Here is a 68440-nt window from a genome sequence, read left to right on the forward strand (position 1 = left end):
GACAGCAGTGTCAGGGGACAACCTTGTCAAGCACGAGAGACATACGGACCAGAACACGGATCACTTCAAAATGATAAAGTTTTATTAAACTTTTAGTTCAATAATCAATAATCAAAACATAGCATACTTACTTATAATCCCATTGCAATGAGGACCAGCACGGACAAGCGGTCAAATGGACAGCTTGAGGCCGAGTGGCCCCGAGCCCCTCCCAGCAATCCTTTTTATCCTTTAAAACCACAGACCACAATCATGACTCCCAGGATTTGCAACCGTTCTTGGTGCTAATTTTACAACACTTCCCTGTTTCTTTCTCTTGCCACATTCCTTCCATCAGCATTTTACTTGCTTCATCAGTTTTCCGGTTTCCTGTTCAATACAGCTGATACAGGACTGAAAACTGTAGGTCACACAGCATTTTTATGTATTGCTCTGTAAGGTAGTTTCATTAATATGTTTCAATTAGTCAAAAGCCTTAAGTATTGATAAATCGTTTTTCTCCTGACAGCAGGAAGAACACCTGGGCCATGCACCCACGGCAGGAGATGGTGTGCTGTTGGTGGAACGGGGCCAGTAAGATCTTGTATCTTGTAAGATCAGTAGGATCTTGGATCCATCCAGGCGGACTCTGAGCTCCTGCTCTGACCTCTGAAAGGGACTTTCTGTGGCTCCTGCCTGGGAGCGCCTCAAACCAGACGTTGCAACGGCCCTAGAAAGAACTTGTGGACTGAGGAAGGGTGATGAGAAAGGAGGAATCTTGATTTATTGAAGACTGGCATGTTTTGTAGGTCCTATCTTTGCAATGGGGCCACACGGTTGCCCCACAAGAAAAGAAAACCCTTTGACTTTACTTCAACATTTAGGATGCTCTGCTTCAGAATCAAGGGATTTCTTCCATTGTATATTTTAACATGGGCTGCAAGGGGCCCCCTTGCTCCCCAGACAGATATTGAACAGGTGCGGCTTCCCCAGCCATGGGACAAAGTCCGGCCTGACGCCTCCCTTCCAGGCAGGCCTTAATCGGCGTTTCTTCCGCAAAAGAAGCTCAGCAGACCCACCGTCACTTCCTGCAGTGGGACCTCGTCTTCCTCCGCCTGGCCCTGCCTGATTCCTCCCCACTTCATCCCCAGACAGTTTTTCAGAGGGGAGAAAACGCAGCTTTATTCTCATGAACAGGACAAAATGGCCCAGCACAGGCACCCAACTGTGATCTGAGAGGGCCCCATAATGCAAAACTAACCCGGGATTCCTCCAAGGGTGGGAGCGGGAGCTGAACTCAGCCAGGCCAAGCAGTGGATCTGGACCTTGATATTCCCAATGGGTTCCTGTCTCTTTTCCCCCAAAGGAGGGCTGCGGAGGAGAATGAGAACGAAAATGAACCCAACGCAAGAACACCAGAAACAAGGGAGCCTCCCCTGAAAGGGATATTTGGAAATCAGGGGGGACCCAAATCAAGTGAAATAAAATTAGGAAAAATTATCGCATGGCAGGAGTTCTTCATAAAACAGGAGCCAGGGCCAGAGACAAGCAACGTGGGTGCTGAAAGCACGGGTCAGGGGCTTCCTCTGAGAGGGAAGAGAGAGAGGGAAACGCCCTTCTGTGGAAAAATGCTCAGAAGAAAAGACCAGAGACGACCAACATGGGTGCTGAAAGCTTGGAAGGGATAAGGGGTTCCTCTTAGTTTTCCTCAAAGGATCCACCCTGGAGAGAATCCGTATGAAGGTAGATAGCGAGGAAGGAGCTCCAAAGGAAGAGCCCCCTTCTGGTAAGAGGAGCCACGCTGGCAAGGAGACCTATAGATATGGGTGGGAAACCTCTCCCCTTCTGCGGAGGACCAGAAATTCAGGGGTGGAGGGAGCTGATTAAATGGCATCTGACCTGGAGGGAATATGGAGCTGAGAGAGACCAGACTTTTCAGGCAGCATCAGCTCACATCATTGCAGGGTTTTCCTACAGTCTAAAGTTTATTCCTTTATGGCAAATAAAGGCCAAGGGAATTGACCCAGAGGAGAATAGCAAAAAGATGAAGCTTCTGTGCATTCAAAGCCAGGAGGGACGAGATGGAGAAATGATGGGGGGTCCAAGGAAGGGGAAGAGGTTGGGGCTCTGGTGGCCAGAGACCAGTTGATCCCTGAGATCACTCCTCAGGGAATGGGGATCCCCGGGTGGCTGGTACATGTGGACCATCTGGACTTCTCTGGATCTGGTGGCCTCCAGGCTTGGCTAAGCGCCAGATGGATTTCCGGTTAAGTGGCTGGAGGTGGGTGGGTTGCAGCCATTGCTCTGAAGGGGGTCTGTGCTGAGCAGGAGAAATTGGGGGTCTGGAGGGACAGGCAGGCCAGGAGTTCCTGGGGGCAGACTGGGTGGTCTCCACCCCTTCCCCGTTTCCCCCTCCCTCAAAAGACAGAGAGGGCCTGAAAGGAAGCTGGTGGGTCTCGGCAGGAGAAGGTCCAGCTGCGATTCTCCTCCTCTCGCCAGTGTTGAAGCTGCATCCTTGGAGGGTTGCAAAAAAGGCAGAAATCCATCAGGTGCTGAAATTCATCAGCTATTTTGCATCTGAGAGCAAGAAGGGATAGCTGGATTAACTCATGAGGGCTGTGAAAAAAAGAGATGGGGAGGAAAATTAAAATATATAGTAAAACCTTCAGTGTAAATAAGGTTTTTTGGAGAGTCTGGAGGGAACACACAGGGTGGGCTTCCCCTCCCCCTCCCTTCCACCCCCCCCCCAGGCAGCCCCAACCTTCAGGGGGTGGATGATGGGCAGGGCCCGGATGGAGGGGGAATCCACCCCTCTCAGGGAGGAAAAGGCTGCGAAGGACCAGGGATTCCTCCCCATCTCATCTCCGGGGCTGGAAGGGGGTCCCGGTTCAGCCGAGGGGCTGCAAAGGGAGGGTCCAGCCTGACCTCGATAAGGTGGAATTTGTCCCTAATTGGTTTAATTAGAGGGTCAATCAAGAGAGGAGGCCTCCCCCCCCAGCAGATACTTCATTCGAACCGAGAAGATGCTGCTCGGAGGGTGGAGCCAGAAATGGCGTCTGGTGTCCAGCCTGGTGTCCCTTGGCCGGAGCTTGTGTAAAGGGTCAAAAGAGGGGGGTCAAGAAGGGCAGCCCACAAACTTGGGGTGCCCCCTCTTCCTCCCCCCAATGGCCTGAATGGCCCCCCTCCTTCCCTTCCTTTCCGCAATTTCCCAAAATGGGGAAATATCCTGGGGGAGGCTTTGGTGTTGTGTGTGGCTCTTGTGTGCGATTGTGTTACATTTTGGGGTCCCTGCAAAGAAAAACTGCCAAAAATCTTGGAAAGGGATTTGGGGAGGCCAGAAAATCTTTGGAGGCTTTGCGGGTCATTCAAGGCTCTTTCAGTTTCTTAAGAGATATTTTTTGGGAGGAGAGAGAAAGAGAAAAACTTATTAATTAATGGAGGGCGAATAGAAGAAGCTCACCTGGTTGCTGGATGGGAGTTGCTGGAAAAAGGGAGAGAGATTCATTCAGAATTTTTTTATCTTTTAATTATGACTGTTTTTGACATATTTACTGTTTTATGTTTTTTGCTATATGCTGCCCAGTCACTTGTTGTGGGCGGCCTTATAAGTTTGATAAATAAATAAAGGGCTGTAGCATTTATGGGGTCAAGCACCCATTCTACAGCCTATAATATATTGCATTAAATCCCCCCCCCCTTTTTTTCCCTTCCTTTGAGTCAATGTTGACTCCTGGCGACTGCCTGGACTAGTCCCTGCAGTTTCCCTGGCAAGGTTTTGGAAGGGGGTTGCCATTGCCTGCTTCCTGGGGCTGAGGGACAATGGCTGGCCCTCGGTCACCCAGGGGGCTTTGTGCCCAGGGCAAGACTGGAACTCACAACTCCTGGTTTCTAGCCTGGTGCCTTCACCACCACCCCAAATGGGGTCTCCTGTCCCTTGTGCCCCTCCAGGAGGAAAAATGTCTCCAAACCTATTTCCCAATGAGACCCTCAGCCTTGGGATTCGGGGGCCCAAGGGGACCCACCTTGCCATCTAGATGCAAGGCCTCCCCTAGATGATCCCCTCCCCATAACTCCTCGCCCAGCCCCCCACGGACTCACCTTTCTTGTTCTTCAGGTAGAGGGAGAGCCCCACAGCCAGGAAGACCACCCCCAGCACGGCCCCCACGGCCCCCGTCCAGAGCTTGCTCTTGGCAGCGTTGGAGGAACGTGGCTCTGGGGAAGGAGAAGGAGCCTCGCGTGAGCAGCAGGATCAGGGCCAGCTTCCTCCGGGGGGGCCATTCTGGCTCCACACCCAGAGAGGGGCTTCCCAGCCCCCCATCCATGACCCCTTCTCCGTGCAGGATGGTGTCCCCAGACCAGGAGGGCAGGGGAGGGGAGGAAGGGAAAGGCTTACCCCACTGGACGGTGACAGGGGCCTCCAGGCTGGCGTGCCCCACCTTGCAAGCGTAGACGTCCCCACGCTGGGGCTGGGTCTCCAGCAGCACCTGGAGCTGGTAGGTCCAGTCCCCGTTCTGGAGCTCCTCCCCGAAGGCGACGCCCTCCTTCTCCGGCCGCCCGTTCTTCAGCCACTGGACGTCGATCTCCAGGGGGTAGAAGCCGGTCGCGGTGCAGAGGAGGATGGTGTTGGGGGAACCGGGGTCCGTCTTGGTGGGGGAGATGGTGACGGTGGGCTTGGCTGGAGGGGAGGGAGAAGGAGGATCGTGAGAGACCCAACAGGGCCCAGGACGGAAGAGCAGGTCGGTCAGTTCAGGCCAAGGTCCGTCTTAGCCTTGGAAAGTTTCTGGGTTTCAGGTCCCCTTTCCAAGAGTTTTATTTGCAGAGAAGGAGAAAAACTCCACTTTCCTCTTCTGCAGCCTTTCCTGTCCGCTGCTGAGTCAGTTAAATTTGACTCAGGACAAGATGAGAATTAAGTAGATTCGGACCAGGCTCAAAAAGGCCATCAGATGACTAAAAGGTCAGTGATACAAGATTCCACAAAATGAATAAAATCCCGCATGATCTGGACAACACAGAGAAATAAGCAGAGAAGAGCAGAACAAGATTTAAGGGGGAAAAGTGTGGCTCCAACTGGCACAACTCCTGGACTGATTAAGGGAGGGCTGGATGGGCCCCCAAAGAGGGTCCTTCAGGGCTCCCTCCATCCGGGAAGGGGGTCTCGGGTGGCGTCCCGGGGTCTGTCCTGGGTCCTTGTGCCCTTCAGCGTTTGGATCAGGGAGTTGGGGGAGATCGATGAAGTTTCTAGCCTAGTGAGCAGATAAAGGCTTCTTAAAAGGTACAAATCAGGAACAGATTTCAATTAGCAGAAGTTCAAAATCTAAAATCTGGCAATTTTAGTGAAAACATCTTCAAAATGTATAGATTAATTTTAGTAGTTAAAGAAGGAGATCAAGAGAGGGCATAAATCATTTTTTATAGCCTCACCAAAGATAAACCTAATTATTTACAAAGCTGCCTTGCAAATATTTTTGGGGGAAAATTTGATCCGCCAGGAGTTGCTGGGCAGCGACTTTAATTCAGTTCTGGATCCACTGTTGGGTTGGAAGAAGATTTTTTTTTCTTTTTAAAGGCCCCCCAGAGACACCACATTCTCCATCGATCCATCCATCCATCCAGGAATTTTATTTAATAGCAATATGGAGTCCTCTGGATTGAAAACAACAGGAATATACATTTAATCTCCCCACATCACACGTGTTCCAGATTCACAGAATATTCTGCAAAACAGACTCAGGAGGCGTTTTCCGTGAAGTAAAATTAATACCTTTGAGGAGAGATTCCTCTGGAAGAAACTATACCAATCACAATGAAATTCATCTTCAGTGTTTTGAATTTTGTAAAAAATGATATTCTGTGCATCTTTATCTGCTAGCTAGTGAGCACATAAAGGCTTCTTAAAAGGTGGCAAACCTTCCAGAAATGGTGGGCGTGCAGCCGGGAGTCGTGGCTGAACCCCGAAAGTCACAAAATCTGTAATTCTGCACATCTGGAGGAACCCAGAACGGCCCCTGAGCCAGATGGAGCCACTGCAGGACGGCGTAAAAATCCAGGGAGAAAGCGCTTTGGGGGCGTTTGGGCAGTGCATCTGGCGCCGTCTCCCCGAAATCGAAAGACAGCCTGAAGCCCCCGAAGGAGGGACCCTCAAGAGGGTTTTTGATGCCTGGAGATGCCCCACGAGGCGAACTGGGAGACTGGAGGCATTTGCAGGGGATCTCGGGGGGCTTTCGGGGGCTGTGAAAAGTCACTAGATGGATTAGCGGAAGTGACGAAGCTCTATGGTAAATGATGTGGGAGTGGGAGTTAATATTAGGGAATATAAACTCTATTGAAAGATGTCATTTAATTCTGTGGCAAAGCATTATTTTTGGAAAACTCCCGAGAAAGGACACAACAACAAGCCAAACAGCCCTCGCTAATTCCCTTTTTCTGACTTTTGGAAATTGACCTTTTTTATCCTGAAATGCCCAACACCCCATTTCTGGGGACCAGGAGGCAAAGAGAGGGATGGAAATGGGCTCCTGGCCAGACAGAGGGACGGGGAGCCCCTTCAATCCCTGAATCTGTATTCAGGAAGGGGGAGACGTGGCTGGATTCTCCTCCCACCCCCGAATCCTCCCTGGGCCATTTTCTGGAGGGGATCAAGGGGATCCCTGATTCAGGGCGGGGGGAGAGTTGGGACGCTGGGAGGAAAAGAGGAATATTTCATAGATCTGACAGCGCAGAATAAATACAGAATAAATCTTTATAAGGGGGAACTCAATGGATTGAATGAAAAGGAGGGTCCCGGCATCTCCCCCCCGGAAGCCCCCCCAGACTCACCTCTCCGGCCAACCACAAGCCCCGCCTTGGCCACCTCATAGTTGTATCTGCAGAAGCGATCCACGGAGGCCCTCCGGGGCTGCAGGAGGTCCTGGCGGGTGTTCCAATAGTCGACCGAGTACTGCCCCAGCGGGGTGACGGCCACGAACGTCCCGACGTCGCTGTCGAACCGGAGATACTCCTGCCGGTCAAAGATGTACCTGAACAGGTAGCGCACCCGCTGCGTCCCGTTGAAGAAGTGGCAGTCGCATTTCTGCTGGTGCAAGAAATGGGCTGCGAGGAGGAGGAGGGGGAGGAGGAGGAAGGCCGTCAGGAAGGACTCCAGCACCCATCGCTCCCAGCTGCCAGCAGAGGAGGGACCCATGCGGGAAGGGGGAGTGGGAAGACCTGCTGCAGGAAACCTAGGGGTGGCCTTTGGAGGGCCCAGCTGGAAGGGGCACCAGGGGGGGCCTTTCTCAGCCCCCCTCCACTTCCTTGCCTTCCTTCGGCAGCAGTGGCCAACCCCGCAGGGCTGTGGCTCCCTCAAGACACCCCCTGGAGGAGGGAGGGCGAGCTTTGTTGGTCCCAGTGGAGCTCCCTGGGGGAGATGGAGAGTTGCCGTGGGTCTGGGGGGGGGAGGAAAGAGGGGGAGGGGGAGGAACTTCTTGGTGGGCCCTCTCCATCCTCCCACCCTGGAGAAAGGCAGGCAGAAGCTCAAATGGTGCAGCAGAACGCCCTACTCTCTGCAGGAAACGTTGGATCTGGGTGGGGCCTCTTTGCCCCCCAAAGCAGCAGGAAATGTGGGGGAGGGGGGTGAAGAGACCCAGAACCTCTCAGAGCTGCGGTGAAAGTGAGATCCATACCTCGGTCTCCCTCTTCCTTGGGGGGGGGAATATGGGGAGGGGGCACAATGAGGGTGTCTGGACTGATGATCCTGGGGTCTCCCAGCCCCTCCCTCACCTGAACCCCCCACCTTCCCTGTTTTCCCCAAACTTCTCTTCTCCCCCCAACATTCAGCCCTCCTACCTGCCTTTCCTCAAGAGCCCCCAGAAGCAACTCAAAGGGGGGTCTCCAGTCTCCTCCCCCCATATCCTTCCTCCTCAATTCCCCCCTCCCCTCCAGTCCCTGACTCTGCTATGGGGAATTATGGGGGGAGGCTGGGTCTCTGTTCCCAATTGAGAGGCTCCCCCAACAAGGGATCTCAATTCAACTCTTGCCTGACCTTAAAAGCCTCTAATTAGAGATTTATAAAGAAAAAGTGAAGTTTCTGAAGGTGCAAAAAGGTTTTCCCAAATGCATCTTTTTCTTATGCGGCTTTTCCTTCCTCGGATTTAGGACCGAAAACGCCCCAATTTCCCTCTTTCTCTTTCACTTTCTTCTCCTTCCTCCTTCAAGGCGACAAACTTTGGGGGCTCCGGATCCGGGTCTCGTTCGGGGCCGGAAGGTCCGGCTCTGACCCCGGGTCGGCTGCTTCCCAGGACCCCCTCCCCACCTCGGCCACAGCCAGGGAAGGGGGTCCCTCTCGGTCCTCCTGGGGGGGTGGGGAGGGAGGGGGCAGAGGCCACACAGACATCGAGGCTCCTGCAGGCTCCCACCTCTCCTGCCCTGGACCCCTTCCCCAAGGTCACGCCTGGGGGGCCCAGCCCCTTTCTTCCCCCCTCCCCCCAGCAGCATCAGGGGGTCCCTCCCAGCCCCCCTCCCCTGCCCACCCCCCTCCTTACCGGGGGTCTCCTGCCCCCCTTCGCTTCCAGGGATCCGGGACAGTGCCCCCACCAGCAGCAGCAGCAGGGGGACCCCAGCAGAGCCCATGGATGCTGCCCCACAAGCAACCCCAGAAAGAGAGGACAAAGATGCAGATGCTTCCAGCCCCAGAGGTGGAATCGGTGGGTCTGGATTGGTGGCAAGAAGAGTTTTTTTCTCTGAAATGTCAGCGTTGGGAGAGCGCAGAAAAGCAGGGGGGCCAATGGGAATTCTCCCTTCTGCAGCGTCATCAGTCGCCGGGCAGAGCCACTCTGGGTTTCGCCCCATGGAGGAGATAGTTCGGAGCAGAGAAAAACGCAGAGAAGGTGGAAGGGGGAACCCCTTCAGACTTGGGGGGCTGCAGCTCCAGGGGGTCCCCTGCCAACTCAGAGGGGACCATCCCCTTCCTTTGCCCTCCCCAGGACTCTCAGCCGGGCTCTCCTTTTCTCTGGGGGCCTGGAGGGGGTGGACTGGATGCCCTTTGAAGCTTCCTTAAGGCCCCGGGTGCGAGGGGCTCTAGGCTGGGGCTCCTGGGGCTCCGAAGTGGGGCCAGGTCCTTCCTGGAAAAAGCCAGGACTTTAAAAACCAGACTAAAGGTAGAAAGACAGGTAGAAAGAACCAAAGAGAGGGGCCCCAGATTCAGGGACAGAACAGGGCCTTCGGGGCCCTTCAAAAGGCCAGCAGGGTCAGGCCAGTCTGATCAGTCTGACCTCCGCAGGGCTGTTGCTCCAGAGGGCAGGGGCCATGGCAGGAAAGGCTCTTTCCAGATGGGAAACCGGGGAGAGGCAGCCCCATTAGTGGCCCGGCCCCCATCTGTGGAGGGCTTTAAGGTGACCACCAGCATCCTGAATCGCCCCTGGAGGCAGGTGGGGCACCAAGGCAGCCGCGTGTCTCCTGCGCCCAGAAAGAGACGCCACGGACTGCCTGCTCCAGCCTTTGCTGCCCAGCTGAAGCCTCCAAACGCTCTCCAAGGGCAGCCCCAGGTAGATCACCTTGCAGCAGTCCAGCTTGGGCAGGAGTGGGTGGAGACTCCTTGAGCTGCATTTCTTTCTCTTGGCCGTCCCCCCCCCCCACCTTCGGCTCCTTCGCTCCCCATTTCTGACTCCTGTCATTTCCTGACATCCGTCTGGCTCCCCTTCAGATCAGGAACTCCGGCATGAGACGGTCCCCCCCTCAAGCCTCTCCTTCTCCCCCCCTCAGGCGGATCGGAAGGTTCAAGACTCGAATTTGGGCCTTTTCCAACAAACTGGATGCAGTAGAGGAAGGAAAAGGCTGATCCGGAGCCGCCAGAGAGCTGGGCCTGGCTCAATGAGCCGTTCCATAATTTCCAAGAGTTTTTGTTCCTCCCCAGAAGACTTTTTGTTCCCCAGAGCCCCCCTTTCCCCCCCAGTAGGCCTGGCAGGTGACTGATATCAGCAAAAGTGGAGCTAATTAATAAAAATTGGAATTAAACTGAGGTCATAAATTGTTAGACCTACACTCCTGACTTTGACAAGCAGACTTGCATTCCACAACAGAGTGGATCATTAATCTCTGTTTTAAGTCTGCTAGTTGACCAGAAGGGGAAGATGTTGATTAGATAGGTAAATAGCCGTAAATAGCTGTCAAGCCCAGGGGGAATTCAGAGGAGGAAACAAGAAGAGAGAAAGCAGATGTGAAAGATAAGACTTAGAGGGTCATGGACACGGGCACCTATAGCTTGGAAAGGTGTAACGGTCTTTTGGGATAAGTGCACATGCTCTACTGTGTGACCAGTCATGTACTCTCTGGTGGTGATGCTATCTTTGAAAAGTATAAAAGATACACGTTTCCTTTGTTCGGGGCTCTCTTCTTGGGAAGGAGTCCTCAATTACTAAGGTGCCTTAATAAATGTGTAAATGGGTTTCTCGAGTCCATCTTTCATTGGGTTAGAGGACTGGGCTGAAACCACGGTTTTGTGGACAACATGATGGACGCTGTAGGAGGGCTCCAGTTTCCCTCCTGCAGCACCAGGTGGCCCTGGACTGTGGCCCCCCAGGAACAGGCTGAGCCTCCTCACCGCACCCCTGGGAACCCCCCCCCCCCACATATGGACAATCAGGTGGGCTGTGCCAAGGGTGCTCGTTCCACCACATTAGGGAGTCTGGACTGCAGTGAGGGCCTCTCGGTCACACGATGGGCTCCCCTTGATGATAGCAATTCCCAGTTGCGAGTCCCAGTTCCCACTGATTTTTGCTTCCCTCTCACTTTCCGTTGTCCCCCCTCCGCCTTAAAAGCCTTGCCCAGCCGTGCTCTTGATTCACCACCAGCAGAAGAAAAGCGTGGGGGGGGGGGAGTTTTCCCCCTTTGTAGCCCTCAAAGTCTATAAAGAAATGTCAAGGAAGTAGAAAGCTATATTGCTGAATGACAGTGCAGTGCACTATTAAAATGCCACGCTTTAATTTTTTTCCAAAGGTCCAATTTTTCTAATAACAATAATCTTCCAACTTCAGTTTTCAGATCTTGGTACTTTGTGATCTTCAGCAGTTCTTTATCTTCTCTTCTACTCTCCCCCAGTGTTGCCACCTCAGTTATCCACACTTTCTCCTATTCCACCACAGTTACATTTAGTGTGTCACGTGCCAAGACTTTATCAGTCTGTATTTGGAAATCCCACAGTATTTTAACCTGCTCATGTTTGAGTACTTTTTCAACTATATGTTCCCACCAATTTTTCATTCCTGGCACATGACAATTTTTTCAGAGGTTCCAGTGAATGATTTTGGTGACTGTGTTATGTTGTTTATGGTCAGTGTGTGAGATCTTCTTGCGTGAGCTGAGCACTGTTTCTTCTGCTTCTTTGCACAATCTGCACTTTGAATCATTTGATGACTTTTCAATTCTGGCCTCAGCACCCACAGAAAAGAGCCTCCAGGCTCCTGCATCTTCCTACAGGCAAGGGCAGGAGACGAAGAAGCCGTCCTGTCGAACTCACTGGTCACTTCCATTGGGTAGAGGCATATTCTGTCTTCTGGCCACTCAGGAGCTTTCGCAGGGCCTCCTTGACCTCCTTATTTCGGAGGCTGTAGATTAGGGGGTTCAGCATGGGGGTAATGATGCAATAGAGGGTGGAGATCAGGGTGTCCACCCCCAAGGAGTAGCCTGCGCTGGGCCGGTTGTAATTCACAACGGCCATGCCAGAGTAGATGCTGACCACAAATAGGTGGGCAGCACAGGTGGAGAAGGCTTTGCTCCTGCCAGTATTGGAGCGGATCCGCAAGATGGCAGAGACTATGCTGGTATAAGACATGAGGATAAACAAGAAAGGACTTAAGCTCATGAAGATGCTGGCCAAGTGGAGAGCCATCTCGTTGATGTAAATGTCACTGCAAGCAATTTTCAGGAGAGGTGGAACATCACAGAAGATGTGGTCGATCTGGTTGGCTCCACAGAAGTCCACGTTGGTGGCCAGTACAGTGTGAATGACTGAATCAAGAAAGCCCCAGATCCAAGAAGCAATGGCCAGAGGGATACGTACCTGACTGCTCATCAGATTACTGTAACGTAGTGGTTGGCAAATGGCAGCATAGCGGTCAAAGGCCATAATAGCTAGAAGTGCGCATTCAGACCCTGCAAACATCATCAGGAAGAACATCTGAGCCATGCATTGGTTGTATGAAATAGTGTGTCTCTGATGCAAAAAATTGGTCAGGATCTTGGGGACTGTGACAGATGAGTAGCAAACATCTAAGCAGGACAAATGGCTAAGGAAAAAGTACATGGGGCTGTGAAGACGTGGGTCCAACTGGATCAGGGTGAAGATTGTGGCGTTCCCAATTATGGTCACCAAGTAGATGGCTAGGAACACTACGAAGAGGTAGATCTGGCCATGGGGAACACCTGAGAAACCAAGGAAGACAAATTCGGCCACCTGGGTCTGATTCCTGGCACCCATGGGAACCACAGTGTTGGTCTGCGGGGGGAAGAACAAAGGGAAATGGGGTGTAGTAGCATTGCAACAAGATGGAGGTTTCTTCCATTCAAAGCAGACGAACCCAACATTCATGTCTTTCATTCTCCCTTTTCTCACGGGAATTCTGGCTTCCTCCAAAGTCATCTAGAAGTGGTTTCACCAACATGCTTTCCCCTCAGTCCAGGTTACTGAAGCCCAATGACTATTCACATAATGTGATGCACAGACCAATCAGACAACTTTAGCTCTGTCTCTTCAGTTTGATTGTGTGAGCTGAGTTCCAGCATCAGTTGAGAAAGAGGAGAACCATCAATCCGCCTGTTCGCCCTTCTGGACTCTGCCGTGATCCTCCTCCTTCCCTTCCTTGGAGACTGGAGTCTCCAGCGGGTCTCCCGGCCTCACAGGCAGCTGCTTCGGCCCCCGGATTATTCCGGTTCTCCCTTTCTGCTCCTTTTTCATCACCAGGTGCCCAGATCCCGTTTGAGATACAGTGACTGGAGCTGTGCACCCTTTCCCCAATAAGCCTGCAATCCATGCTTACAAGCTGCTTTGCAAGAAAGAGGCATTTTGAGGATTCAGTTTCCCCCAGCCGGGAGGTAAGAATGTGCAATTTAGCTTAATTCTTTTTTCATCTAACCCACCATCCAAAAACGTTTTCCAGCTTTGCTGATATAGACCATGTGGTGTTTTCCCATTCCTGATATCGCCAGGCCAAAGAGCTGTCAGCCTGCCTCACGGCTTGTGATAGGGAAGGATCGCTGCCCTTGCGTTTTCAGAGCTTGGGAACGGTCCTTTTTTTTTTATCCTGAACATTAAGCACAACCTGCCCTCAGTAAAATCTGCCTTTAGCTGACGCATCCGGTCGATGCCCTCCATCCTGGGATTAACCTCAAACTGCAGACCTCAGAGCCAAACCTCAGATCCACTGTGCAACGTGCATTAGAAGGAATCGTCTACAAAGACACAACTAGACAAGGCTTGATTCAAATGTCGTCACTGTCCTAAATGCTTAGGTAATAAAAGCATCGCCTGAGCTGTTACAATTCCCACCTAAGCAAACTGCCTGGGATTGATTGCCCTTTTCTTTGAACGAATGGGGCTTGTGGCTATTGGTGGAAGAAAGATGCCGGTCAGGGCAGACTCACCTGGCTGTTTCCAGCAAGGCTCCTCTTCCCTTCTCAACAGCGCAGGCTCCCCAGCTTCACAGAGACCTCCAACTCATTGGCACGGACCAGTCAACACTTCTTGGGCATCTGCCACTCTCTGCAGCCTCTCGCTTAGCAAAGGGGCACCACAAGTCAATGCCTTTCCAGCCAGCAGCTCAGCCCTCTGAACACCAAACTCTGCCAGTGTGAATCCTGACACCCCCCCTTTATTGGCATCATCTTACCTGTTGGGGACCTGGCTCCTGCACCCCAAGATAATGAATCTGGTCTTGATCACTGCGGGAGGAGGCATTTAACGCTCAGCCTGCCTGGCCCAGAGGGACCCGTTGCCAACCGGGAGGTGGAAACCTCAGCATCAGAGGAAGAGGAGGTTTTCTAGAAAGTTCCATCATTCGCCTTGCCAATTCACCTTCCCACCTCTTCCTCCTCTCCCCCGCCCTTCATGATTGCAGCAGGATACGCTCAAGGCTCAGGGTGCAATCTCCCCAGAACTCTTGTTTGGTCTGTGGGAATGACCCTGGGAGACAGGAGGAAGAGCCACAGACTAGACAACGGTCGAGAAACAAAATCTGAGTCCGAAGGAGGGGTGGGGGTGGAGAAGGCATCTCAGAAGGGTCCCCCGCTAGTTTTCAGGAGCATAAAAGTAGGGGAGGGGAGAGGTGCTTTCAGTCTTGCCAGATTCTGTTACTGTAACTTTACAATAAAGGTAGAGTTACTATTCATGGTTACTGCTTCTTGTCTGGACCACCTTGAAGGGCTGACAGAGAAGTCCTCATGTCTTCCCATGACTTGCAATTTAGCAGGAAAAAGGAAATTATTCTTCAGACTCCATGACAACAAGCAAGAAAACAAGGAGAGCATCTGGAAGAGAACATAACAAAGAAAAGGCAGGTGTTAAGGGCCCGTTCAAATAAGTCAGAATAGGGGCAATATGCATCCTTCCTCCTGGTCTTTCCACATTCCCACAAGCTGCTCCAGGCTTTTCCTTCTGGCCTTCCTCCCTGTCCCTGTCCCTGTCCCTGTCCCAGGGCTGCTATCTCCAGACGTGCAGGCTGGGTGAGGTGGGTCATCCCTCCACTCCACTCCAGGTCAACCGGGTGACCTCCTGTCCAGCAGCAGGTCCTGCAGCCTCAGAAGCAGAACCACCCCCTTCCTCTACTTTTCCATTCCCCTTTTGTATTCTACCTCTAAGGCATGTGCATTTCCCTTTACAGGCGCCTTCTAGCATTTCCCCCTTTTGCCCACCTGCTCTTGGTCTTGGGGTGAGCCATCTGCCTTCACTAAAACAAATCCACGACACAGAAAATCCTTGGCCCAGACTCAACCGCTTTCCTTCAGCCAGGCACTTCATCCTGTCATGCCCACAGACACTTGATCTTGATAGATTTGAACCTTTCCGTCTTATCCATAACCTCACAGCCTCCAGACATGGGGACAAGACCTTGGAAGCATCCCTTGGTTGGCCTGGAGTCAAGACATACAGCTGGGGATCATCAGTGTCTTGAAGGATCACCTCACCCAGAAGTCCCCATGTAGGTATAAAACAGGAAGGGTGAGAGCATTGAGCCCTGTGGCATCTGGGACCTTAGGCTGTCTCTCTCCCCCCACCCCATCAGCACTGACTGGAACCATCTGCAGAGAAAGGAGGAGAACCACAACACTCTGCCCCCCAGTCCTAGTCACCACAGGCAGTCCAGAAGGTTACTGTTGTCAAGGGCATCAAAAGTCACTGACAGATCAAGAAAAATGAGGACAGTTGCACCATGCCTGTTCCAGTTCCACCAGAAGCCATCAAGAAGTCTGACCGATGCCATCTCAGTACCGTGCCTGTGTTGGAAACCCAGCCAAAAAGGTAAAGATAATCCATTTCCTGCAGGGCCCTCTGAAGTGGTAGTGACACCTTCTCAACAAACTTCGGTGGAAAGGGAAGGACTGGATGAAAGTTGCCCAAGTCTGTGGGGCTTCTGAAGGAGTCACTTCCTCACCACTGCCTCTTTCAAGAGTTTTCTTGGGAACAGTTAATTACCAGAAAGAAACATTGAGAGACTGCAAAAATCTTTCTCTTTTGATCTGAAAAGAGTTTGTATGGCCAGGTTCCTAAATATGTTAAGAACTTAAGTCCGTTGAGCAGCCCTGAGGCTGGATCAGGCCTGAGGCCCATCCAGGTCAGATTCCGTGTCGCCCGTTGGCCAACCAAGTGCCTTTGGAAGGTTCTCCCATGAAGGAGATAACGTGGCGCTGGGTTAGGGAAGTAAATGTTCCCTTCCACAAACGCACATTCCCAGGGAAGATGGACTGTCAGCTCAGGCACAAAACGCTTGAAGACTAAGGAATGCTGGTTCAGATGCCCAGAAGAAAGTAACATCTCAGCAGCCGTAGACCCCTTTGCTCGGCTCAAGAAAAGCCATTCTATTCAGCCTATCACCCTCCTGGCCTCACTAATATGCACGTGGTATAATCGAATCAAATATTTTAGTGCACTAATTAAATGTATTTAGTCATTTGCATAAGTCTATAGAGAGGGACATCCTTGCCCACTTTTGAGTTGTCTTTCACCTTCGGTAATGGAAAAGACTAATTTCTGCTTCAGGAGAATTTTGTTCTAGTCTCTGGTCCAAATTTATTGATTTATTGATTTAATGACCCAACTCATACAATGTGACTCTCGGCAGTGTAGTGCTCAAAAAGCAAACAATAAACCCCCAAGTTTCAGAGGGAGCCACAGCATGCCAGACCCTCTGGATGGATCTGAATGGAGCCACCAGTGGCCAGCCAGGAAATCGCTGGTGGAGGACAGAAGCCTTTCGTGGCTTAGCTGGTGCTTTGCAACGAGAGCGGGAAACAGAGTTGAAAGTTTTACCGCTCTGGGGCTCGACTCTGATCTCCCTGGACCAGCTCACAGGAGACGCTGCTGCTGGTGGGGAATAGTGGGCATTGCCAAGAGAGTTAGTTAACCAGCCCGTGTTTCTGGAATGATGAAATGAGAGTCCAGGGACCTCATTAGGAGTTTGCGTGCCCAAAACAACAGCTGCATGGAGCACGCAATCCACTTTTGTCATCCATGAAACATGCAAGGCATTTCATCCTCTCTGCTTTGCTAGGAAGCAGCAGTCCTTGGTGAGCCTCGCGCTCATTTTCCAGAATACCTGGAGGGATTCATTACAGACCCAGACCCTGTAATGAATTCTTTTTCTCACATGCACACATCTCAACTTTCTTCCCTAATATATTTTCTCTGAAAATACACTTTGAAAAATGCATTTCCTCCTTACTGAAGTACTGATGTCAGCCGTTTGAGGTAGTCCAGGCATGAAGCACAAACCATGAGATTACTGACACTACCTTTACTGTAAGTTTGCAGTAACAGAATCTTGCAAGTCTGAACGCACTTACTTTTACTTTCCAGAAAACTAGACAGGGTCCCTTCTGAGATGCTTCCCATGCCCCTTTTCCTTTTGTGGGCTGAGAGACCTTCTGCATGATGGTTGTCTAGGCTGCAATTCTTCCTCCGGTCTCCCAAGGTCATTCCCACAGACCATTGCACTTTCTTGCTGAGGTCATCTTCGTAGAACTTTTCATGCTGCTCTTTCATCAGTCCCCAGAAAGATTAAGACCACTTCACAAGTTCATGAGGGAGGCAGCACTTAATGACCCACTTGGGGATGAATGAGGGATTAGGAGTAAGATATCCACATCCCAAAGACTCTACTAATCACAGCTCCTATTGTCCCTTTAATGAGCCCATCGTGTTAGTAAGAAACCCAGCCACCCTGGAAGACATTTATGGGGTCCCCCCTAACCAACTTTCTAGACTGAAGAAGCTGCAAAATGTATCTAACAAAAAGAAGTCCAGTTGCCATGACTCAACCTCCAGATAGCCCCTTCTGAGATGCTTCCCACACCCCTTTTCCTTCTGTGGGCTGAGAGACCTTCTGCATGATGGTTGTCTAGGCTGCGATTCTTCCTCCGGTCTCCCAAGGTCATTCCCACAGACCATCGCACTTTCTTGCTGAGGTCATCTTCGTAGAACATTTTCCAAAGAGGATTAGGAAGATGGAAAAGCAGAAGGTGCTGACCCCTCTCTCCCCAGAGTTCCTGTTTATACTGGAATAATAGGCAGTTGTGAATGATTTAACTGATGGCTTCCCAGGAACTTCTCAAAACCAAGGTACTGCACCCACGGCTGCCTTCATACCCCATTCCCACATTCTCTCATTTGACACTAAAGCCGACCCTTTATTTCCGCCTTATTACAGTACCACAGCTCTGACGCTACAATGATTAAAGCAAAGGGAAGATGTTATTCCTTGTTCCTTTCTTCTTGGTAGGTCCGCAGAAACTTTCTGGCAAAAATGAACTGATGGTTCGGATTCAGAAAAGCAACTGAGCCTTCTCCCACCAGAAATAAAATAGCCCTCTTGAGTTCAGACCCACTGATTCACCTGTCTCTTCCTACTACAGGTAGTCCTCACTTAATGACTGCCCTGTTCAACGACTGTTGAAAATTATAATGGCACTAAAAAAGTAACTTTATGAGCATTCCTTGCACACATGACCATTGCAGCATCACTGCGGTCATGTGATTGCCATTTGCACGCTTATTTATTTTATTTATTTACTTATTAAATTTGTATGCCACCCATCTCCCCCAACAGGTGACTCTGGGCGGCTCACAATTAAAACCAAAAACTCATGAACAATTAAAAAATATCACATAGATAATTAAAATTAATTAATCCATTAAAACGTCCAACTGTAAAACAACCCTAGGCATAAATACTAAAACCATTCAAGATGATGGGGGGCGAAATCAATTACCCCACAAGCCATTTCCACTGGTGGGAGCCCCCATCCGGCCCCCAGGCCTTCTGGCACCGCCCGGATTTCACCCTTTTCCTGAAGGCCATGAGAGTGGGGGCACACTGGACCTCGGGAGGCAGATTGTTCCATAGGGTGCGGGCCACAGCAGAACAGGCCCTCTGCCTAGACCCCATCAGCTGAAATTCCTTGACTGGTGGGGTCTGCAACATGCCCCTTCTGCTAGACCGAGTGGGGCAGGCTGAAGTAACCGGGGTGAGACGGCTCCTCAGATAACCTGGTCCTGTGCCATGAAGGGCTTTAAAGGTGATGACCAACACTTTGAATTGGACCTGGAAGCAGACTGGCAACCAATGCAGCTTGCGTATAACAGTGGTGTTATATGTGCCTCCCCCAGGGGCACTGAGAACTGTCTGCACCGCCACATTCTGCACCGGCTGTAGCTTCCGGATACTCTTCAAGGGTAGCCCACTTAGAGCGCATTACAGTAATCCAACCCGGAGGTGACCAGGGCATGAGTGGCCGTGCGGAGGGCCTCCTGATCGAGGAAGGGGTGTAACTGCCACACAACACGAAGTTGCGCAAAGGCCCTCTTAGCCACGACTGCCACCTGCTCTTCAAGCAGGAGTCGTGAGTCTAGGAGGATCCCCAGATTACACACTGGGTCTGCCTGGGGTAGTGCGACCCCATCCAGAACTTCTGGATGGTACTTCCGGATACAGAGGAGCCCCCAACCCACAGCCCCTCCGTCTTACCAGGGTTCAGCTGAAGCCTGTGGTCCCCCATCCAGACCCCCACAGCCTCCAGGCAAAAGGGCGGTCACGGCATCACTCAGATCACCTGGGAGGGAGATGTGTAACTGGGTATCACCTGCATACTGATGATACCTTATCCCATGGTGGCAGATGATCTCACCCAGTAGTTTCATGTAGATGTTGAAAAGGAGTGGGGAAAGTACCAAACCCTGTGGCACCCCACAAAGGAGGGGCTGCAGGCTGGACCTCTCCCTCGCTATCAACACCGATTGGGACCGGCCTTGGAGGAAGGAGCTGAACCAGCACAAAACCCACCCCCAACTCCCCAGGCTGACCCAATAAGATAATTGAATCCTTGCCGTGGGCTAATTGCTGCCACCTGCCGGCAGTTTGCTTGTGGTTAGCGCTTCCTCTTTCAACCGCCTGCGCCTCAGGCAAGGAAGCTGACCAGCCGTGTTTGGAACTAGCTGGGCGGAATGGCGGCTGGCTTGTCCGGCACGTGCTGAGCCGGGCTGAACCTGAACCCAACTCCCCAAGCCAACCCAAAAGGATGCCACAGTCGATGGTATTGAAAGCCGCTGAGAGGTCAAGAAGAGCAAGGATGGATGCGCTACCCCCATCCTGGTCCCACCAGAGATCATCCAAGAGTGTGACCAATTGTTGTAGTTTCTCCCATCTTAATATATCTTTTTTAACTTCATTCCATGTCTTAACATAGCTATTTTGAAATAACATACAATTCATATTTTTCATAATGATACCCAAATATTTTACCTTCTTCTCAATCTTAAAACCCCCTTTATTCATCAATTCTGTTTGATCTTCCATTTTTAAATGTTTTGTTAACATCTTCATCTTCCGTTTATTAATCTTGAAACTTGCTAATGCACCAAACTCTTTTAATTTGCCCATTAATGTTTCAGTTCCCTTGAAGGATCTTCTAGGACCAACACTAGGTCATCTTCAAAAGCCCTTAACTTACCAGTTTCTTTTTCAATCTTTACTCCCACAATCCTCTCGTCTGACTGAGCCCAAACTGTTACCCTGGAGTAGAAATTTATCAGTGTAAATATGGGAATGACAAAGCACAGCTAAGCTGTGTATGCAAACAACTCAACTCGCTCAGAGCTCACACCTGAAGGGTGTGGCTACATAACACAACACAAATCACAGTATATAGTAAGGTGCACCATGGGTTATGGTGTGGCTGGTAGTTGGAGTTGTGGTTGGTAGGTTGGTGTATTGTAAGTTCTGTATAGATTGTACAGTAAAAGTCTGTGCACAGTTTTCTACAAACAGACTGTGGACTAGTTATTTTGCAATGCTCATGGAGCACCACAATGCGGTGTCTATGTTGATCCCCGACACAAACTCCCCGCTGGCTCTGTGCTGATGCCACCTCCCCTTGCCAAGACCGTGAGACCCTTCAGATGAAATCCACTCTTTCTGAAGGAAGAGTCTTGGTGCTACATCGTGGAGCCAACAAGCCAAACCAGAGAAGGTGGATCCTCCACACCTCGTCATTCCATCTCAGACAGAGGGAGGGCACCTGTTGGGAGGACCTACTGGCCTTGGAAGCAGTCAGGGCTGCTGGGTCTGCCCATCGCAATACATGGTGGAGACCAGGGTGTTAACCTCCAGGGAGTAGCCACTTTTTGGTCGATTGTAGTTGACCAGTACATTCCCAAGTGAAGGATGACCACAATCATGTGGGAGGCACAAGTGGAGAAGGCTTTGCACCTGCCTGTGTTGGAACAAATGCACAAGACAGAGTCGAGGATGTAGAAGCAGGAGAGGACAGTCATCAGGAGAGGGCCCAAACCCATGAAAATGCTATGCCAACTGAGATTGTATTGACATGGATATCACCACAGGCAACTTTTATCAGCGGGGGGACATCGCAGTACATGTGGGGAATCTGGTGGGTTCCACAGAAGTGCAAGCTGGAGTTCAGGGCAGTGTGAAGACCAGAATCAAGGAAGCCCCACAGCCAGGTGGCCACCATGAGCCAGACGCAGGACGTGCTGCTCATGAGACTGGAGCAGTGCAAAGGTTGACCGATGGCAGCAAAGCAGTCATAGGCCATGAGAGCCAGCAGGGCAGCTCCCGTTCCTGTGAAGGACAGCAAGAAGAACATCTGGGCCATGCACCCACGGCAGGAGATGGTGTGCTGTCAGCGGGACAGGTTCGGTAAGATCCTGGGGAGTGATAAAAGCAGTAAAAGCTGATAAAAGCCCTCCCGCAGGAAGAAAAACCATGGAAATGCTTGGAGTGTGGGAGGAGCTTCAGGAGGGGTGATTGCCCTCCCCAAAAGGATCCACTCAGGGGAGAGTCCACAGAAAGAGGAGATTCACGGGGTCTGTCCAGGGTGATTTTGAGCTCCTGCTCTGAATTCCAAAAGGGACTTTCTCTGGCTCCTGCCTGGGAGCGCCACAAACTGGACGTTGCTAACCAAGGAATGGCCCCAGAAAGAACTTGTGGACTGAGGAAGGGTGATGAGAAAGGAGGAATCTTGACTTATTGAAGACTGGCATGTTTTGCAGGTCCTATCTTTGCAATGGGGCCACACGGTTGCCCCACAAGAAAAGAAAACCCTTTGACTTTACTTCAACATTTAGGATGCTCTGCTTCAGAATCAAGGGATTTCTTCCATTGTATATTTTAGCATGGGCTGCAAGGGGCCCCCTTGCTCCCCAGACAGATATTGCACAGGTGCGGCTTCCCCAGCCATGGGACAAAGTCTGTCCTGACGCCTCCCTACCAAGCAGGCCTTAATCGGCATTTCTTCCACAAGAGAAGCTCAGCAGATCCACCGACACTTCCTGCAGCAGGACCTCGTCTTCCTCCGCCTGGCCCCGTTGCAGTTTTGATTCCTCCCCACTTCATCTCCAGACGGTTTTTCAGAGGGGAGAAAACGCAGCTTTATTCTCACGAACAGGACAAAATGGCCCAGCAAAGACACCCGGCTGTGATCTGAGAAAGCCTCATAATGCGAAACTAATCCGGGATTCCTCCAAGGGTGGGAGCGGGAGCTGAATTCAGCCAGGCCAAGCAGTGGATCTGGACCTTGATATTCCCAATGGGTTCCTGTCTCTTTTTCCCCAAGGGAGGGCTGCTGAGGAGAATGAGAATGAAAATGAACCCAATGGAAGAACACCAGAAACAAGGAGGCCTCCCCTGAAAGGAGTATTTGGAAATCAGGGGGGACCCAAATCAAGTGAAATAAAATTAGGAAAAATTATCGCATGGCAGGAGTTCTTCATAAAACAGGAGCCAGGGCCAGAGACAAGCAACGTGGGTGCTGAAAGCACGGGTCAGGGGCTTCCTCTTCGTTTTCCTCAAATGATCCACCCTGGAGAGAATCTGTATGAATGTATGTAGCGAGGAAAGAGCTCCAAAGGAAGAGCCCCCTTCTGATGAGAGGAGCCACGCTGGCAAGGAGACCTATAGATGTGGGTGGGAAATCTCTCCCCTTCTGCGGAGGATCAGAAATTCAGGGGTGGAGGGAATGGATTAAATGGCATCTGACCTGGAGGGAATATGGAGCCAAGTCCAGACTTTTCGGACCGCATCAACTCACATCATTCCAGGGTTTTCCTACAGTCTAAAGTTTATCGTTTTATAGTAAATAAAAGCCAAGAGAATTGACCCAGAGGACAATAGCCAGAAGATGAAGTTCCTGCGCATTCAAAGCCAGACAAGATGAGATGGAGAAACAAGGGGTGGGTCCAAGGAAGGGGAAGAGGTTGGGGCTCTGGTGGCCAGAGACCAGTTGATCCCTGTGATCTCTCCTGAGGAAATGGGGATCCAGGGTGGCTGGTACATGTGGAGCATCTGCATCTCTCTGGATCTGGTGGCCTCCATGCTTGGCTAAGCGCCAGATGGATTTCCAGTTAAGTGGCTGGAGGTGGGGGGGTTGCAGCCATTGCTCTGAAGGGGGGTCTGTGCTGAGCAGGACAAATCAGGGGGTCTGGAGCGAAAGGCAGGCCAGGAGTTCCTGGGGGAGACTGGATGGTCTCCACCCCTTCCCTGTTTCCCCCTCCCTCAAAAGACAGAGAGGCCCTGAAAGGAAGCTGGTGGGTCTCGGCAGGAGAAGGTCCAGGCTGCGATTCTCCTCCTCTCACCAGTGTTGAAGCTGCATCCTTGAAGTGTTGCAAAAAAGGCAGAAATTCATCAGGTACGAAAATTCTTCAGCGATTTTGCATCTGAGAACAGGAAGGGATAGCAGGATTAACTCATGAGGGCTGTGAAAGAAAGAGGTGGGGAACAAAATTAAAATATGCAGTAAAACCTTCAGTGTAAATAAGGTTTTTTGGAGAGTCTGGAGGGAACACACAGGGTGGGCTTCCCCTCCCCCTCCCTTTCACCCCCCGCCCCAGGCAGATCCAACCTTCAGGGGGTGGATGATGGGCAGGGCCCGGATGGAGGGGGAATCCGCCCCTTCCAGGGAGGAAAAGGCTGCGAAGGACCAGGGATTCCTCCCCATCTCATCTCCGGGGCTCGAAGGGGGTCGCGGTTCAGCCGAGGGGCTGCAAAGGGAGGCTCCAGCCTGACCTTGACAAGGTGGAATTTGTCCCTAATTGGCTTAATTAGGGGGTTAATCAAGAGGGGAGGTCTCCCTCACCCCCCTGCAGATACTTCATCTGAACCGAGAAGATGCTGCTCAGAGGGTGGAGTCAGAAATGGTCTGGTGTCCAGCCTGGTGTCCCTTGGCCGGAGCTTGTGTGAAGGGTCAAAAGAGGCGGGGTCAAGAAGGGCAGCCCACGAACTTGGGGTACTCCCTGTCCCTCCCCCAGAAGCTGCATGGTCCCCCCTTCCCTTCCCTTTGGCAATATCCCAATTTGAGGAAACATCCTGGGGGAGGCTCTGGTGTTGTGTGGTGCTCTTGTGTGTGATTGTGTTACATTTTGGGGTCCCTACAAGGAAAAGCCGCCAAAAACCTTGGAAAGGATTTGGGGAGTCCAGAAAATCTTTGGAGGCTTTGCGGGTCCTTCAAGGCTCTTTCAGTTACTTAAGAGAGATTTTTTGGGAGAAGAGAGAAAGAGAAAAACTTATTAATTAATGGAGGGGGAATAGAAGACGCTCACCTGGTTGTTGGATGGGAGTTGCTAGAAAAAGGGAGAGAGACGCATTCAGAACTTTTTTATCTTTTCAATAGGACTGTTTCTGACATATTTATTATTTTATATCTTTTGCTATATGCTGCCCAGTCACTCCTTGTGGGTGGCCTTATAAGTTTGATAAATCAGTAAATAAACAAAGGGTTGGAACATTTATGGGGTCAAGCTCCCATTCTATAGCCTATAATATATTGCATTAAATCACCCCCCCCTTTTTTTCCCTTCCTTTGAGTCAATGTTGACTCCTGGCGACTGCCTGGACTAGTCCCTACACTTTTCTTGGCAAGGTTTTGGAAGGGGGTTGCCATTGCCTGCTTCCTGGGGCTGAGAGACAATGGCTGGCCCTCGGTCACCCAGGGGGCTTTGTGCTCAGGGCAAGACTGGAACTCACAGCTCCTGGTTTCTAGCCTGGTGCCTTCACCACCACCCCAAATGGGGTCTCCTGTCCCTTGTGCCCCTCCAGGAGGAAAAATGTCTCCAAACCTATTTCCCAATGAGACCCTCAGCCTTGGGATTCGGGGGCCCAAGGGGACCCACCTTGCCATCTAGATGCAAGGCCTCCCCTAGATGATCCCCTCCCCATAACCTCTCACCCAGCCCCCCACGGACTCACCTTTCTTGTTCTTCAGGTAGAGGGAGAGCCCCACAGCCAGGAAGACCACCCCCAGCACGGCCCCCACGGCCCCCGTCCAGAGCTTGCTCTTGGCAGCTTTGGAGGAACGTGGCTCTGGGGAAGGAGAAGGAGCCTCGCGTGAACAGAAGGATCAGGGCCAGCTTCCTCCGGGGGGGCCATTCTGGCTTGACGCACAGGGAGGGTCTTTCCAGCACCCCATCGATGACCCCTTCTCTGTGCAGGATGGTGTCCCCAGACCAGGAGGGCAGGGAAGGGGAGGAAGGGAAAGGCTTACCCCACTGGACGGTGACGGGGGCCTCCAGGCTGGCGTGCCCCACCTTGCAGGCGTAGACGTCCCCACGCTGGGGCTGGGTCTCCAGCAGCACCTGGAGCTGGTAGGTCCAGTCCCCGTTCTGGAGCTCCTCCCCGAAGGCGACGCCCTCCTTCTCCGGCCGCCCGTTCTTCAGCCACTGGACGTCGATCTCCAGGGGGTAGAAGCCGGTCGCGGTGCAGAGGAGGATGGTGTTGGGGGAACCGGGGTCCATCTTGGTGGAGGAGACGGTGACGGTGGGCTTGGCTGGAGGGGAGGGAGAAGGAGGGACGTGAGGGACCCAACAGGGCCCAGGACAGAAGAGCAGGTCGGTCAGTTCAGGCCAAGGTCCGTCTTAGTCTGGGAAATGGTCTGAGTTTCAAGTCCCCTTTCCAAGAGTTTTATTTGGAGAGAGGGCGAAAAACTTCACTCTCCTCTTTTGCAGCCTTTCCTGTCCGCTGCTGAGTCGGCTAAATTTGACTCTGGACGTGGTGAGAATTAAGCAGATTCAGGCCAGGCTCAAAAAGGCCATCAGAAGACTAAAAGGTTAGTGATACAAGATTCCAGAAAATGAATAAAATCCCACATGATCCGGACAACACAGAGAAAGAAGCAGAAAAGAAGAGAACAAGATTTAAGGGGGAAAAAGTGCCAACCGCAGCGTGGCTCAAACTGGCACAACTCCTGGATTGATTAAGGGAGGGCTGGATGGGCCCCCAAAGAGGGTCCTTCAGGGCTCCCTCCAGCCGGGAAGGGGGTCTCGGGAGGCGTCCCGGGGTCTGTCCTGGGTCCTTGTGCCCTTCAGCGTTTGGGTCGGGGAGTTGGGGGGGATCGATGAAGCTCGTGGCCTTCCGGGAAGACGTCAGTGGGTGAGACGAGGCTGATTCTCTCCCTCCTCGGCTGCGAAAATCAAAACGCTTCTGCATCTTCTGCTACTTTGGGGGGAGGCGAATGGCTCGTAAACGGGGCACCCGCCCTCCTTCTCCCCCCAGAGGCGTCTCTGGCGCTGCGTCCGGCAGCCTCGGCTTCTGGGGGGCTGCAAGAGATGTTTGGGTCTTATTTTTAACCTTTTTTTAAATTATTTTCAGTAATTGGCTATTTATCTTCTGGTACTTTGGTGGGAGGCAAATGGCTCATAAACGGCTTCTGGGGGGCTGCAAGGTATGTTTGGATCTGATGTTTAATCTTGATTTTTCTTTTCAATAATTGCTATTTAGTGTCTCATGTAAGTAATTTGTTAACAGTCTTTCTTAATGATGGATTTTTTTTACTAAGAGTTAATAATATTTAAGATTCCATTTCTAAACCTTTTTGTTATTTGTAATGAAGACCTGGGATCTAATCTGGTTGCCACTCAGATAAATAATATATCTGTGGGTTTTTCTTCAGACGAAGCACATTTGTACCTTGGAACATTAAAAATCTTTGCAAAAGGGCTAAAAAAAGGCAGTTTTTTCAAATTGAAAGTGATGACACTGCTTTTTTCTTTTTTTTTTTTACAAGAAAATTCTTCTGAATGGGAAAATACTTTTAACAAGGAAATGGAAGGAACAGATTTAATCACCAGAAATACAAAATCTAAAAACTGGCCATTTTAGTGAAAACATCTTCAAAATGTACATATTAATTTTAGTAGTTAAATAAAGAACCTTAATGGGTTGAATGAAAGCAGAGGGGCCGGCATTCCCCCCCCCCGGACTCACTTCTCCGGCCAATCACACGCCGTGTCTTGTCTGCCCTGTAGCTGCCCACCCCGTAGGCCTCTCGGCAGAAGGAATCCACTTTGGCCCTCGCGTCCTGCAGGATGTCTTGGCGGCGGTTCCACTTGTTGGCATCCGGCTGCCCGAACTCGGTGAGGGCCACGAACTTCCCGATGTCGCTGTTGAAGCGGACAAACTCCTGCCGGTCGTAGAAGATCCTGACCAGAAACTGCACCCGCTGCGTCCCGTTGAAGAAGTGGCACTCAGCCTTTGCCTGGTGCAAGAAATGGGCTGAGAGGAGGAGGAGGGGGAGGAGGAGGGCCGTCAGGAAGGACTCCAGCACCCATCGCTCCCAGCTGCCAGCAGAGGTGGGACCCATGCGGGAAGGGGGAGTGGGAAGACCTGCTGCAGGAAACCTAGGGGTGGCCTTTGGAGGGCCCAGCTGGAAGGGGCACCCAGGGGGGCCGTTCTCAGCCCCCCTCCACTCCAGCTTCAACACCTTCCTTCGGCAACAGTGGCCAACCCCGCAGGGCTGTCACTCCCTCAAGACGCCCCCTGGAGGAGGGAGGGGGAGCTTTGTCGGTCCCAGTGAGGCTCCCTGGGGGAGATGGAGAGTTGCTGGGGGTGTGGGGGGGGAGGAAAGAGGGGGAGGGGAGGAGCTTCCTGGTGGGCCCCTCCATCCTCCCACCCTGGAGAAAGGCAGGCAGAAGCGCAAATGGTGCAGCAGAAAGCCCTACTCTCTGCAGGGAACGTTGGATCCAGGTGGGGCCTCTTTGCCCCCCAAAAGTGGCAGGAAAAATGGGGGGAGGGGGCTGAAGAGACCCAGAGACTCTCAGGGCTGCAGTGAAAGTGAGATCCATACCTCGGTCTCCCTCTTCCTTGGGGAGGGGAATATGGGGAGGGCACACAATGAGGGTGTCTGGACTGATGATCCTGGGGTCTCCCAGCCCTTCCCTCACCTGAACCCCCCACCTTCCCTGGCTTCCCCAAACTTCTCCCCCCAAATATTCCCCCTCCTACCTGCCTTTCCTCAAGAGCCCCCAGGAGCAACTTAAAGGGGGGGTCTCCAGTCTCCTTCTCCCCCCCATCCTTCCTCCTCAGTTCCCCCTGTGGTTCCCCCCTCCCCTCCAGACCCTGACTCTGCTATGGGGAATTATGGGGGGGGCTGGGTCTCCTTTCCCAATTCAGAGGCTCCCCCAACAAGGGATCTCAATTCAACTCTTGCCTGACCTTAAAAGCCTCTAATTACAGATTTATAAAGAAAAAGTGAAGTTTCTGAAGGTGCAAAAAGGTTTTTTCCCAAATGCATCTTTTTCTTATGCAGCTTTTCCTTGCTCGGATTTAGGACCGAAAACGCCGCAATTTCCCTCTTTCTCTTTCACTTTCTTCTCCTTCCTCCTTCAAGGCAACAAACTTTGGGGGCTCCGGATCTGGGTCTCATTCAGGGCCGGAAGGTCCGACTCTGACCCCGGGTCAGCTGCCTTTTCACGACCCCCTCCCCACCTCGTCCACACCCAGGGAAGGGGGGGGTCCCTCTCAGTCTTCCTGGGGGGGGGGTGGGGAGGGAGGGGGCAGAGGCCACATGGAGATCGAGAGTCCTGCAGGGTCCCGCCTCTCCTGCCCTGGACCCCTTCCCCAAGGTCACTCCTGGGGGTCCCAGCCCCTTTCTTCCCCCTACCCCACCAGCATCAGAGATCCCTCCCAGTCCCCCTCATCCCCCCACCCACCCGCCTCCTTACCAGAGGGCTCCTGCCCCCCTTCGCTTCCTGGGATCTGGGACAGTGCCCCCACCAGCAGCAGCAGCAGCAGCAGCAGGGGGACCCCAGTGGAGCCCATGGATCCTGCCCCACAAGCAACCCCCAAGAGAGAGGAGACAGAGGCAGATCCTTCCAGCCCCAGAGACGGAATCGGTGGTCTGGATTGGGGGCAGGGAGCATTTTTTCTCTCAAATGTCAGCGTTGGGAAAGCCCAGAAGAGCAGAAGGGCCAATGGGAATTCTCCCTCCTTCAGCGTCATCAGTCTCCGGGCAGAGGCTCTCTTGATTTCGCCCCATGGAGGAGATAGTTTGGAGCAGAGAAAGCAGCGGAGAAAGTGGGAGGGGGGATCCTTTCAGCCTTGGGGGGCTGCAGCTCTAGGGGGGTTGCAGCTCTACATTGAAGAAGGTAGGGAAAACCACTAGACCACTCAGGTATGACTTAGATCATATTCCTTGTGAGTACACAGTGAAGGTGATGAATAGATTTAGGGGATTAGATTTGGTAGACAGAGTGCCTGAAGAACTATGGACGGAGGTCCGTAACATTGTACAGGAGGCAGCAACTAAAACCATCCCAAAGAAAAAGAAATGCAAGGAAGCAAAATGGCTGTCTGAGGAGGCTTTACAAATAGCTGTGGAAAGAAGGAATGCGAAAAGCAAGGGTGAAAGGGAAAGATATAAGCAATTGAATGCAGATTTCCAGAGAATAGCAAGGAGAGATAAGAAGGCCTTCTTAAACGAACAATGCAAAGAAATTGAGGAAAACAATAGAATGGGGAAGACTAGAGATCTCTCCAAGAAAATTGGAGATATCAAAGGAGCGTTTAGTGCAAAGATGGGCATGATAAAGGACAAAAAAGGCAGGGACCTAACAGAAGCAGAAGAGGTGGCAAGAATACACAGAAGAACTCTACAAGAAAGATCTTAATGTCCCTGATGTCCACGCTGGTGTGGTCACTGACCTTGAGCCAGACATCCTAGAGAGTGAAGTCAAGTGGGCCTTAGGAAGCATTGCTAACAACAAAGCTAGTGGAGATGACAGTATTCCAGCTGAGTTATTTAAAATACTAAAAGATGATGGTGTTAAAGTGCTGCACTCAATATGCCAGCAAGTTTGGAAAACGCAACAGTGGCCACGGGATTGGAAAAGGTCAGTTTACGTTCCAATTCCAAAGAAGGGCAACGCCAAAGAATACTCAAACTACCGCACAATTGCAGTCATTTCACATGCTAGCAAGGTTATGCTCAAAATCCTACAAGCTAGGCTTCAGCAGTACGTGAACCGAGAACTACCAGATGTACAAGCTGGGTTTCGAAGAGGCAGAGGAACTAGAGATCAAATTGCCAACATTCGCTGGATCATGGAGAAAGCACGAGAGTTCCAGAAAAACATCTACTTCTGCTTCATTGACTATGCAAAAGCCTTTGATTGTGTGGATCACAACAAACTGTGGCAAATTCTTAAAGAGATGGGGGTACCAGACCACCTTACCTGTCTCCTGAGAAATCTGTATGCGGGCCAAGAAGCAAGAGTTAGAACCGGTCACGGAACAACCGATTGGTTCAAAATAGGGAAAGGAGTACGACAAGGCTGTATACTGTCACCCTGCTTATTTAACCTATATGCAGAGTACATCATGAGAAATGCCAGGCTGGAAGAATCACAAGCCGGAATTAAGATTGCAGGGAGAATCATCAACAACCTCAGATATGCGGACGATACCACCCTCATGGCAGAAAGCGAAGAAGAACTAAAGGGCCTCTTGATGAGGGTGAAAGAGGAGAGTGCGAAAGCTGGCTTGAAACTCAACATTAAAAAAACTAAGATCATGGCATCTGGACCCATCAATTCCTGGCAAATAGAAGGGGTAGAAATGGAAGCAGTGACAGACTTCATTTATTTGGGCTCCAAGATCACCGCAGACGGAGACTGCAGCCATGAAATTAAAAGACGCTTGCTCCTTGGGAGGAAAGCCATGGCAAGCCTAGATAGCATATTAAAAAGCAGAGATGTCACCTTGCCGACAAAGATCCGCATAGTCAAAGCTATGGTTTTTCCAGTAGTAATGTATGGCTGTGAGAGCTGGACCATAAAGAAGGCCGAGCGCCGAAGAATTGATGCCTTTGAACTGTGGTGCTGGAGAAGACTCTTGAGAGTCCCCTGGACTGCTAGGAGGTCAAACCAGTCAATCTTAAAGGAAATCAACCCTGACTGCTCATTGGAAGGATCGATAATGAAGCTCAAGCTCAGATACTTTGGTCACCTAATGCGAAGAGAGGACTCTTTGGAGAAGACCCTGATGCTGGGAAAGATTGAAGGCAAAAGGAGAAGAGGACGGCAGAGGATGAGATGGTTAGAGAGCATCACTGAAGCAATGAGCATGAAACTGAGCAAACTCAGGGAGGCAGTGAAGGACAGGAAGGCCTGGCGCAATGTGGTTCAAGGGGTCACGAAGAGTCGGACACGACTTAACGACTGAACAACAACAAGCTCTAGGGGGGTCCCCTGCCAGCTCAGAGGGGACCATCCCCTTTCTTTGCCCTCCCCAGGACCCTCAGCCAGGCTCCCCTTTTCTCTGGGGGCCTGGAGGGGGTGGACTGGATGCTTCCTTAAGACCCCCGGGGGGGGCCCTGCGAAGGGCACCTAGTCCTTCCTGGAAAAAGCCGGGGGGACTGATCTGGCTGCTTCTCTGGGCCAAGGGGGTTTCCTCCTGACCTCTGGGAGGCGAAGGGCTTGGGGATTTGGGGGTCACAGGAATCAGTCTCTTGGGGCAGGAAGGGGGTGGCTGGGGGCGGGGTCCCAGGGCCAGGCATCTGAACAGCTCTGTATCCTGGGCTGGAGCTGTTTCCTTTCCCAGAAGGGGACCCTTTGCTTATACATCAGGGGGGTCGTGTGAACTCAGCCCTTGCAGTTCATGAACCTGGTTTGGGGGCCCAAAAAGCCCTCCAGTCTGGCTTGTCTGCCATCGGCCTTGTTTGAGGGAGAATTGAAGGGGCTGCAAACGAAGGGGTGAATAAAGGGGGGGATGCAGCTCGGCCGCCCTCCTTCGCCCTCCTGGAGTCCGTCGGCATCGCAAGTTCCTTCCGGATGGGCCTTCCTGGCCTGCAGAGAAGCTCCTCGTGAGCACCAGGAGAAGTTCTGGGATTCCTGCTTTTCTCAGCACTTTCCACAGCCGAAGGTCTTTCAATAATAAATCGAGTACAGATGGACTTCTTTTGATGCTCTTTGCCGTTCTCAATTATCCAGCGTGCGTCAGCCATAAACACACACCAAACAATGTCACAACAACAACACACAGCAGCCAAGAAGAATCACTTGAAAAGGCCAGGGACCCTTTTGCAGAGGGGTCTGTCATACACCCGGGCCCCAGACAGGCACAGAATGGGCCCTTCGGGGCCCTTCGAAAGGCCAGCAGGGGAGAGGGCGGAGCTGGCGTCGCGGCGATACGGCGGGCGATCCTGGGCTCCCAGGATCGCAGTCGATATCTCCTCCCCTGGACGGTCCCGATGGACCTAAGCCGTCCCGTAGAGATGGCGATCGCAAAGGGCGCGTCCTGCGGATCTCAGGGACGCCGCAAGTCCCAGATTGATCCCAGGAGAAGCTCTTGAAGCCGGCGGAGGAGAGGCAGCCATTTAATGACTGCGAAAGCCGGGACAGCTCCAAAGGAAGAAGAAAGAGAGGGGTGTCAACCGGGTGAGATGAACCTTTACTGTTCAACTATTCTTAGAGAACACCTTAAGTAACTTAAAGAGATTTTTAAAAGTGAAGAAAAGTGGATTAAGCGGCGAGATCGAGCCTTATAAAAAAAGGGGGGAAAAATTTTTTTCTTTTCAACTTTCCCTTTTTAGTGGAATTGGCAAGATGTTTTTCTCTTAAAAAAATATATTTTTAACTGGATTGGCTTTTTCTTTTTAATACTCAATAACTCTCTATCTTAAGCCTTTTTTTTTTACTAAGATTTCTTTATTGTTGTAAGAAATTTATACTTTTTGATTTTGAAACAGGGAAAGTGGAGTTAAGAGAAAGTAAATGAAAGAAAGTTGCACTGCCATCTAGAGGCTCGATATAGTGTCTTTTTTCTTCCATTGTGACGTATGCTCAAGGACCCTGGGCTTTCTAAAAAGATAGTGGGATGTGCATGTTTATACAGGTGCCATCCGAATAACTATAAACAAGAAAGCGGAGTTGAAAGCGACTTTGAAAATAATTAAAGATGGAAAGTTTGAGTTAGTCACAAGAGCCTTGATTAGTGGCAGTAGCTCTTCTTTCTGGTAGAAGCTTTGCTTTGCTCTCTATTCCCCCCCCAGTTGGACTTTTAAAGAGACCTAGCCTTTCCCCTCCTCTTCTTTTTCTTTTGCTCTTTTTTTTTCTTTCTCTTGGCAAGAACAAAGATAAAGAATCCTTTGACTTAATGAAGGTCTATACAAGATAATAGACTATACGAGAAACACAATGCAGAAAAAGATTTTTAAACTATCGAGGATGACTATAAAAAACTGGAAGAAGAGCTGCAGAAATTCCCGCAAAAAAAAGAAAAAAAAGATATCAAAGCTAAAATGGACTTAATTAAACATAAAACAGGATCAATGGAAACGGAAGAAATAGTACAAGAAATCAGAAACATTAAACAGAATTATTGTGAGGCTTATAAACTGAGAATTAAAAGGGTTAATCAACTGATAAATGAAGAGAGACAGACTTGTTCTTGGCACTGAGGGTGAGAAAAAGATTATACAAGATTATAATGGAAAATCGTATTAAGAGAATGCACAAAAAGAAGAAGTAAAACAATATTGAAAGAAACTACTTCAGATGCTTAAAGAAAAAACGAGGGGAATACAACAATGATGGAACTGACAGAAGCTTCAAAAAGCAGAATGTTTGAAAGGACATTTATTATTGCTTTCTCTTATCCAATAATATAGAAAAAGGAATAAATAGCTAGATATTTTGGGATATTGAATGAAAAGGGTGAACTCAAAATTATGCAAGCGCTGGAATAAAGTATAAATCTGAGATATATAGTTAAAAATTGTATTTGATTGTAAATGTCTCAAGAGATTAGACTAAAATTTATACATGGTTGAATATAGTAACATATAGATTTTAAACTAGAGACATTTTTGTTGAAACATGTAGTGAAGAATCTGGTTAGAACTGTAACCCGGTTAGAACTGTAACTGATATTGTAACTGATACTGGTTAGAACTGTAACTTTTAAGAATTGGAAAAATTAAAAAGTACTTATGCAGGAGGAAGTTATTGAAAATTATGGAATGTGCAGAGATGAGTTAAATTGAGATTTGAAATTAGAGTAAGAAGATAAGTAATTTTATATGACACTGAGAAAATATAGTAATGTAATGGATTAGGAAATTTTATAATAGAAATTTGATATTAATTATTATATATATACACATATAATCGATAGATGAAAATGTATTACTAATCCTATTGAAAGTTAAAATTTCTTGTAATGATTCTATAGATTAGTTATGAATGATTAATAATTGTTAATTGATAAGTATATAAGTATATTTTGAATAGATGATATGAGAATTTAAGATTATGAAAGGGGCACCAACGATTTGGTAACTGGTTGACACACGTTATAAAATGGAAGATGCTTTTTTTATGCCTTTCTTTGTTTTTGTTTGTTCATGTATGTTTTGTGTTTGTTGTAAAAATAAAAAAAAAATTAAAAAAAAGAAAGAAAGAAAGGCCAGCAGGTCGGGTCAGTCTGATCTCCACAGGGCTGTTGCTCCAGAGCGCAGGGGCCACGGCAGGAAAGGCTCTCCTCCTGGGCCCCAAACGGGCCCCTCCTGCTGGACCGGATGGGACAACCGGGAAGAGGCGGTCCCATAAGCAGCCCGGCCCCCATCCGTGAAGGGCCATAAAGGTGACCGCCAGCACACTGAATTGCCCCCGGAGGCAGGCAGGAGCCAAGGCACCAGCAGGTCTCCTGCGCCCAGAAAGAGACGCCACGGACTGCCTGCGCCCCTCACTGCCGCCTGTAGAAACCTAGGAAGGAGAAACCTGCAGAAAAACATATCCTTCGCTGCTGGAAAACTCTTATTTGAGCTGAAACTCTATTTGAGGCTGAGGCCAAGTTGAGACACTTCTTGGCACTTCTTCGTCTCTGCAATTCCCTTTCTTCAGGTCACACTTTTTCTTCCTTTTTGCTCTCGGTATTCCCTTCTGCCACTCAGGCGCACGGTGTCTGCCACTTTTGATGAGATAAATTTATGCTCCCTCCTGCTTGATATGGAAATGCTAGAGAGATCCCAACGAAGCAAAGAACATAGATGCGGACAATAACATTTCCAACTGGCCTGAAGAACCCACTTTATCCGTCAGCCCCTCTTTTGCGGGGACCAGCGGGCCTGACTCTGCTCCCCTTTTGTTCGACATCTACGTGAGACTGCTGGGCGAAGTCATCTGCCATTTCGCGTCTCAATATCATCAGTATGCTGATGACCCCCGATTAGATCTTTTGACCCCAGGCTGGCCAAGCGAGGCTGTCCAAGTGCTATCCCACCGCCTGGAGGCTGAGTGGGTTTCTATGGGGAGAAAGCCTCTCTGACTTGATTCTAGCAAGGCTGAGTGCCTGTGGCTGTTGGGGCCATCTAGATCTGTCGATATTCCTTCTTTAACCTTGGATGGGGTCACAATCCCCCATTCAAGGTTGGGGAGCAATCTGGGGATGCTCCTGGACTCACAGCTCCTGCTCGAAGGGGCCTTTGACAACTTTATCCGGTGCACCATTGCAGCCATTCCTGGATCAGGCAGGCCTTCAGATAGTCACTCATAGCCTAGTCACCTCATGGTTCGACTACTGCCACACTCTATATGGGGCTGCCACTGAAGACCACTCAGAAGCTTCAACTGGTCCAGGATGCTGTGATGCAGGCAGTGAGGGGCATGCCTCAGGATGCCCACGTGACAGCCCTGCTCTATGGGTGCCCTGGTGACCAGTATGCTTCCAGGTGCCATTCAAGGCACTGGTCATGACCTCTGAAGGCCTATATGTGGCAAGTCTGATCAAGGAGGCCAGGTTGCGAGGAATTCGTTGAGAAAGTTAGAAGCTGTATGAGGTCAGAAGCAGGGAGTACACAAGATGAGTGCAGGGAGGGCGGTCTGAGGTCACCCCAAGCCCATTGCAGAGACAGGAAGAGGACTGGACACATGTACAAGATTCGCCAGTCCAGTGTCAATGCCAGAGGAAGTCCAGGAAACGAAGGGTTCGCAAAGAGTGAGATGTCAATCTAGAACAAGAGGATTTTGCTCTGGCCGAGAGAGTTCTGCGCACCCCAAAATGGGTTAAGGCAGTGAATAGTTTGAACGTGCTGTGTGAATGTAGCCCCAGAAATGCAGGTCAGAAAAATGCTCTTGGATCCATTTGTAGAGCATCGCTTAAAAACAGAAACTCAAAACCAAAGGACTCTGATTGCTCTTCCTGCCCAGTTATGCTTCAGATGTAGAACAAAACTAGTCTGCTTTGCCCTCTTCCTTCCTCCTCATCCCCCCCCCGCAGCCCTGACACAATTCAATGAACCCTGTGCCAGTTAACAAGTCCCAGATGAGAGCCTTTTGCCCCAGAGGGTCCCTGCTACCTGCCCTCCCAGCTTTACTCCCTGCAGAATCCAGGGCAGGGATATTCTCAGGGCCCACACGCCAAGGCACATCTTTCCCCACAAGCACCACCTGCCATGGATAATGCAGGCAACTGGGAGACTTGCCCTCGTTGTGAGAATGAGCTCCCCAGGATCTCCCTTCCTGCCCTGTTGGCAGACGTCTGGCTGAGCCACCTCCGTTCTCACTGCATCTAAACCCCGACTGTGGGAGAACTTTGGGAGAAGGTAATCTGCTTCAGCCACAGGTGAGTTGCTTCGTGGTCCATCCAGCATCCTCTTTTTGTACTTTCCAGGGAGACCCTGGAAGGAGAGAGAGGCATTTTCAGGGAGAGGGAAGTGACTGACCAGGAATGCAAGCTTCAACCCGGGAATCTCCATTTAGGGGATCTCAGACATGGCAAAGAGTTTCTCCCCTCTGAGGGGACAACAGATTTAACTCCTGACAACCCAGCCCTTTCTATCCCTCCTAAGACAATGTCCTGCTCCAAAGATGGGCTTTGACTGGGCAAAGTTTTGACCAAGGTCCCCCTTCAGAGCAGCACCCTGGATGCAGGAACCTCACAGAGGTACATTTTCCTAATTGTTTGTTACATGACAGGCAAGGAAGCTGATGAGATTCAATCCAAGGACATCTTCACACAGTATAACTAAATTATGATTCATACATTGAGGGACATTAGTTCCAACGTTAAACAACAATTGCATAGGTTCCTTGACTCAAAGATTGAATACAGTTGTCTCTTTAATACATTATTCAGTCCCAGCACAACTAATCTTAGGTGCACACCACTGATCAACATGATTTTCCCAAGTGATGTAAGCAGAGGGTTTATTCAAGGTAGTGATCAGATAGTCACCAAAACTTGTCTTGCAGCTCCTTGATTCCAGAACGATTTCCCAAAGTGGAGAAGACGGCAAGAGAAGAAGTGTAGGAGAACTTTCCCTCACAAATTCCCCCCAGGGTACACCCTCCGTTAAAGCACAAATTGTTTATTACAATGCCAGAGGTGTCATCTTTTCAAACTTTGAAAAGATGCAACCCCCTTATATAGAATGATGCCAATTAGAAAATGCACATGGCTAACCAATACGAGTCTCCTGTTTTGTGGGAGACGGCCAAGATGTGCAGACTATCATGCTGCACTTTGACTTGCACCTCACTTCCTTGTTCTGTTCGATATGCTGATGTTTGGTAGGTTTCAGGGTGAAGCTGGCATTTGTGGGACAAACTCATCCCCAGTAGGAATAAGGGTGGGGAACTGTGAGTCACCGACGCACTGGACATTACCTGGCCAGAGTCACATCCATGAATGCAACCACGGGTACAGAAGCATCAGTCAGTCAAGGAAGGGTGATTACCATTTATCCAGATCAAGCTGCCACAGGGATATCCTGCAAAACACAGATGGGGGGGGGGAGGAGAAAAGAGAAGCGTGATAATGCTCCCCTCCCCCCAAATTAATAATCTGGTCCAGGTCAGTGCGGGTTCCCATGGATTCCTTTCTTCCTTTGGCTGGTACCGAATCTCAGCCCCCAGCAGTTCAAGGCTCTCGGCCTTTTCCAAACCTTCCTCCAAGGGATTCGTCGGTGAAGTTGCCGAGATTGTTTTTTTTAGGTTACTTCGTAAAGTGAAACGTCTTAGGTTGCTGGGCTAGATTGAGGTTATGTGAGGCGGCTTGTTCCAAGTCACAGTCTGACCTCCTTGCAAGTGACTCTTATTCCCCACATTCTGTTTCTCCTCAGCCAGAGCTTTTTTAGTTTCGTGAAGCTCCTTCTTAGCACAGCGCACTGCGTTGCACCACTGCCCACACGGCTGCAGCTGGCCATTGAAGCGGCTCCTATTTCTCAACTATGACATTTACGCATGCGTCCTGGTGGCCGAAAAGCCTTCCTCGCCCAGGGATTGGTTTACACAGTATATGCCACAAGGTTTAAGGAGGTATATTTAAGCCAGGGTCAGAATAGGCCTGATCCACCTGGCTTATGGCGCTGGAGCATCCATGAAATATTAGCTAGTTGTGTATATTTTAACCACACTCCAAGCAACTATGCAAAGTTGCCCCAAGGCCTCAAAATTCTCTCCAGACTCAAAATAGCACAGTATCTCAATCTTAAAGGAAAAATTTCCAAAAGAAAAAATCCAGTTCCCAGCCTTTGCAATGTTCCTCTGTCCCATGTGCCCTCCGCTGGTGACGGCCCACATTCTCTACCAATCCATGAAACTGCTTTCTTCATTCTTAGGATCCAAGACCTGGACGCGGGCTTCTCAGATGTTCCTGCAACCCATGAGGAGCTCCTGTTATCTGAAGGGAAGTGGGCACACCTGGAGAGCCAGGCAGAGCGAGAATTGGGAACTGCAACGACAAAGATTGCCATGGTTTCCTTTTCCTTGATGTGGCCATGAGGTAGATCTAACATCATGCTTCCGAACAAATGATAATGATGTTGTTTTATTTTTCCTCCCAGCCCCGTTTTTCCCCTGCTAGGTCACACTGCTTCTACTCCTGGTATTTTACAAAAGGAGGATCATTTCCAAAGTTGTGGAAAAGACAAAACTGTCTTTGATTTTGGCATTAGCTGGACCCTGGTTGAAAGGAGTGCCCGCTCTGAACCATCACAGCAGATTCCCTAGAATGAAAAGCCTTCAACTTATAGAAGCAAAAGTAATGAAGGTGGAGCTCCTGCATTTCTATCAAGTCCAATAATTACAAACTCTTTGCTTCACTTCAAAATCTGAAGATTCAAGGTCTAATATTGCTCAAGAGGTACTTATGTAGAAATAAGAAAAATCTCATTTGGGGGTTCTTTTGTTCTCCTTGAGCATCTTTGCCACACACACTCCCTGCATTCCCATGGATTTCAGGAACCAGACTCTTGCTACACAGTTTGTTTTTCTGGGTTTCTCCAACATCACGCATGGCCGGATCTACCTCATCCTGCTGTTCCTCGCCATCTATTTGGTCACCATTCTGGGCAACCTCATGATCATCACCCTCATCCTGGTGGACTCCCACCTTCACAGCCCCATGTACTTTTTCCTCAGCCACTTGTCCTGCTTGGATGTCTGCTACTCAACAGTCACAGTCCCCAAGATCCTAGCAAATCTCCTTCTCCAAAGGAACACCATTCCCTACAACCATTGCTTGGCCCAGATGTTCTTCTTGATAGGCTTCACAGGCTCAGAATGCTGGTTGCTGGCCATCATGGCATACGACCGCTACGCCGCCATCTGTCAGCCTTTGCGCTACTCCCACCTCATGAGCCCACGTGTCTGCATGGCAGCAGCCATTATTGCCTGGATCGGGGGCTTCCTGGATGCAGCAGTGCACACAGCCTTGGCTTCCAACTTAAATTTTTGCAGAGCCAACCAAATCCATCACATCTTTTGTGATCTCCCACCGCTGCTGAAAATTGCCTGTGGTGACAAATTTGTCAGTGAGATAGCAATCCACCTAGCCACTGTATTTGTGGGATTGGGTCCCTTCCTTTTTGTTGTCATCTCATACGTCTACATCCTTGCGTCCATCCTGCACACCCACTCCAACTCTGGGAGGCACAAAGCTTTCTCCACTTGCATTTCTCACGTGGTGGTGGTCATCCTTTATTTTGGAAATGGATCGGTTAACTACAACCAGCCCAGCTCTGGCTACTCCCTGCAGACTGACACCCTGATTTCCACCATGTATTGCATTGTCACCCCCATGTTGAACCCCCTGATCTACAGCCTCCGCAACAAGGAGGTGAAGGAGGCCCTGTGGAAGCTCCTGGGAAGTCCCAGGAGAATATAGGATTCTTCTCAGACATTGTAAAGATACGTTTGAACCCCTTCCCGGCACTCCAGGAGACCAGTTCTTGCTTTTCCTGAGGTGGCTCAGGACAGAAAAAGCACACGAGAGACACTAGGTGTTTGGCTGGGTCTCACCATCAATAGCTTTCACGCTGACTGTCTTCCTCAAGGCTTTCTCCAGAAAGAAATAGTCTGTCCTCTGCAACATGCCTATCCAGTTAACCCCCCACAGAAACATTCACAGAAATAGTGAAGTTGGTTAGTGTTCACCTGGTTGGTTGGTTTTTTGAGGTTAGCGTACTTTGTGAACTCTTGGGGATGTGAATCCATTGGCATGGATTCTTCAGCACCTCAGGACTTTCTGGCCATGAGGAGGCACTGGAGGCCGTGTTTCCTGGAATGCAGAAACATGGGTTCAAAATCTGGTGGGACAGGCAAGACCCCATGGGGTTCAGGTTTTTCTCTTATTTGGAAACAAAGAAACACGCAGCTGGACCTAAGAGAGGCCCTATCGGAGTAGACAAGGGCTTTCACTTTTCACTGGCTTCACGGCTTGTTTTTTCTTCCGTGGGCAGTTTCCCACTTTCCTACTGATGGACAGAGAAAAAGTATCTCACAAGCCTTCTCCCCATCGATCTGTGTTGGTTCTCCAGAGCATTATAAGGGAGCAGATCACCACCCCGGATGAAGAGTGCGCAATATATGTAGCATGCAATGCAGAATGCTTCCTCCACCAGCGGAACTCAGCCCCTTTTGGTTTGCTTATGATCCCAAATGAAATCAGCACAAACGTGCCAGTTGACCAAGCTCCATCCGGTTCTTCTCCCAGAGCCAGCATTTCTCAGGTCACAAGTGGCTTTGGGGGAAAGGTGTGATGGCCACGCAGCTTCAAGGCCATCAGGTGCTGAGAACTTGTTTTAAGAAACAGGCTTAAAACACCACTGGTAAAAGAGGTAGACTTCTCCCTTGCATTGCCACTGGGGAAGCAACTGGTTCGCTGAGCAGAACTCTTGCTTACAGGGAGGATTTTTATCTGACCAGACTTTACCTCAAAGACTTCTGCCAAGTGCTGCCTGGAGACTGAGTTTAACCATGTCAAGACAGGAGGCCTGTTCAGTCCTCCCTAATCCTGTTAAGGGACCCCAACGCCCTGTTTGTCATCGTGATCAAGTGAGGAGAACATGGATGCAGGAGTCTCTTCCGCAACTGCACACCTCAACAAGTCTACAGAACCCCAGAGGGGTCCAACTCCATCCTTAACAAGCAGTAGAAATGGCAACCTTTGTCCAACCCTTTGAGGTTGGGGGGGGAGGAAAAAAATGGAATGTCGGTGGAGGGGCTGCTCAGAGGTAGGGTGCCAAACACTCAAGTAGTGCCAGGCAGATCCCATTCACCTGCCCTTCAGATGTGTTGGCTGCAGACATTTGTTGGCTAGGACTGATGTCGAGGGCAGAGGGAATGGCCTTGATGGACAGGAGGAAAAGCCGCTCCCAAGCCAACGGTCAGATAAGTGGGGCTTGAGCCCGGCCCAAGAACGTAACTTGAGGAAATGTCTCAGACAAGCCCCTCCCTAGTTCTCACAAAGATAAAGCGGGGGGGGGGGAGCACCTTCAGACTTGCAAGATTCTGTTACTAGACCTGTCACAATAAAAACAGTCCTGACCTACGTGGCATTGGCTTCCGTGTCTGATCTACCTTGAAGGATTGACATCAATGGGAACTGGACTCCTATTGTTTTATGTTTTGAATTTTCAAATTTTCAATGTGGTTTCTGTTTAAACTTTGCATACATCCAGAGTTGCTGTGACAAGATGGGTGGCCGTATAAATCTAAATAAATAAATAAACTTCTGAATGGGCAACCCTGGACTAGGGCTTAGAGAATACTGCAGAAGGATCTTGAGAACCTCTGTTACTTTCTTGGAACACAGCACAGAATGGGCAGGTCTTCTGAAACTTCCAGAATTGCTTCATTCATTTATTTATTGAAGCCGCATGGCCGCCTAGCTTAACCACAGAACTCCACGCAGATAGGCAGACTTAAGCTTGTTGCTTAAAAAGAAATAATGGAGGCTTCTTACAGACTGTGTGACAGCATAAAACTAAAGGCACATACCAGGCTCCACTAACATCCTGGCCCCAACTCCGAAAGAGAGGTTTCCATGGTCTTTCGAAAGCCAGCAGAGTCGGGGCCGTCCAAATCGTACTGGGGAGGGCTGTATCCCGGGGCAGGCACTGCAGCAGAGGACATTCATCTCTGGGGTCCTGCCAAGTGACCTCTCTTCCCAGAGGGAACTTGGAGCGTGCCCACCCTGACAGATCTGGTGGGTGGCAGAGATAATTGGAGACAGGCGGCCCCACGAATAACTGAGCTCCACCCCATGTATGACTTTAAAGGTGACAACCAGCACCTTGGATCTCACCCAGAACACCCCAGAGAAATGGTGTTACTCAAAACTGCACATGCCATCACATTCTGGACTAGCTGCAGCTTCTGGATATTTTTCAAGGGAAGCCCCATATAGGGTGCATTGCAATAATCCAAGCAGGAAGTGACTAAGGTGTGAGTGACCACGAACAGGGCCTCCTGATCTAGGAATGGGTGTAACTGCCACACAAGATGGATTACTTGTGCAAAGGCCCTCCTGAAACAGCTGCCACCTGCTCTTTCAGCAGGAGCTGGGAGTCCAGGAGGACCCCCAAACTGGGTACTGGCTCTGAGGAGGGGAAGGCAACCATGTCCGAACCAAAGATGGAAAGCTGCCAGTCCCAGGATCCAGGAGGCCCCAACCCATAGCTCCTGTCTTGCTAGGTTTGAGTCAAAGTCTGCTCTTCCCCATCTAGACTCTCACAGCCACCAGGCACTGAGAAATGCTTTGGGGTACTGGTGGTGGGTATGTTGGGGGGGGGGAATAGCAGTAGAGTGGCAGACTGCTGGGGACCCTTCCCCCCACTCTGCAGAGTCCACCTTGCCTTTCCCTCCTCTGTTAGCTGTAGAGAGGGATGAGAGACCACTCAGCACAACAGCACCTGCGCCCAGGTGCCTCTAATCGTGTGATTCCCCCTCTGGGTGAGAGCCAGAGGAGGAGACTGGTTGGGTAGGAGTGGGTGGGAAGGGAACCCTCACCAGCGAGTGAGAGCAGCAGGGAGGGGGCTCCTGTGAATGTGAATGTGAAGGTGCTTGTGTGTGTGTGTTTGTGGGTTGAGAGGGGAGGTGGTCACTGGGTACCCTGACGGCGCTGAAAGCCAATGAAGCTGAAGTGCCTCGGGGTGCCTGGCATCCCCCGCCCCCGGGATGGATGGGATCGAGCACTGTGGGAGGTCCCCGGCCTTGGGAATTGGGGGGCCTAGGTCGGAGAATAACATGGCCTCCTCTGGGGGGATATGCGTGGGACAAAGCATTTTGGTGGTGATGGGCATGAGGAGATCTGGTGGGGGACGAGGAGCGAGCCATTCTTGGGGAACGCGGGACCGATGTCTCATGCCAGTTTTGCGTTCCAGCTGCTTGGTCTCAGTTCCTGGACCCGATCAGCAGACCCTAGTTTCCGGATGCTGCTACTAAATGCCAGGGTGGTCTTTAATAAGGCCTCCCCAATCTACAGTTGGATCATGGACAAGAAGGCTGACCTGGCATGCATTACTGAGAACTGGCTGGTCTCGGAAGTGAGAGTGGCAGCTGGGGTTTCGAGCGTGGCACCAGCCGAGAACCCGGGTCAGGGGTGGAGGTGTTGCGATTGTCATCTGGGAATCTCTTACAGCTTTCAGGGGCGCTGCCCTGCAGGTCACCGGATGTGAGACCCTGCTCATCAAGTTGGGCTCTAGGGATCAGTTGGGACTGTTGCTGTTGTACCGGCCTCCCCGCTGCGTAGCAACCTCCCTGCCTGAGCTCCTTGGTGCCATTTCTGGGTTGGCAGTGGAGTTCCCCAGACTTTTGGTCTTGGGGGATTTTAATCTGCCTTCCCTGGGAATGGGATCTGAGGTGGCTCAGGAGTTCATGGCCACCATGACAGCCACTGGCCTATCCCAGGTCATCCAGAGCCCAACATGGGACAGTGGTCACACACCGGATCTGGTGTTCCTGTTGGAGCAGTGGCTATGTGATCTGCAATTGGGGGAGCTTCTGGTGTCCCCCTTGTCATGGTCAGACCACGCCCTGATTACCGTGGGATTTTCTGGTGCCACTATCCACTGCAGGGAGGCTGGACCCATTAGACTGGTCCACCCTCAGCGACTGATGGACCTGAATGGGTTTCAGAGGGAGCTGAGGGTTGTTTCTATTCGTCTGCTGCACAGTCCATCTGAAGCCTTGGTGTAAGAGAGCAACCGAGGCTTTGGATCACATCACACCCATCTGACCTCTCCCCTCTCGTGGTTCCCATCACTCCCCGTGGTTCATGGAGGAGCTAACAAAGATGAAATGAAAGGAGAGACAGCTAGAGCATTGCTGGCATCCTACAGGGGGTAAACTCAACCGGACTGCCCCTGGTTGACCAAGGGATGTTGTGGAGGTGATGAGACTGGATGGGGAAGAACAGGCTTCAGCTCAACCCTGAGAAGGCTGAGTGGTTGTGGGTTTTAGGGCTCTCTGGACCTGGGGACTTTCTATTGTTAACCCTGAATGGGGTTACAGTCTCCCTGGAAAAGAAGGAAATGGGTGTGTGTGTGGGGGCTTTTAAAATGCCTTGTTTTTTAAAAATGCTCTTGGATTTATTTCTAGAACCCCAGAGAAAAGCAGATGAGATAACTGATTCCAGATTGCTCTTCCTGCCTGGTTAAGCTTCAGATATGGAAAAGATTATTCTGCTCTGCCCTCTTCCTTCCTCCCCACCCCCCGAGTCTGACACAAGAAAACTGTCCTGTGCCTGCTAACAAGTCCCAGATGAGAGTTTCCCCCAGAGGATCTCTGCTGCTTCTCCCCCCAGCTTCATTCCCTGCAGAATCCAGGGCAGGGATATTCTCAGGGCCCGCACACCAAGGCACATTTTCCCCCATGAGCACCACCTGCCATGGATAATGCAGGCAACCAGGAGACTTAGTTCTGTTGTACAAATGAATTTCTGAACATCTCGCTTCCTGCTCTGTTGGCCGCCTGTTGGCTGAGCCACCTCCATTCTCATTGCATCTGAATTCAACTGTGGGAGAACATGGGGAGAAGGTAATCTGCTTCATCCACAGGTGAGTTGCTTTGTGGTCCATCCAGCATCCTCTTTTTGTACTTTCCAGAGAGGAAGGAGAGAGAGACATTGGGAGAAGACTAAGGGGAGATGTGATAGGAGTCTTCCAGTCCTTGAAGGGCTGCCCCACAGCAGAGGGTGGGGCGTTGTTCTGCAGAGCACCTGAAGGTAAGCAAAGAACCAATGGGTGGAAGCTTGGCAAGAAAGAGATCCAAGCTCAAAATCAGGAGGAATGTCCTCATCATGAGAGCCACGAAGCAGTGGAACAGCCTGTTTCCTGGAGTCATGGAGGCTCCATCACCGGAGGTCTTCAAACAAAGGTTAGACAGCCCTTCATCTGGGATGGCCTGAGGACTTCTGACCTGGGCAGGGGGTTGGATTAGAAGACCTCCAAAGTCTCCTCCAGCCCTTTAATTCTATGATTTTGGGGTGCTGCTTCGAAGGGACACTTGGGTAATTTTTTGTCCAATCTAAGCCCATATCTGAAGCAAGTCATAATCCTAGGAAGAGAGATAAGGCTGGGCTGACAGTGACTGCTGTTGTCTGTTCTGAGTCCCAGCAGGGGAAAGTATTTGCCATTTCTGAGGTCCCCTAAACAGAGATTCTGGGTGGAATCAGGTATTTAAGCATTCCCTCCCCTTTTTCTGTAGGGCCCAGTTCCTTTTTGAACACTTTTTCAGAAGTTGTAGGACACTCTGTGTCTTTAGGTCACTGGCCTGCCAAACGCTTCAGGGAACTTGAAGTCCACTGCTTAGCACAGCTGAACTGCTTCTGAATACAGAAACTCCACAGAACCAGCCTAATAGCTAGTGGTAAGGTTTCCTGTTCGTTAGCCTATTCCAGAAGTTAACAATGGGCTTAATCATAGAATTGTGGAGTCATAGAATCCTGGGGTTGGAGGGGACCTTGGAGGTCTCCTAGTCCACCACCCTGACCAGACCAGGATTCCTCAGACCGTCCCAACCTCTGCTTGAAAACCTCCATGACTCCAGGAAACAGGCTGTTCTACTGCGTTGTGGCTTTCATGATCAGAACATTCCTCCTGATTTTGAGCTTGGATCTTCCTTGTCGAGCTTCCACCCATTGGTTCTTCTCTTACTTTTGGGTGCTCTGAGAATAACGGCCCACCCTCTGCCCTGGGGCAGCCCTTCAAGGCCTTGGAGACTTCTATCACATCTCCCCTCAGTCTTGCCTTCTTTAGGCTAAACATGCCCAATTCTTATAAATATTACTACTACAATTCTTCATTATCTTGACATTATACCCTGAATCAAAGCTGGATGCCAGAAACGTATCAAGATGCATTTTCCTACTCTTTTCATCTAATGTTGCAGGTATGAAAGAAATTTCTAGTGTTTAAAGTATGCACGCTTGTAATAAACACAACCTGAGAGGAAATCTAAAATGAGAATTGTTTTCTTAGCACCTTTTGGCTTCCAAGTAACCCTAAATGCTTAGCATAGGATAGAGGTAAATAGAGCAAAAGAGAAACGCTTCTGATCTAGGAGAAAATGCCAGGTAACCAAGGAGACCTGACTCCACAGGGACAAGGCTGGCTCCTCACACACGCTTCCCACAACAGCTCCTACCACAACAAAGAAGTTCAATGAAGAAACTTTGCTGTGTGTCTAGTCATTTAAAAAAATATAGAGATCACATCCAGCTTCCAATCTTTGCCCTTGTTGCTAATTTAATTGCCTCCTCGACCGTACAGCAAATGTATTAAAATTTTAAGTTTGCAACCTGTAGATACTCTACTGAATCCATTATCCTGCTTTCTTGGTTGCCAACGCTTACAGTATAAATATAACAAAGCAATCATTTGGGTTGTGTGGGAAGTTTGTTGGGTGCTGTTGGTAACACACAGGCAAGGGAGCTGATGGGATCGAGATTCAAGAGAATCGAACCAAGAACATCTTCACACAATAAAAGTAAGTCATGGGTCTTGGGTTGAGGGTTGCATCTTAGGCTATAAACCCTTGGCTTTTGGCTATGGTTGCAAGATGGCGCTGGCACGTTCAGTGGTGATGTACCTAAGAATATCAGTCAGTGGGGAACAAGAAGGAAGGTGTTGCTTGTGGGCTTGCAAGAAGCATCTAGAAAGAGGCACCTTGACCCAGTTGGCAAAGCCGGATGTCCTGAAGCACCTCTGCAAAACCAAAGCACCACCATGTCCTTCTGTTCCAAAGTCTCTTAGCCCAAGTTGCAGGCATCAATCGTTTTCTGGAATCCACCAAGACACTAGACGTTTGCTACATTATCTAAACCCGTTTCTACCAACAAAATTTGTTTCTCTAAAACCTGTGTCCGTGCCATATGATGACTTGATTCTAAATGAAGTTGGCCCATCATTTAGAGGACTTGGGAGAGCGTCTTGCAAATGCCTTTTAGACTGTCAAGAGCAAGAGGGGCCAGAACAGGACTGTTCTGTGTGGAGAGTTTTCATAGATCTTCCAGAGGGGATGAATAGAAACGTTTTTGTGCAGCTTAGAGAGTCATAATGTCACTTTCAGGACCCAAGGGGTTGGAGAAGGCATTGCTGAGGACTGCTGCTTCCTCCCCAGACTTTCCATACTCGATACGGTAGCATCTTCCCCTGACAAGCCACTTGTCCTCTGTATGGAATAAGGTGCTGATGCCAAGCTAGGAAGTGAAGTTCCTCAGAGTTTCTCAGCATGCCGAATGCCCCAGGAACGCAGGGAGAGGATTAAGCTCTGCTCCCCCAGCTCTGCATCCCCAATCTAGTTCATTTCTAATTCTACTTCAAAATGGCACAAGCAATCAGCTCTTCTTTGGATGGGAGAGATCCCTAAAATTTCATCCTCCACAATTCCACAGTCTGAGTGCTGAAATAATGACTTTTGTCATTTTGCTTCTTCCGTGCATTTTTCAAGGTCCATTGCCCCTCGCTGCTTTCTTCACAGCCATTTTTCTCTCTTCCCAGCTGTCCCTTTTCTCGCGTATGGATTCCCAGAACCAAACACAAGGCACAGAATTTATCTTCCTGGCATTTTCCAGACTCCTAAACCACCAGATCCACCTTTCCTTGGTGCTCCTTATTGCCTATTTGGTCACTCTGATGGGCAACTTCATGATCCTAACCCTGGTTCTCCTGGATTCCCACCTTCATACCCCTATGTACTTCTTCCTCAGTCAGCTATCCTGCTTGGATATCTGCCTTTCTTCTGTGGTTGTACCAAAGATCCTGGTGAACTTCCTACGCCAGCAACACACCATCTCCTACAACCAATGCCTGGCACAAGCATTCTTCCTCATTGGCTTTGCGGGATGTGAGCCGGCACTGCTGGCTGTCATGGCCTATGACCGCTATGCGGCCATCTGCCAGCCTTTGCACTATGCCCACCTGATGAGGACCAAGGTGTGCATCCAGCTGTCTGTGGCCGTTTGGGTCTGGGGCTTCTTGGACTCAGCCATCCATGCTGCCCTGGCCACCAGGTTGGATTTTTGTGAAAACCGCCAGCTTCCTCACATATTTTGTGATGTTCCCCCATTACTGAAAATTGCCTGCAGTGATACCTGGGTCAACGAAGTGGCCAATCACATCACCAGCATCTTTGTGGGCCTCATCCCTGTCTTCTTCATCATCCTGTCCTATTTCTATATTTTGTCCTCCATTCTGCAGATTCGCTCCAACACTGGCAGGCACAAAGCCTTCTCCACTTGTGCATCACACATCGCTGTTGTGGTTGTCTGTCTTGGAAATGCATTTGTAAACTACAATCAACCCACTGCTGGCTACTCTCTAGAGACTGACACCCTGATCTCCACAATGTTTTGCATCATCAACCCCATGCTGAACCCCTTGATCTACAGCCTCCGCAACAAGGAGGTGAAGGGGGCCCTGTGGAAGGTTGTCAACTGCCAGAAGACAGCATAGTATTCATTTTGGGCTACGTGTTTTGTTAAATCTCATGTGTTTCTGCTCACTAAGAAAAACGAAGCCTGTGCACATGAACTGTGGTAGAAGGACTTTCTCAAGGACCCTGCAAAACCATTCCCAAGAGAAAACAGATGGAGATTGTTGTAAGAACATGAGTAGCTGGACTTGCATCTGAATGAAAACTCCTTGACTCCAGCACTCTGTGTTCTATCACGGCCAGTTAAGTGTCTCAAGGAACCTGCAAGCAAATGCCGCCCACTTCTTCTAGAAGCCGGAAGCTGGTGGTGACCAGGGACATGTGATTCCTGATCATGTGAGTAGAAGTAACAGCTCATGGTTTGTAGTCATTTTGATAGCCTGTCTTCTACTGCCCCAGAGCAAAGAGAAGCTCTAACAAAGACAGAATTCAGATGAGGAACAGGAACAATGGTTGGGTAGTCAGAGGACAAATGGCATGGTAGGAAAAAAAGTATGCAGATGGGAGAAGCCAAGATGGTTTGCAAGGACGGAGAGATATGGAGAGTGTGATGAATGGCAAAGGTGTGAATGAGATTGAGCTACTTGTTTCTCTCTGTCTTATCTCCAGCCTTTAGTACCTTCTGTGGCTCTTTCCTTTGGTTCTCTGCATGTCACATAATGATTCTTACTCCGAAAGGGAACAGCCTGAAGGGTGTACATGTCTGTATGTCTGTGTGTAGAAATCCCCCGGGACTGTTTCCTGAGCTTCCTCCACAATTTCTGCTCATTGTGGATGTCTCTGCAGGCGTGTCCCCAAGGCCCCCCTGCTGCGGAAAAGAGCTTCCTTCTCAGGTGATGCTTCTTTGCTAAACTAGACTTATTCTTGGGCACCCCATGAAGTATGGCCACGCAAAGGTCTAGCCTTGCAGATGTCATTTTTGGAGGGCGTTTGGCTGTGATATCCTGCAAGCTTTGGCTTAAGCTGTGTACATCTGCCCCTGGTGGACCCCCTGCCCCCACTCCTTGGAGAGATTTGGATGCTTCTGTTACGCTGGGCAGGAAGAGAAGGAGCCCACGCGTGGCCAGTGAGTAATGTTGCAGTTGTTGGTCAGGAAAACTTTTATTTGCATTTATTTTATGTGGAGCAGAGTGTTGGGCTCAAGATCCTAAATGGAGCCTTTCTGTGTTATGACTCTCTGGGTCAGAACTTTTCTTGATACTGCTTCCGTGGGGGGGTGGGGGGGGGGCAGGTTTGGACATTCTGCACAAGGAGATTTCCCAGCTTAGTTCTGGAAATACTCCTGAGACACAAAAGGCCAACTTCGTGGTCCTTGCCCAAGACTGGAATTATTCTGGGAGTTGCAAAGGTACAGCAACTTCACCAGGGATGGGAGCTGGCCTGTCCCGGGTGAGCTGATGCTTCTCTCACCTTTAAACCATGGGCAGATCATCTAGGGACACAGATGCAGACAGAGGGACAAAAGAATTCTAGGTGTCTTCAAGACTGAAATTAAAATCACAAGCTCTCTGAGGTCTTCTTAAGCCGATGCTTGGCCTTGCTACAAAATATAGAGGCATGTATTGAGGCAGCTTCAGAGGGTGGACAGCAAAGGTCTCCCCAGAGACCCAGGGCGCGATCAGTTTTTCTCTAAGTACTTTATTAGAGCACGGCCTCCAAGCAGCCGCATGGGTCCATTCCCTTGCGCACAGCGCACGGAAGAGAGCGGGCCCTTCTCCTCCAGGGCCCGAATCGGCAAAGGGAGATGCCAGCGAGCTCCTGCTGGGAGAATCTCGGCTTTCCCAGCGCCAGGCTCCCCTCCTTTATGGCAGACCCACGTCCTGGGGGCGGTGCTGAGCCTCCCCGCTGGGTCTCACGCCAGATTGTTCCTTCCTGTTCTGATGTGTCAAGAGAGAAAGCCTCGTTTCCTAGGATGGGCCTTGCAAGCGTGATGGACGAAGGATCCCTTCAGCTTGCGTCCATTGATGGGCTGGAAACGGTGCCCGCTGATGGTTTAATCTATTCCGCAGATCTCTTACCAGGCTCTTCCCTGGGCACCATTCTGGTTAGCTAGTAGTGAAAGAAGACATACAGAGCACAGAAGAAAAAACAAAGATATAATGTGTGAAAACAAAAATATTAGATAGAGAATACAGGTATACACTTCATTTCATCTCTTGCATTCAGTATTGCTTCCTCCAGTTCAGAACAGCTTGTCTGGTCTCTAAGGAGCCTTATTCTCATTTAAGTGGTGATCCTGAGGACTCAGATAGAAGATTCTGCCTGCAAAGCTGTTTCGGGTTCTGCACAGGGAACCCTTGGGTATATCTCGCTAGCATTTGGACGTAATTAAATGTCAGAATGAGAAAGTGTTGTAATTAAACAATCCCCTCCCCCCCAAAAAAGGCTAAGGGATGTGCTGGAAAAATTGGAAGAATGAGTTATGAATTGCAGTACTAAAGTAAATATTAGTGCCGTGCAAGTGATCTCCACAATCTTCTGTTAAAATGATGCAAAGTGTGACAATCCATGCTAATTACTTGCTAGAATGTAGGTGTAAGGTTCACTAGCCTGGATTCCATGATTTCCAATCAGACTGAGGTTTTTCCAGAGAAGGTTCAGCTTTTATTGTTGGCCAAGAGAAAAGCAGGGTGGACCACTCTCTGTCCGACTGGCAGCAAGGGGACAGAGAACAGCCACACCTCAGAACAGTTTACAACAGCTTTTATACCTTTTAAAATAGCAGAACTTAGTACCATTATAAAAAAGGATAGTTTTTGCAGCCAATTGAAGGGACTTAAACAGAATACATTATTCCCCGCCCTTTTTTGTTTCTATTAACTCCAGAATACATTATTCTCCTCCCCTGTTTGCTTATATTAATTCAAATGAGTTCCCTCCCATGAAACTCCTAACTCTTATTCCTTAGAAGTCCTTGTAGATCCTTGTTCTGGGTCCTTCCTCCCTTTTTCAGGCCAAGGTTCAGCCGTAGGAGGAGGAGGAGGAACGGGGGAACTTGCAGAGGTTTTCCCCTTTTAGGACCTTTGGTATGAGCTAGTCAGACATTTAGCTTTTACTTTAACCACATTTCTCCCCGCTTCCTCTTATTAGCATAACTTTTACTTGCTCAGTGCCTTGTAACTTTCATGAGTTTCCCTACTTGCAAGAAGCCGCGTTTCCTTAATAGCATCTAGACTGACCTTCAACCACACAGTCACTGCCAACAAAAGCTTTGAAGGACAGAAGCAAAATAAGCGGTTGGCATTTAACCATTCCTTACATAGGAAAAGGTCATTCCCCAGCCCCCAGCCTTCAGTGTTTCAGCCACCTTTATTTTTCTCTCCTATAATTAAATCATCATATAATTCATGTGCTTTATAAACAACAAGAAATAAAACAATTCGCCTGTCCCCCAGGGACCAGACATCGTTATAGCCTGGAACAGAGTGAGGCCTTTTTCCTTTGCCCAACAACAGGTCAGACCAGAGACAAGCTGTGGTGAAGAAGCATGAAGGTCAGGGCTTCCTAGAGCATTTCCTGCTTCTCTCTTCACTAATGTTTCTAGACTCAGATGCCTGAATTACCAAATATGATGCAACCAAAGACCAGTGCTAGAGATGTGCAGAATCAAAGACTAACCCAAGTTTCCAATCGGAGTTGCCAACACATGTTGAGTTAAGACCACCAGCAGCTTCTTGGCTCTACAACTGGGACATTGCAACCGGTTCTGCCCAGATCACCGCCTGCTCTCTCTCTGCACCTTGTTTGCTCTGGCACTGTCTTCTGCCCCAAAACAAGGCTTTAGGGGTATTTCCCCAAAAACCTGCAGTACCATGAAATGACTTGCTGAATTTCCTGGAACATAACACGTGTTTCCTCTCCCTATTTTCCTCCTTGCCAGTGAACTCAGAGTTTCCAAGGACATCCAGCAACCAAACACAGCAAATCATTTTTGTTCTCCTGGGTTTCTCCGCCACTCAAGGTGTCTGGATGTACCTCTCCTTGGTCTATCTAGGCATTTATGTGGTCACCATAATAGGCAATATCCTGACATTTACCCTGATTCAGCTGGATGCCTCTCTTCACAGCCCCATGTACTTCTTCCTCAGCCACTTGTCTTGCCTGGATATCTTCCTGTCTTCCATCACAGTCCCTGAGATCTTACTGAACCTGTCCCACCAACAGCACACCATCTCCTGCCATGGGTGCATGGCCCAGATGTTCTTCTTGCTGTCCTTCACAGGAACGGGAGCTGCCCTGCTGGCTCTCATGGCCTATGACTGCTTTGCTGCCATCGGTCAACCTTTGCACTGCTCCAGTCTCATGAGCAGCACGTCCTGCGTCTGGCTCATGGTGGCCACCTGGCTGTGGGGCTTCCTTGATTCTGGTCTTCACACTGCCCTGAACTCCAGCTTGCACTTCTGTGGAACCCACCAGATTCCCCACATGTACTGCGATGTCCCCCCGCTGATAAAAGTTGCCTGTGGTGATATCCATGTCAATACAATCTCAGTTGGCATAGCATTTTCATGGGTTTGGGCCCTCTCCTGATGACTGTCCTCTCCTGCTTCTACATCCTCGACTCTGTCTTGCGCATTTGTTCCAACACAGGCAGGTGCAAAGCCTTCTCCACTTGTGCCTCCCACATGCTTGTGCTCATCCTTCTCTTGGGAATGGACTGGTCAACTACAATCGACCGAAAAGTGGCTGCTCCCTGGAGGTCAGCACCCTGGTCTCCACCATGTATTGCATCGTCCCCCCTCTGCCGAACCTGCTCATCTACAGTCTCCGCAACAAGGAGGTGAAGGGGGCCCCGTGGAAGGTGCTGGAAAACCAACACGAGCTGTGCACTTCCTCACACAGACAACCATGGCAAGCATGAGAGTTGAGGGAAACCATCTGCCAGTGTTCTTCTTCCCTTGTAGATACGGAAGTGCGTTAGCAACACTGCAGCTAGCCCCATCGTTCCCGTGGCAGCCCACTCAGTTCCCACTTCTGTACTTTTCCCTCTCGTTGCAGAGCTGTGCGCGGCAGAACCGGCTACCAGCATTAGCTGAGCTGCTGCAGACGGTCACAACGGCAGGAAGGCAGGTGAGGGGCTGCAGCGTTAAGGACCTCCCCACCCCCGCCCCACCCCACCCCACCCCACCCCCGCCCCGATGGGCAGACCCAGCAGCAATGGCTGCTTGCAGAGCAGACACCGGCCAGTGTGTCACCCCAACAGGTGCCCACCTTCCTCAACCCGGTCAGTCTGTGTTTGTGGCACATGTTTGTTCTGCTTGTCGATACAGCAATTTGTCTTTTGTGGGTGGAGGAACAGGGTTGGGAGAAGACTTTGGATGCTGGGCGAGGGAATAGAATTGTTCTTTCGTATTTTATTTAACGCACACATTTATATGATGCTTGGTTTACCGTCCTCTAGGCAGCTCGGATGGATAAAAAATGTTTAAAAGCATACAGAAATAAAATAAACTTACCCAGTTCCCCTGCATTCTTTTGGCCCTTGGAAGTAAGGAAGGCAGCTTCCTGAACCTCTCTGGGTAACCATGTTTCTCCCTTGCTGAATCTCTGTCTCACGGCCCCGGCAATATTTGGCTTGTGATAACACATCTGCACAGATAGTTTCCTATGCATATCTATGTCCATCTGCCAGATGGGGTGTGATATGGGAAGAAATAGCCCACCACTGTTTTTAGAAAAGGCCTCCCTCCCAGCAGACCCACAGCCCTGGGGTGGGACACGGACTGGGGCTACGCAGTTCCTGGGAGCTGGAAGGACGGAAGCCTCTCGCGTGCCTTTTCTGACCAAAATAAAGTTCATTCCCTTCTACCATTCCACAGTTGTGCGTCTCTTTCTTGAAGCCCTCTAAAATGCTCGCACTGATAAAGAAAAGAGTGAGGAAAGTTTTAACGAACAGAGAAAACTCCCACATTTGACAGGGGCTGGGTTTTCACTACTCGCTTAACCCAAAACCCATCTCATGTGATGTGGCTCTGGGCAGTGTGCAAACAAACCATTGAGAACTGATGGACCCGGGTGGGAGCTGGGGGCCGTTCCTGCTGGTCTTCTGCACCCTCCATCCGAGGCCTTGGTGGCTGCCTGGAACAGAGGGCCACAGAGGCTTTGGGTCAGATTGCGCCTATGCGAGCTCTCCCCTTTGCACAGTTTCCTGTTGCACGCCAGTTGCGCCTGTTCTTCCACATAACCCTGCAGAAGGTTGTCCAGGCCCCCTGTACCCAAGAGAGCCCATATCACCCGAAACAGGGCTGTGGGGTGGCAATCTGCAGATGCAATAAGGGCGGAGAAGTACCGCTGCTTCACCATCCTCACCACCACAAGGTAGGCCTTAATAGCGGCTCTAACCTGTGTCTGGTTGAGTTTGTCCTTCGCTGACCGCCACCGATGCTCTACACAGTGTTTCTCAACCTTGGGAACTTTCAGATGTGTGGATTTCAACGTGCTGGCTGGGGAATTCTGGGAGTTGAAGTCCACACACCTTAAAGTTCCCAAGATTGAGAAACACTGGTCTAGACTTCTCTTCCCCCATTTCATCTCCCTCAACTCAACCCTGAAAACCACGGACAGCAATGGGATCCACAAGAGGGCAGAGGTCACACAGGTGCGATCCGATCCAAATCCTCCATGGCTCACTTGTTCCAAGCAGTAGCCAAGGCCTCAGATGGAGGGTGCAGCAGGCCAGAGGAACATGAACGCCTAGCAGCACAGATGAACCAGCTGCTAGCAGCAGGCTCCCACCCAGACTAACAAAAGGAAGGACAGTGCTGATCATGAAAGGCCCCCACAAGGGAACAGCACCGTCCAACTACCGGCCAATAACCTGCCTCCCCACAACATGGAAAGTCCTATCAGGCATCCTAGCTGCCAAGCTACAAGACCATATGGGCCAGTACATGAGCACAGCTCAGAAGAGCATCGGGAACAACACCAGAGGCTCAAAACACCAGTTACTCATAGATAGAGCAGTCGCCCGAGACTCAAGGTCTAGGCAGACCGATCTGAGCACAGCCTGGCACACACATGGATCTGTGAATGCCTGGCGCTATACAAAGTCAGCAGGACACTAAGGATCTTCCTCAAGAACTCAATGGGTGTTTATTTTTTTAATCAATGAATTACCTCCCCATCTGGGTCCTCAACCTGTCCCGCTGCCTCCTTGAGGCTCTTCTCCTGCCCCAGACCTTCATCTGCTCATCCTTTGGACCTTCTCTTCCCCTTCTCACCTCTGATGCTTCTCTACTTCACCAGCAATGTGAAAGGCTTTCCAAATTTCTTCCCAACATGTGTAGCTTGTTCAACAAAAGCATTGGAAAGGACTTTCTCTTTTTTTGTGGGTAGGGAGGGAAAGGAGAGAAAGTTTTGCTACTTCGGGCATGAAAAAGGGGTTGAGCATCTGCTCATTGAGGCTGGGACAACAGCAACAATCCCAACAGATCCCTAGAGGCCAATTTAATGAACAGGGTCTCACATCTGGCAACCTGTGGAGCAGCGCCCCAAAAGCATCGCCACACCTCCATCCCGGCCCTGGAGTCTCGGTTGATGCCACATCCGAAACCCCACTGGGCACGTTTCCATGTTGTCCTGACTTCTACTCCCACACTCTGCCCTTCATTGCAAAGCTTCCAGCAAGGATCTCCCAAATGGGAAGCGTGGAGATGCTCTGCTTTCTGCTTGGTGATGCAAGACGTCTCCAGGGACTTCCCAGATGCCATAAAAACTGTGCCTCTCCTTTTGCCAGCATCGGCTCCATGTGTGACCCAGGATGAATGCAGGCAAGACACGGGACATCCAATGCCTGAAAGAGGCTGACAGCAAGGAACTGAGACCCTCCCCAAGGCAGAAGAGTGGCCTGGGGAGCTTGCAAGCTGTAGAAGAGGGACAGGAGGAGGAAGCTCCCACCCGGCAGCTTCATCCAGGACACTCTGACCAGGTGAGGAAGCCAGAGGGAAAACTGAAGGCAAAGAGGCCTCGGATCCAGCAGGACCCCCTTTGGCAAGAGAGGGTGGGGGGATCAATGCATGCACTGACCACTTAAGATGCCCCTTTGACAACCAGCCCTTTTCTAATTCTCTGTAAGGTGCATAAATGGCACTTTGTTCAGGTCGATGAGCAGATGCTCAACCCCTTTTTCATGCCTGAAGAAGCAAAACTTTCTCTCCTTTCCCTCCCCCCCCCAAAAAAGAGAAAGTCCTTTCCAATGCTTTTGTTGAACAAGCTACACCCATTGGGAAGAAATTTGGAAAGCCTTTCACATCGCTGGTGAAGTAGAGAAGCATCAGAGGTGAGGAGGGGAAGAGAAGGTCCAAAGGATGAGCTGATGAAGGTCTGGGGCAGGAGAAGAGCCTCAAGGAGGCAGTGGGACAGGCTGAGGACCCAGATGGGGAGGGAATTCATTGATTAAAAAAACAAACACTCCCCCCCAAAAACCCCCTAGTCTCTCAAAATGATCACTGGGGCTAAGTGGACACGCTTTCACGGTCTGCATCACAGCAGAAACTTCCCCACAAACTCCACCACTGGAAGTTAGTTATTTTCCTGGCATGAGGGCAAGATGTCAGGGGTCAAAAATGGGCTGTGGGGGAGCCCATGGATCCAAGAGTCCCCTCACCCTAAGTAACGCATGGGGATGGAAGGAAGAGTTGTGGGGTGGCCCCAGTTTAGATGGGACCAAACAGGGACAGAATAAATTCACAGAGGTCCATCTGTTAATGGCTGCTGCAAAAGGAAACTGCCCATATGGGTGGCCGGGGGTCCCTCAGCCTTTCTGCGCCTTGGGAAGGGCATCCGGCGCACAAGCGGCCTGTAGCGGTTCCCAGTGACTGGGGGCAAGAGGGGCAGGGCAGGGCAGGGCAGGGCAGGGCATGGCATGGCAGGGCAGGGCAGGGCAGGGCTGGGCGAAGAGGAAGCCGGTTTCGTGCCACTGATGTTTTCTGCCACCTCACAGAAGACTGAGGAGCACGTCAGCCCCTTGGGGGAAAAGGCCTCACTCTTCGCCTCCCCTGTCCCCCTCCCAGACCCTCGAGCTGGGACCCTCCCAGACTGAAGGGAAAAACTGAAAACTGCGCACTAGGACCCAGGAGGACCATGCTCTCCCACCGATGCCCCAGAGAAGCCCACAGCATGGTCTCCAGACCTTGCAGCAATGGATAAGGAGAGATCTCCCCACTCAACGTCATCTCTAGCCACCACTTCCAGGGGCCGCTGAGAGATTTCTCCTCCTTGACATATTCCTATTCCCCCCCTCCCCATTTCCATCCGAGTCACGTTGGACGGATGTCCCCTTCGGAGTCTTCCTTGGGAGGAGAGAGAACCTACAAGGCGCTAAGCAGACCGAGTGGCTGCATCTCCTCTGTGTGCAACGCTGGGCTAATTTTAATCCTGGTTTCTGGATCTTGGGCTGCTGTGCGGACCCAGCCCATTGGCTAGCTTACCGCTCCAGGGACTATGTAAACCCAGAAACGGACCTACTCTGGTAACCTGCCTTAAGTGTGTTGTGTAAACAAAGATTTGTGAGTCATCTAGTAAAGCTTGTCGGTCCACACCAGGCAAAGGGCTGTAAAACCTGACATGTTCATTCTATGCTAAAACCCTCCCAAATGCAGGAACCAGGTTCTCCTCCTTGTGGCTGCAGGACAAATTTGCCCTGCAATTAGGATCGTGTCCTAACGATCCCCAAAGCAGCACCTGCCCTTTTCAATCAGCTGCACAAAGTTCTCTTGATCTTTTCCCTGCATCGCATTCCTGATCTGTCGCTTTTGGGCGGAAGATTGGAAAGGCATTTCTTGGGTGAACCCAGCCAATGGAAGGAATTCAGACCTTCGTTCCCGGCTTCCTCCATCACCAATGGTCCCCATTCAGCAACTTTGCACACAATTGGCAACTGGCAAAGGGCAAGTCACACCCTCTGCATTGCTTGAGTTTCTGTGCCAAGTGGCTTTTGAGGAGAGTTATCTGGAGGGACGTGGCTGTAATGAACTGCCACCCCACTGAATTAAGCCCCAAAACTTCCCCAGAAGCACCTCTCCTCCCCAATGATTTTTTTATTCACGCACAGCATTGTTTAATTACTCCAGGCAGCCTTTGGGAAGTCCAGGGGTTCACTCTTCCTTGTGGAGCTTCTTCTTAATGCTGTGATTGGAAACCCAGCTGCTACAAGCCTTTTGCCCCTCCTAAATTCTGCTGCCTTCCGATCCTCTCCTCGCAGCCGGCCTGGATGGAGCCCATGGCGGGTGGCAACCAGACCCCGCGGGTGACGGAGTTCTTGTTCCTGGGCTTCTCTGGCATCCCCAACGGCCGGCCTGTCCTCTTCCTGCTGTTCCTGGCTGTCTATCTCATCACCTTGCTGGGCAACTCTCTGATACTCGTTTTGATCCAGCTGGATTCGCGCCTCCACAGTCCCATGTACTATTTCCTCAGCCATTTGTCCTGCTTGGACATTTGCTATTCCTCGGTCACCCTCCCCACCATCCTGGTGAACTTCTTGCGCCAGCAGCCCATCATTTCCTATAACGAGTGCATGGCCCAGATGTTCTTTCTGATGACGTTTGCAGGAACTGAGTGCGCACTGCTGGCTGTCATGGCCTATGACCGCTACGCTGCCATTTGTGAACCTTTGCACTATTCGCAGCTCATGAGTAGCAGGGTGCGAGTCCCTCTGGCTACTGCTTCATGGATCTGGGGCCTTCTCAACTCAACCATTCACACAGCGCTGGCAACTGATTTGGCCTTCTGTGGAACCAACGAGATCCATCACATCTTCTGCGATGTCCCCCCGCTCTTGAAAATTTCTTGCAGTGACACGTATGTTAATGAGATGGCTCTTCACATAGCAACTATCACTGTGGGTCTGAGCCCTTTCCTCCTTGTTGTCATTTCATATATGTACATCTTATCTACTATTCTGCAAATCCATTCTAACACCGGAAGAAGAAAGACCTTCTCCACATGTGCTGCTCATTTAACTGCAGTCATTGTCTACTTTGGGATGGCCAACGTGAACTACAACCGGCCCAGTGCAGGCTACTCTTTGGGAGTGGACACCCTGGTCTCCACCCTGTATTGTATCATCACCCCCATGCTGAACCCCCTAATCTACAGTCTCCGAAACAAGGAGGTCAAAGGGGCCCTACAAAAACTTCTCAGCACTCAGCAGAAGGAAAGTGCATCTCCTGGAAGGCAGTGAAGGAAAACATGGATCACCTTCCTACTGCGTATCCTTGTCTATAGACCAACAACAATTTTTCTAGACTGAGGGACTGTGTAGCTGCAAATTGCAATGGGGCTCATTGACCCAGTGAAGTTTGACTCTGGGATTCTTCCAGCCATAACTTTCCCTCTTCTATGTCTCCATTTTGGTTTACTCATTTAAGGTGGAAAGAAAAAAAACATCTGGAGAACTTTCTCCCACCTACCTCCAAAACATTGCTCATGGTATTCGCAGAAGGATCTCTTCCCTCCTCAATATCCCCTTGACTGCCACCTCCTTATGCATCCTTCAGGTTATGCATCACACAAGGAGAAGCCTGTGTGGGGCAATGAGTTGAGGTAGATGAGGAGAATGGGTAGAACTACTGGAACAGAAGGCTGAGCGGTAGAAGTGAATCCTCGACAAATGATACACTGGTTTTTCTGAATTTTCATGTCCTTGTGTTCCTTCAGTTGGTTTCCATTCTCTGATAGCCCGTAGCTGACTTGGACACAGGGAAGCCCTATTTATTTATTTATTTATTTACACAGGACTTTGTTGCTCTGCCTAAGATGGAATGACGAGGTGTGGAGGATCCACCTTCCCTGGTTTGGCTTGTTGGCTTCACAATGTAGCACGAAGAGCTCTTCCTTCAGAAAGAGTGGAGTTCATCTGAAGGGTCTCACAGTCTTGGCAAGGGGAGGTAGCATCAGCCCAGAACCGGGGGGAGTTTGGGCTCAGTCAGACGAGAGTATTGTGGGAGTAAAGAAACTGGTAAGTTAAGGGCTTTTGAAGATGACTTAGTATTGGTCCTAGAAGATCCTTCAAGGGAACTGAAACATTAATGGGCAAATTAAAAGAGTTTGGTGCATTAGCAAGTTTCAAGATTAATAAACAGAAGATGAAGATGTTAACAAAACATTTAAAACTAGAAGATCAAACAGAATTGATGAATAAAAGGGGTTTTAAGATTGAGAAGAAGGTAAAATATTTGGGTATCATTATGAAAAATATGAATTGTATGTTATTTCAAAATAGCTATGTTAAGACATGGAATGAAGTTAAAAAAGATATATTAAGATGGGAGAAACTACAACAATTGGTCACACTCTTGGATGATCTCTGGTGGGACCAGGATGGGGGTAGCACATCCATCCTTGCTCTTCTTGACCTCTCAGCGGCTTTCAATACCATCAACCATGGCATCATTTTGGGTCGGCTTGGGGAGTTGGGGGTGGGTGGCACAGTCTTCTGCTGGTTCAGCTCCTTCCTCCAGGGCTGGTCCCAATGGGTCTTGATAGGAAGGGAGACGTCCAGCCCCGGCCTCTCCTCTGTGGAGTGCCGCAGGGTTCGATAGTCTCCCCACTCCTTTTTAACATCTACGTGAAACCGCTGGGAGAGATCATCCACCCCCATGGGAGGAGGTATGATTGATATGCGGATGATACCCAGTTATACATCTCCATTCCAGGTGATCTGAGTGATGTTGTGACCGCCCTTTCACGGTGCCTGGAGGCTGTGGGGGTCTGGATGGGGAACAACAGACTTCAGGTGAACCCTGGTAAGACGGAGGGGCTGTGGGTTGGGGGCTCCTCTGTATTCGGAAGTTTACCATCTTTGGTTCTGGATGGGGTCACACTACCCCAGACAGACCTGGTGAGTAACCTGGGGGTCCTCCTGGACTCACGATTCCTGCTTGAGGAACAGGTGGCAGTCGTGGCCAGGAGGGCCTTTGTTCAGCTATGGGTTGTACACCAGTCACGCCCATTTCTGGATCGGGAGTCCCTCCAGTCAGTCACTCATGCCCTGGTCATCTCCCACATAGACTGTTGCAATGCACTCTACATGGGGCTACCCTTGAAGAGTATCCAGAAGCTTCAGCTGGTTCAAAATGCAGCCACACGGGCAATGTTAGATGCCCCAAGGATGGCACATATCATACCTAAAGGTAATGCAGATTTTAGAAATAATTATCTCAGATGTGCCATACTGAGAATATAGAATAGATAGAAGTCCAGCTTGTGCCCAAAAACACTTTTGTGGATCTCATCACAAGAAGCATTTTATAGACAGAAATCATAGCCAAACACCAATGGCTACCTTACTGTCAGATACTAGAATGTAAAATAAAATTGAGAGAAGAGCTGGTGGCAGAGGGATATAGTTATCAATGGTTCTCTTATTTACATTATGAGATTTAAAGTAGACAAAAGAATTTATCGTTTTGAACATTGTAAGACTGAGTTTGAATCAGAGCTGTGTACAAATGATGAACTTGTAATTGCTAAAATGTATAAACTTTTATTCAAATTTGAAACAGAAGAACAAATGAAAGAGTGTATGATAAAGTAGGCTGAACATTTTGGTTACAATATACAAATGGAACAGTGGGAAAATATGAGTCTTGGATCATAAGAAGAAATGAAGCACCCTTCTAGATGCCCCATGATGCCAAATAAATGCCCCGGGATTCCCACAAACAGCAGTAAGCCCCCGGGATTAGACTTTTCATTCATGTATTTCTTGGCCACGGTGCCTAATGGCCCATTGCATTTCTCTGCCAAGCCATCTCTCTGATGGCTGATAGCCTGAGGTGCGCTCAGGTTTGCTCAGGGGTAAAACAGGTCAAGAGGTCAGGTTTCTGTCACAAAAGCCATATTTTGTTCATAAAGCCATTCAGATGTTGGTCGTCATGCTTAGGCGTTGAGATAGATGAGGTGAAGGACGTGGCCGTGGTCTGGCTTGGGATCACCGCCGGACGCACGTGAAAGTAACTAGGTCGGGGAAGGCTGCTGAGGCTGCGGTCTTCAGTCAGGTCTGGTTGTCCAGCTTAGGAGCCCGGAACTGCCGGGGCTTCTCAAAAGCCCAAGGAAAGGCCATGATTCCTTCTCTCTTGATGGCCTTGTTGACTGTCCAGCTGGATAGCTGGGGTCCTTGGGGCAGAATTTGGACCTGGGTGCAAGAGCAGAGCTGCATTGCAGGGATGCACAAGAGTTTGCCAGGATAACAGTCTGGGGCAAAAAAACAGGGATTCACATGGGATGGATCACCTTGTAATTCTTTATGGTATAAACAATTTATTTTCATTTTGGCAAATAATCAGTAATGATATAGAAAGACAATTCATATCATAAATAGATATTTATACGGCCAGCAGAAACACCTACTGGTTCCCACAGGATGGCATTGCTTTAACAGAGGGAACTGGGGTGCACCTTCCTTATCAGAGAATGCAGGCTGGGTAGACATCTTAGGAGCAGGTGATCTCTCAAGTAACCCTCAGGCAACCTGGTCCTTTGCCATGCAGGGCTTTAAAGGTGATAACCATCACCTTGAATTGTGCCCAGAAGCCTAATGGGAGCCAGTGTGGATCCAGAGTACTGGCATCACGTGAGCATAGTGAGAAGCACCCATAACTCTCCTCACCACTGCATTCTGGACCACATGTTGCTTCCAGATGGTCTCAAGGGCAGCGTGAGTGACCGTGAGCAGGGCCTCCTGGTCAAGGAAAGGCACAATTAATGCAAAAGATGTGGTTGTGCCAAGCCACCCTGCCCCGGCCATTGCCGCCACCTGCTCCTCAAGCAGGAGCTGTGAGTCCAGGTGGACCCCCAAACTCTGTGCAGTCTGTGTGGGGCAGGGCCACAATGCTCAGAGTCAAGAATGGAAACTCCCCAGTTTCAGGACCGAAAGGACCCCAAACCCATGGCCACTCCAGAATTGCATTAAATCGATTGAAGCCTGTCTTGGAGGAGATGTAAGCACATTGGTAAGTCTTGCCATCCGTGGCAACCACATCCATAGGAATGCTGCGCTGGGAGATGTTTTTCTAGATCAATCTCCTCTGCAGCTCCTAGTTGGATCTGGCCCATTTTCAAACCTTTGTTTTTTTGGTGAGGCCACCCCAAATTTGGTCCCTTTCTGCTCAGTTATCAGAGAGTTCTCTCTCAGGCCCAGCCCAAGGACAACGATGAAACAGTCCAGTCGAGTCCAGTTCCCCTATTTGCTTACACCGTGTAGACGGAATCTCGCCAGACTCAATCTCTACTACAGCAACTAGCAGTTCTACCCTGGGAGGTTCTAGGGAGGGGCTACCCTGAACCCCTTACTCTTCTCACGCTCCCTCTGAGGACTGTGTTGCCCCTTTCCTCCTCCCCTGTCCTGGAATGCACCCTCTCCTTCATGATGGCCTTGATCTCCCACATCACTCTCCTCCTCATAGATACACTCCATCACATCATCCTACTGATGGACATGTAGACCGGCAGAGTCCTAACCCCTGTCCTATAATTGCTTTCCAGCACTTGTTTGGGTGGGGATGAAGAATGAAGGAAAAGAGCAATGTTCTTTCACCTGATGCCCTCCAGATACATTTGAGGTCTGAAACCATTCTCCCCAGGAAATATCTACCGTCTCCTCCAGCCGGATGTAATGAATCCCTTGATGCGTTCCTGAGGATAATAACGGTGTTACATCATACCCAATTAAACAAAGTTGATGAAATCCATTGTTTTCCATTAAAAGATGGTGATGCAATGAAAGGGAATTGAACGCTCCATCCGGAGCGCTGGCACTTCTACAGGAACTTCCCCTCGTGTGTTGGACCATGGAGACAGTTTCCAGCAATTAGCCGAAGGTCCCAAGAGGAGAACCAGAGATGGAAAACTTTTCACTCAGACTTCGGCTATGATCACGTCACATGATGAACTAACATGTTTTCTGTCTCTGGGACTGGCAAAGTTCCACGTGAGTGGCCCACTGTCACGGATTCCTCAGAGGCAGTGGGGGAAGACTCAACCGGACAGACCACCATCCCGTCATGGGAGAGCAGCCTGGCTCTCAACCGACCAAGCAGAGGCTTCCATTGAGGATGCCAGCCCTTGGAGGTTGACCAGATCAGGAAACAGACTCCACAAGAGGACTTGAACCCTACTTTACTGAGATTGGCTCTACTAACTGAACCTTGCAAGCCTAGCTGTGGTTTCCCTTCCCTCCCTCTTATACCCCAGGGAGATGGGGGGGGAGCCAGTCTGAGCCTCTTCTTAACACTTCCCCTGTTTCCCAGGCTGAAAGCATGCTTTTGCACATGTTGTTGTCACTGTCTCTGATAGTTTCTCCAAGGTCATCTCCGTGGCTCCCTACAGATGAACACCCCCCCCCCCCACCCAGACAGCTAATTCCAACAGAAGAGAATCTCGGTAGCTTGGGCTTGAACTGTGGAGACTTCGGTGCTCTCTGACCTTGATTGTTCGCTTGCAGACATTTCATTACCCAACTAGGTTGCATAATCAGTGCAATGCTATGTTACCTAGATGGGTGATGAAACATCTGCATCAAACAACCAAGCACAGAGAGCACCAAGCACTTCCCAGAAAGCTAATTGTGCAAAGAAGATCCTTGCACTTTTTCGGGGGGTGGGGGAAGGTGCTACTCAAACTTCCAAAAAGAAGAGCAGGGACTCACTTTTGCAAAGAGAAGCCAACCACCCTCTACTTCTTTGGTAACAGCCACGCGTTCTAGATTGACATCTTACTCTTTGCAAACCCTTGATTTCCTGGACTTCTTTTGGCACTGACACTGGACTGGCGTATCTTGTACGTCTGTCCGGTCCTCTTCCAAACATGGGCTTGGGGTGACCTCGGGCTGACCTTCCTGCACCCATCTTGCGTACTCCCTGTTTCTGACCTCACGCAGCTTCTGTCTTTCTCAACGAATTGCCCGCAGCCTGGCCTCCTCGAGCAGACCTGCCCCGTGTCTGCTGGACCTGGGTCTGACTCTGCTCAGGGTGGAGCAGGAGACCAGTGGAGATCTGCTGGCAGACCCCTGGCTGCTGTGCTTCAAGGTGCTGATGAATCCTGAGTCCTCTACTTGAACAAGAGCAAGGAAAGATGTCTTTAGGAAAGGGTGACCCAACTGTGCTCGTGCTTCTGTGACTTAACGCCGAACAGCCTGACGAGGTTCTGCCACTCACTGGGGGCTGTTAGGCCACAGTCTTGGTCAGGCAGTGGGGCTGGGTTGGGCAGGACCCCCAAACGTTGGACTGCCAGGTAGTCAAGGGCAGAAGGAGGGATCTGACTGCCAACCAGTCCCCTGCGGGTGAAATCTGTAAGCGCCCTCCCAGCCGCTGAAAAAGGCCGGAGCATTCTGCAGTAACACCGTGGACGTACATGATGTGGCTGTTCCACAGGTAACAGCTCTGAACTGTCGCTGCTTTACCGGTTATCACTAACTGTAACATGCTCCCCTCTGTATATGACGTTATCTCACACCAAATAAACATTTTTGTGTGGTGTCAGGTAGATTCCCACTGTCAGATGGAAATGTTATTGTCCACAACTGTGTTCTTTGCTTCGTCGTGATCTCTCTAGTATTTCCATATCAAGCAGGAGGGAACATAAATTTATTTCATCAAAAGTGGCAGACACTGTGCGCCTGAGGGCAGAAGGGAATACCGAGAGCAAAAAGGAAGAAAAAGTGTGACCTGAAGAAAGGGAATTGCAGAGAGGAAGAAGTGCCAAGAACGTATGTTTAAAATCCTTCAGATTCTTCATAGAAAGACTCTCTTTCTGATCACCCAGTTCATGCATGAGGTTAAAAATCTCAACTTGGCCTCAGCCTCAAATAGAGTTTCAACACAAATAGAGTTTCCCAGCAGTGAAGGATACGTTTTTCTACAGATTCCTCCTATATGGGACAAGAAATCTTTTACTGGAATGGAACAAAAATTCTGGTCCCAATTGTGGTCGTAAATCGAGGACTACCTCTACATTCTTATTCTTTTTTCTTTTCTATTTTTCTATTTTTTTCTTTTTTCTTTTCTGCACCTTCTATTTTTTCTTTTTATTCTTTTAGTTTGTATTAGTTATTATCTTTTTAATTGTAATTTTTAATAAAATTAAGCAATCTTTTACTGGCCATAAAGAAATGAAGGCTATGCTGTCTTCCGGCAGCTGAGAACCTTCCGCAGGGCCCCCTTCACCTCCTTGTTGCGGAGGCTGTAGATCAAGGGGTTCAGCATGGGGGTGACGATGCAAAACATTGTGGAGATCAGGGTGTCAATCTCTAGGGAGTAGCCAGCACTGGGCTGGGTGTAGTTCACAAAGGCATTTCCAACAAAGAGAGTCACCACAGCAATGTGTGATGCACAGGTGGAGAAGGCTTTGCGCCTGCCGGTGTTGGAGCGAATCTGCCAAATGGAGCCCAAAATGTAGAAATAGGACAGGATGATGAAGAGAAGAGGGACGAGGCCCAGCAAGATGCTGGTGATATGAGTGGCCAACTCGTTGAGTGAGGTATCAGTGCAGGCCATTTTCAGTAATGGGGGACCATCACAAAAGATGTGAGGAATCTGGTGGTTTCCACAGAAATCCAACCTGGAGGCCAGAACAATATAGACAGCTGAGTCCAGGAAGCCCCAGAGCCAAATGGCCACAGACAGCTCGATGCACACCTTGCTCCTCATCAGGTGGGCATAGTGCAAAGGCTGGCAGATGGCTGCATAGCGGTCATAGGCCATGATGGCCAGCAGTGCTGGCTCACACCCCACAATGCCAGTCAGGAAGAACGCTTGCACCAGGCATTGTTGTAGGAAATGGTCTGCCGCTGACATAGGAGGTTCACCAGGATCTTTGGTACAACCACAGCTCTCCGCCAGCTGCCGGCTCTCCTGTGCCATGAAGCCCCTTACTGAGGGAACGGCCCCCACCAGAGCCAACAAGCTTACCTTGGTGATCACACACTGTGCAGGGGAAGGGCCCGGAGGGGAGGGTCTCTGGGGCCTCTGGCCCCTGCTTCCTGCTTGATCATCTCACTGGAAGTGAGCGCCCCCCTGCCCTGGTACAGACCTGGGTCCCCCCACATCACCCCTGACCTGCTGGGGCCATCGGCTGCCTCGCCCACCACTGAGGGAACTCTCCAGGTGACTCAGGACTGCTCCTCCCTCTGGACTCCTCCACCTCTGCTCCTGCTAAAGGTGGCTGAGGGATGATCCCCAAATTGGCCCTGTGACCTCATGATTGGGACCAGCTGAGCCAACTTGTTCCCCAAGTTTCTAGTCCTCAGTATTATTTCAGAGCAACCCCTCCCCCAATGCTAAAATGGTA

General features: G+C 50.1%; 6 protein-coding genes and 3 pseudogenes across 8 annotated transcripts; 4 read left to right on the forward strand and 5 right to left on the reverse strand.

Moving 5' to 3' along the window:
- Positions 1 to 64: 64 nt before the first annotated feature.
- Positions 65 to 8660, reverse strand: LOC103064751 (H-2 class II histocompatibility antigen, E-S beta chain-like). Its single transcript, XM_088129113.1, has 6 exons — positions 8496 to 8660; positions 6796 to 7068; positions 4373 to 4654; positions 4078 to 4191; positions 3440 to 3460; positions 65 to 2595 (listed from the first exon to the last, which is right to left on the reverse strand). Exons 1-6 carry the CDS (start codon positions 8581 to 8583, stop codon positions 2582 to 2584), a joined length of 792 nt encoding a protein of 263 aa, XP_087985239.1. The 5' UTR covers positions 8584 to 8660; the 3' UTR covers positions 65 to 2581.
- A 2810-nt stretch (positions 8661 to 11470) lies between these two features.
- Positions 11471 to 12427, reverse strand: LOC103066113 (olfactory receptor 5V1-like). Its single transcript, XM_007445139.2, has one exon. It carries the CDS (start codon positions 12425 to 12427, stop codon positions 11471 to 11473), a length of 957 nt encoding a protein of 318 aa, XP_007445201.2.
- A 7326-nt stretch (positions 12428 to 19753) lies between these two features.
- Positions 19754 to 21330, reverse strand: LOC148213988 (olfactory receptor 5V1-like; annotated as a pseudogene).
- Positions 21331 to 22157: 827 nt separating this feature from the next.
- LOC103067984 (H-2 class II histocompatibility antigen, E-S beta chain-like) lies at positions 22158 to 28831 on the reverse strand. 3 transcript variants are annotated; one of them, XM_088129111.1, is made up of 7 exons: positions 28667 to 28831; positions 26931 to 27218; positions 25213 to 25494; positions 24918 to 25031; positions 24272 to 24292; positions 23309 to 23389; positions 22158 to 22296 (listed from the first exon to the last, which is right to left on the reverse strand). In XM_088129111.1, the coding sequence occupies exons 1-6, from the start codon at positions 28761 to 28763 to the stop codon at positions 23358 to 23360; spliced, it is 834 nt and encodes a 277-aa protein (XP_087985237.1). In that variant the 5' UTR covers positions 28764 to 28831; the 3' UTR covers positions 22158 to 22296; positions 23309 to 23357. The 3 variants fall into 3 exon arrangements, with proteins under 3 accessions (XP_087985237.1, XP_087985236.1, XP_087985238.1); XM_088129110.1 differs by lacking the exon at positions 22158 to 22296 and having other exon boundaries at positions 23263 to 23389; XM_088129112.1 differs by lacking the exon at positions 22158 to 22296 and having other exon boundaries at positions 23303 to 23428.
- A 10339-nt stretch (positions 28832 to 39170) lies between these two features.
- Positions 39171 to 40106, forward strand: LOC103052264 (olfactory receptor 5V1-like). Its single transcript, XM_007444954.2, has one exon. The coding sequence runs from the start codon at positions 39171 to 39173 to the stop codon at positions 40104 to 40106; it is 936 nt and encodes a 311-aa protein (XP_007445016.2).
- Positions 40107 to 48240: 8134 nt separating this feature from the next.
- Positions 48241 to 49176, forward strand: LOC103057255 (olfactory receptor 5V1-like). The gene has a single exon (XM_007445179.3). The coding sequence runs from the start codon at positions 48241 to 48243 to the stop codon at positions 49174 to 49176; it is 936 nt and encodes a 311-aa protein (XP_007445241.3).
- A 3876-nt stretch (positions 49177 to 53052) lies between these two features.
- LOC148213989 (olfactory receptor 5AP2-like) lies at positions 53053 to 54242 on the forward strand (annotated as a pseudogene).
- Positions 54243 to 59375: 5133 nt separating this feature from the next.
- Positions 59376 to 60335, forward strand: LOC103065873 (olfactory receptor 5T17-like). Its single transcript, XM_007445138.2, has one exon. It carries the CDS (start codon positions 59376 to 59378, stop codon positions 60333 to 60335), a length of 960 nt encoding a protein of 319 aa, XP_007445200.2.
- A 6838-nt stretch (positions 60336 to 67173) lies between these two features.
- LOC103061656 (olfactory receptor 5V1-like) overlaps positions 67174 to 68440 on the reverse strand; it is a 1445-nt pseudogene continuing 178 nt past the window's right edge.

This window comes from Python bivittatus, unplaced genomic scaffold, assembly GCF_059951505.1.
Source record: "Python bivittatus isolate LINGU-HERP-01145 unplaced genomic scaffold, Pbiv_v1 ctg000730_np1212, whole genome shotgun sequence".
Lineage (NCBI taxonomy): Eukaryota > Metazoa > Chordata > Lepidosauria > Squamata > Pythonidae > Python > Python bivittatus.

What these genes read in the sequence shown, in the direction of transcription:
- LOC103064751 (XM_088129113.1), bottom strand. Translation starts at nt 8,583, where the DNA reads ATGGGCTCTGCTGGGGTCCCCCTGCTGCTGCTGCTGGTGGGGGCACTG. An exon ending in AGGGGGGCAGGAGACCCCCG is followed by an intron (nt 7,069 to 8,495) that starts GTAAGGAGGGGG and finishes TCCTCCTCGCAG; the next exon opens with CCCATTTCTTGCACCAGCAG. An exon ending in GCTTGTGGTTGGCCGGAGAG is followed by an intron (nt 4,655 to 6,795) that starts GTGAGTCTGGGG and finishes CCTCCCCTCCAG; the next exon opens with CCAAGCCCACCGTCACCATC.
- LOC103067984 (XM_088129111.1), bottom strand. Translation starts at nt 28,763, where the DNA reads ATGGGCTCCACTGGGGTCCCCCTGCTGCTGCTGCTGCTGCTGCTGGTG. An exon ending in AGGGGGGCAGGAGCCCTCTG is followed by an intron (nt 27,219 to 28,666) that starts GTAAGGAGGCGG and finishes TCCTCCTCTCAG; the next exon opens with CCCATTTCTTGCACCAGGCA. An exon ending in AACTCCCATCCAACAACCAG is followed by an intron (nt 23,390 to 24,271) that starts GTGAGCGTCTTC and finishes TCCTGTTCTCAG; the next exon opens with ATGCAAAATCGCTGAAGAAT.
- LOC103065873 (XM_007445138.2), top strand. Translation starts at nt 59,376, where the DNA reads ATGGCGGGTGGCAACCAGACCCCGCGGGTGACGGAGTTCTTGTTCCTG.
- LOC103052264 (XM_007444954.2), top strand. Translation starts at nt 39,171, where the DNA reads ATGGATTTCAGGAACCAGACTCTTGCTACACAGTTTGTTTTTCTGGGT.
- LOC103057255 (XM_007445179.3), top strand. Translation starts at nt 48,241, where the DNA reads ATGGATTCCCAGAACCAAACACAAGGCACAGAATTTATCTTCCTGGCA.
- LOC103066113 (XM_007445139.2), bottom strand. Translation starts at nt 12,427, where the DNA reads ATGGGTGCCAGGAATCAGACCCAGGTGGCCGAATTTGTCTTCCTTGGT.